Genomic DNA, 69,041 nt, shown 5'->3' with positions numbered 1-69,041 from the left:
GCAATCTGAGACAAGCCTCTAAGGGCACGTCGCAGATTACAGAAAGAAAGACGCGCTAAAATGCGGGCGCGGCGCTGCGTGGGGTGGGGGAGGGTAAGAGACAAATGCCAGACGAGCCGTGGTAGGGCAAGTCTCCGATCATTTTAAGATCTGAGATGCGCCTTTCTAAGGCCCGTCTCGCATTACTTGTCAACGATTTTTATAAAGCCACAGAAATTAATGCGCGACGAGCCTTAGTAAGGCGCGTCTCTCATTACTTTCTGTGGCTTTATAAAATGATCGGAGACAAGCCCTCCACGGCGCGTCTCGCATTTGTTCCCACCTCAATGCGAGACGCGCCGTGGGAGGGCTTGTCTCCGATCATTTTATAAAGCCACAGAAAGTAATGAGAGACGCGCCTTACTAAGGCTCGTCGCGCATTAATTTCTGTGGCTTTATAAAATCGTTGACAAGTAATGCGAGACGGGCCTTAGTAAGGCTCGTCTCGCATTGATCGGGGGGGGGGGGGGGTGGCGGTGGCGCGTCTGTAGCGTACAATACATATTACATGGAATCAATCCCTTGAAACCGAACGAACCGGCTTACATTACATTACATTAGTAAATCCAGCAATACATTACAATGTCTGAAATACAAATAATCTCACAATACATTACAATGTCTAGCTAAATCCAGCATTACAATGTCTAGCTAAATCCAGCAATTATTATTACATCGATATTAATTATTAGATAGATATTAAATCAGGCAATGGCGCTGGCTTACGAGCGCTAGCAGCTTCGCGAGCTGAATCACCGTCCTCCCCCTTGTAAACGTTGTTGTTCCCCGAGCCACAGCAGTTTAGGGTGACTGAACAGTCGCTGCAGGGGAGGCAGCCGCCGAAGCAGCTAAACAGCTTCGACCAGCTCGGAAATTTCATCCTGGGCCCGCTCGTGTTTCGTGGGTTTCGTGAGACAATAGAAATCGATAGAGTACTACCACTAAAGCAAACAAAGAGAAGCTTCCTCCGTGGGTTTGCTGATGCAGATTCAGGCAGAATGCGACGATTCCAACAAATACATTCAACAATGGGAGGTACCCGATCCTTATGTGCGGGGGATGTTGGTGGTGAAGGGCGTTGTGGTCCCGGTGTCGCAGATCTGCGGCTGGTGGTGGAGAAGCCCGGGGATGTTGGTGGTGAAGGGAGCTGCGGTCCCCGTGTCGCAGATCTGCGGCTGGTGGTGCAGAAGCCCGTTGGAGGAGGCGCCGCAGATCTGCCGGTGGCGACCGCTGTGATCTCCGAAGCGGTGCACTCCGGGAGCGCGGCGGTCTCGGAGGATGCGCCGAGGAGGGTGATGCCGAGCGCCGCGGTCTCCGGCACGCTGGGGAGGGGGATTTTGGCGGTGGCGAGGTCCTCGGTCTCCGGGACGCTGGGGAGGGGGATTTCAGCCGTGGTCATCTCGTTCAGCAGTACATCGAGTGACTATAATTTTCTTTCGATAAATAGCCGGGACGCGTCTCGCTTTACTTTACTGAGACAAATGGGAGACGCGTCACTGGAAGGCTCGTCTCAGATCATGAGATGGGAGACGAGCTTTTGGATGGATCGTCTCAGATCATGAGGATGGGAGACGCGCTACTGCAAGGCTCGTCTCAGATCATGAGATGGGAGACGAGCTTTTGGACGGATCGTCTCAGATCATGAGGATGGGAGACGCGCAACTGCAAGGCTCGTCTCAGATCATGGGCGTCTTGCATTTGTTCCCACCTCAGACAAGACCCGCCTGGGGGTCTGGAGACGCGTCACTGGAAGGCTCGTCTCAGATCATCAGATGGGAGACGCGCCTTTGGACGGAGCGTCTCAGATCATGAGGATGGGAGACGCGCCTTTGGACGGAGCGTCTCAGATCATGAGGATGGGAGACGCGCGGCTGCAAGGCTCGTCTCAGATCATGGGCGTCTTGCATTTTTTCCCACCTCAGACAAGACCCGCCTGGGGGTCTGGAGGTCCGAACAAGCTATCCGAACTTGCAGTCTGATACTTTGGTGGTGCGGCTGGGTGGATCTGGGGAAAGTGGTGCTGGCGGATGTGCGGCTGGGTGGATCTGCCGCGGCGGGCGGTGGAGATCTCGTGGGGAGCGTCTCGCGGCGGGCGGCTGGAGCACGATCGAGCCTCTTCTTGCTGTCGTGTGTCGCGGGGGCAGTGGCAAGGTAACTCCGATATGATATCGATTCTTTTGGTTCACCATGTAATAATTAAGTTCTAAGTTCAAACTTTTATGGCTAGAATAGGGCATTATAACTTATGTTCGAAATACACCAAGATTTTTCCATGATTGTCTTCAGACGTTAAGAGCATCTAATACTAAATAAATCCGAGATAAATCATATAGCATGAAAAGTAAAGATGAAGATCTTAAAATATTTTTACATTCTTGCATCATTGGCAATATTTGGCTCCACATATGACCTTACTGGCTATGGTTTGTCTTGTAAGAGTTCGAGTCTCTAATTAATATTGCCTCTTGCCTGCATGTATTATATCGTAGATGACACGTCAAGATACAGAAGCTGGGATAATAAATTTTATTCCATCATCTAAAAAATTATAAAACCACAGATTCTACATGCAGAATAATATTTGGCAGAACTACACTTCCAAGCAAGCAATAATTCCATGCTTGCTAACAATATTTGAACTTAAACACTAGTTGTGCATGGCCCCAAACTATGAGAATCCTAACGTTTTGATTTCATATTCTATATAGATAGGATGTCGTATCGGCGTTGGATGTATGGTCCACGCCTTTGCAAGGACTTTATGGATGGTGTTGAAGCCTTCATTAAGAACGCGAAGAAAGATATGGTGGACAATGGTATACAGTATCTCTATTGCCCATGCAAAAATTGCAAAAATGAGAAGCGATATCTTCAAGAGCACGTGTTGAAATCACACTTGATCAAACGTGGATTCATGGAGGATTATCGATGTTGGAATAAACACGGTGAAGAAGGACTTAATGAAGCAGAGAGTAGGGATTCCTATGTGGAGAGGGAGGTCCATAGTGTTGTCGAAGAAGAGGACGACGATGTGGATGAGGCGGATATACTAGGGTTGAGCAATGCCGACATCATGGAACAGGTAGTACTCAAACCCGGCCCCATAATAAAGCTTACAATTAGAATAATAAGGTCGTGCTAATATGACTTTTCATGTCTGGCTTGACAGGTTGATAACATAGAGGAGATGGTTTGCACTGCTAACAGACACGGCGACGATGAGTTCAAAGGAGCCGAACTCGGAAAGTACAAGAGGATGATCGAAGACTCTAAGAAACCTTTCTATCCTGGTTGTGGATTGAAATACTCAAGGCTATTTGCGATGGTGAAGCTTTTCCAGTTGAAAGCAATCCACGGATGGAGTGATGGCAGTTTCAAGGAGTTGTTAGCACTCCTTAAGGACATGCTTCCACAAGGCAACACCGTCCCTGAGACCGTTTATGAGGCCAAACAGATTATCTGCCCGTTGGGATTGGAGGTGGAAAAGATCCATGCGTGCAAGAATGATTGCATTCTCTATCGTGGCTCGAATTATCAGGACCTTGAGAAGTGCCCTGTTTGTGGACTCGATCGATTCAACCGTAGAAAAGATGGTGGTGATGATGAGGACTGCAACAGAACAAAGGGCGGACCTAAAAAGGTGTTTTGGTACTTTCCAATTGTTCCACGATTGGTGCGCTGGTTTGCAAACAAAAAGGAGTCAGAATTGTTGCGATGGCACAAGGAGAAGCATAAGGTGGACGGGTTGATAAGACATCCTGCTGATGCCACACAATGGCGGAACATAGATTTGCGATATCCTAAATTTGCGGAAGATCCGAGGAATATTAGGATTGCAATGAGCACAGATGGCATGAACCCATTCATGAACAATAGCACACATAGCACCTGGCCAATTGTTCTGACGATATACAACCTTCCACCTTGGTTGTGTAACAAACGGAAGTACATTATGCTGTCGGGCTTGATACCGGGGCCACATCAACCTGGTAATGACATCGACACTTATTTCAGTCCTTTGGTTGACGATCTGAAGTTGCTGTGGTGTGAAGGAGTGGAGGTCTGGGATGAGTACAAGCGTGAGTACTTTCAGCTTCGAGCCATTTTGTTCGCGACTATCAGTGACTCTCCAGCGGCACGGAACTTGTCCGGACAGAGCAAGAAAGTAGGTTGCGGGTGCCCACATTGTTTGAGAGAGACAGACTCTGAGTACTTGAGTGAGTCAAAAAAAATAGTGTACATGGGACATAGACGCTACCTTGGAATGAAACACCCGTTCCGGAACATGTGTGATCACTTCAACGGTAAGGCCGAGAAGAGGCGTCCTCCTCCGCATTTCTCAGGTCATGATGTCTACGAAATGGTTAAGAATGTCCATGTTGTCCTCGGTAAGCGGAAAGGAGAGAAGAAAGGCAAGAGGGGCAAGAAGGTCGTTGTTGAAGAAGATGACATGTGGAAGAAGCAGTCGATTTTCTGGGAGCTACCGTATTGGAAGGACTTAGACATCCGTCACTCTATTGATGTGATGCACGTGGAGAAGAATGTCTGTGAGAGCCTTCTCGGCACATTGCTTAACATGGACGGAAAAACGAAAGATCACGCACATGCACGAGCTGATCTGAAGAAAATGAAAATTAGAGAAGAGTTGTGGCTCAATGATGACTCCGTTAAAGGAATGGAGCTGCCCACATCATGCATCACCCTGTCAAAGAATGAGAAGAAGGAGTTTTGCGAGTTCTTGAAAAGTGTGAAAGTTCCAACTGGCTACTCAACCAACGTCTCGAAGCTTGTATCAATGCCTGATCTAAAGCTATCTCCCGGCATAAAGTCTCATGATTACCATGTATTGCTGACGCAGATGATTGCCATAGGAATTCGGAATATCCTACCGGTCAATGTTCGGGAGGCTATTATGAACCTGTGCTTTTTCTTTAATGCAATTGGTCAAAAGGTTCTAAGTGAAGAAGATCTTGAGTCATTGGAAAAGAAGCACTATGAAACTTTGTGCGTTCTTGAGATGTATTTTCCACCTGCCTTTTTCGATATCAGCCTTCATTTCACGGGCCATCTTATCAAGGAGATAAAGCTACTTGGTCCTGTGTTCCTTCACCAGATGTATGCGTACGAGAGATTCAACGGCATCTTGAAGTCACTAGTAAGAAATCGAGCTTTCCCCGAGGGCAGCATGGTACAAGGATATTGTACAGAGGAAGCCATTGAGTGGGCTCTAAACTACGCTGACCCGAGTAACCCGGTTGGTGTTCCCAAGTCTCGTCATGAGGGGAGGCTCACAGGCACGGGGACGATCGGGAAGAAGGCTATAATTCCAGATCGAGATTTATTTCATAGGGCTCATTTCCACGTGTTGCAACAAATGGACATTGTGTCTGAGTACTTCGATGAGCACAAGGAGCTGTTGCTTAGAGAGAATCCTGTACACAGTGAATCATGGTTAGCAAAGGAACACATGAACAAATTCTGTGGTTGGCTCCGGAATCGAATTTCACGATCAGATACTCCTATAAGTGAACAACTCAAAATTTTGGCTCTTGGTCCTATATTCACCGTTATGACATACCAAGGGTATGACATAAATGGATACACGTTCTACACCGAACGACAAGATAAGAAAAGCATGTATCAGAATAGTGGTGTACGTGTTGATGCTTACGATGTTAACGGAGAGGACAAAACTGCGTACTATGGTCAAATACAAGAGATATGGGAGCTTGACTTTCACGGTTTTAAAATTGCTCTTTTCCGTTGCAATTGGGTTGATGCAAATAGAGGTGTACAAAAAGACAAGTACGGGTTCGTTAGTGTCGATCTTAGCCGTCACGGATACAAGACGGACCCTTTCGTCCTCGCACAACATGTGGCTCAAGTGTTCTATGTTTCCGACACCACAAACAAAAGACTCAAGGTGGTTATACCTGGAAAACGGCGAATCGTCGGTGTTGAGAATGCGGTCGACGAGGAAGAGTTCGATCAGTTTGATGAGATACCTCCTTTCGCCACCTCAATGATCAAGCCAAGAATACCATCGGCCAACGAAACTCCCTACTTGCGCAACGACCATAAAGAAAAAGTCAAGAATTTCAAAAAACCAAGGGATCAACGGAAAGTAGCAAAATGATTGGGCACACAAGGTATATTAATTGTTCCTTTGTCAAGTATGGGAATTGTGTGACTTTAATTGTTCCTTTGTGAAATATGGTAAAAGTGTGACTTTAATTGTGCCTTTGTGAGATATGATAATGTGTGAATATTTGTGAAGTACGAATTCATATTTGTGAGATATCAATATGTGTGAATTTTCAGTTCCAGAACTGAATGGTTGTGACTTTAATTGTTCTGGACATTCAGTTCTGGAACTGAACAAGAAAGGCGAGACGCGCGTTACCTACGGCGCGTCGCTCATATACCTACTCCGGGAGGAACCCAGGGACCCTGGGGCACTTGTGCCTAAAGAGAGAAAACAAAAAAGAGTTACACCTCGGGGGCCTCAAATGCGCGACGCGCGCTACCTACGGCTCGTCGCTCATATCATCATGCGCGACGCGCCGTAGGTAACGCGTGTCGCGCATAAGACCACGAACAGATTGAACGGGTGAGCCCTCGGGGCCCAGTCCCACACCAATGCGCGACGTGCCGTGGGTACCGCGCGTCGCGCATTCTCCGGTATCTGCAATTATTTTTCCGGTTCTATAAGGGTGTCCGGGCGGAAAAGTGCCTCAGAGAGGCAACAAAAAAAAGTTACACCCCGGTTGGGGGTCCGGGGCCACCGGGCTCAACCCGCAGGGTACCACGAACAGATTGAACTGGTTCGACCGGCAAGGGAGCCCTCGGGCCCAGACCCACACCGCCAGCATGGGCAAAGAGAGGAAACTGCGGCTCAAAGGTACATGTATTGTAAATTCGAAACGGCGAAGACCGCCCAAGCTTATAAGCTGGACGCACTCGCCTTGCGTTGGCGAGGTGGGACAAAATCCCCTCCCAACGCGCGCCTGATCAGGCAACCATCTCGGGGGCCTCAAATGCGCGACGCGCGCTACCTACGGCACGTCGCGCATATTGTCATGCGCGACGCGCCGTAGGTAACGCGTGTCGCGCATAAGACCACGAACAGATTGAACGGGTGAGCCCTCGGGGCCATTCCAACACCAATGCGCGACGTGCCGTGGGTACCGCGCGTCGCGCATTCTCCGGTATCTGCAATTATTTTTCCGGTTCTATAAGGGGGTCCGGGCCGAAAACACTTGTGCCTCAGAGACGCAACAAAAAAAGTTATACCCGGGCTGTGGGTACGGGGCCACCGGGCTCAACCCGCAGGGTACCACGAACAGATTGAACGGGTTCGACCGGCAAGGGAGCCCTCGAGCCCCAGACCCACACCGACAGCATGGGCAAAGAGAGGAAACTGCGGCTAAGAGGTACATGTATTGTAAATTCGAAACGGCAAAGACCGCCCAAGCTTATAAGCTGGACGCACTCGCCTTGCGTTGGCGAGGTGGGACAAAATCCCCTCCCAACGCGCGCCTGATCAGGCAACCATCTCGGGGGCCTCAAATGCGCGACGAGCGCTACCTACGGCGCGTCGCGCATATTGTCATGCGCGACGCGCCGTAGGTAACGCGTGTCGCGCATAAGACCACGAACAGATTGAACGGGTGAGCCCTCGGGGCCCAGTCCCACACCAATGCGCGACGGGCCGTGGGTACCGCGCGTCGCGCATTCCCCGGTTAGAACGCGACGCTCGGCCTTCGGGGACTTAGGTCAAATTTTCAAATCAGATACAACCGTTCTCTGCTCCCCGCCGCCGCGCCGTCGTCTCGCGCCGCCCGTCGTCGTTGAGCCAGACCGTCACTCCCTCGCGGCCCTCGTCCCCGGCCCCGCAGCGCCGCTCCGCGCTATCGGCGCCCCCCGGGCCCGAGCTCCCGTCCCCGCGAGTGCCGCCGCCGTCGAGCCTTCCCCGAGCCGTCGCGCCGTCGTCCCCGGCCCCGCGGCGCCGCCCCAAGCCACCGTAGCGTCGTCCACTGCCGCCGTAGGTGAGCTTTCCCCCTTTCTAATTAGTCACTGTTCATACCCTACATATGGATGTACCAGGGCAAGAAACATCTTCCATGGACCAACCTAGCCAAATAAAAAAAAAGAGCGGTTAATGACCAAAGATTGAGTCATATATTTCAAAAAATGGAGATTACTTTGCGAGAATATGTATCACTAAAGCATTAAGCATGTCTAGGCCTAGGTATGGGATTCATGCGGTTACTCTATGGTTGTATCTGATTCGGAGCGTTTACTCTATGGTTGTATCTGTTTTTTTTTCTTTCTCATGTAGCACGATGTCCAGTGGTCCGGACAGTGTGCAGCAAGCTGCAGGCGGTGAGGACAGTGTGCAGCAACCTACAGATGACAGAGCATCATCAGGACGGCCGGCACGGTCACAGTCAGGAGCTAGCACATCTGGTGCTGGCAGAAAGAAAAGGTCACAGACAAAGTGGCCATCAGATGTGAAAAGTTGTGGCCGGCTCAATTCTGAGGCAGCACCCGAAGAATCGTCAGTCTTGGTGAGATTAGCACGGGTTTGTGGCCTCACTGCCCGGCAAAGGGTGCCACTCACCTTGGAACATTTCGATGACTTGTCTTGGGACGACAAAAAGAGAATCTTCGAAAACAATATTCAACCCTATGTTGAATATCCGATAGAGTTGCACGATAAGGCTACGAAGCATGCTATGAAGATCATCTCTAAAGCCTGGAGGAGCTACAAGAACAAGTAAAGTGTTGTCACTTACTATTGTCATTTACTAACATTTTTTCATTATCTACTGTCACTTATGCAGATTTATTGTTTTGTCGTGCAGGCTTTTAAAGTGTTGGAAGAAGAAAGAGAACCCTTTTGACAAGTATGCGGACTTGACCAAAGAAGCCTGGGACGAGCTTGTTGAAAAGTGGAATACTCCCGAGTTCCAACAGTCAAGTGAGTATTTTCGGGGTCTCCGAGCGCGGAACGAGCTTGACCACCACCTTGGCTCAGCGGGATATGCTGGAAAGCAACGCAAGTGGGAGCAGGAGGATGAGATGCTGGCAGCGAGGGGGATTGAGAATCCCTATGAATCGTTTGAGGGACGGCTGGCACCATTTATGCGTGCTAGGTCAAAGCTCACGGAGGATGGCAATATCAATTTCTACAGCACGAGCGCTGAGGAAGTTGCTCAAAGGGCTTTGATGGAGAGCAGCCAAGGTTCAAATGAAGGAGTGAGGGAGTTTGATGCGCTCACCAGGGCTTTGGGAACCCGTGAGCAACGGGGCCGTGTCCGTGGTGTTTCCAGTCAGTTGACCTGGAAGGAGGGGTTCCCTGAACACAAAGGCAGATACCGGAAGCGGACTCGAGACTCCTCATCAAAGGTTGACATAGATGAGATCAAAAAGCAGGTGAAGATGGAGATGTTTGGAGAGCTGAAGACCATCTTCGAGTCTCAGGGATTGTCATTCCCTGATATGCCGGGGAGTACGATGAGTGAAGAGAGAAGGGACAGCTTCGCTTGTACTGCAGCGGGTGCTTCTCAGAGCAGAGGGACAGAGAGGGCAATTGTGCCTACATCAGTGGAGCCGGATACGATAGATGGCTTGGCTCGTCCGACCCGATGCAGTCTTCTCGTGCAGCTGGTCGGAGATTCATCTTTCATGGAGGTCGGGAACGGGCTTGTGTATCCCGGTATGTCCCAGCTTGAAGGTGTCCAGGTCAGTGCATTGGTCTTTGCCTCTCTTTTCTTTTCTCCTATTTCTTTTTGTTTTTTTTCTTTTGGTATGTACAACTTGCTTGAGATTTAAAGGCTTTGTTGTTGTTGTTGATGTTGTTGCAGGTCAGGGCTGATTGTGCTGTGCTCAAGATTGACTACGTGCATGAGTTTGCTAAGAATATCAAGCTGGAGGTGCCACCAGATGACATGACCACCACTTTGCGGGATGCAGTTGCGAGAAGGGTTCAGTGGCGGAGAGCTGGTATTCATATTGATCCAGCAGATGCAGATTCAGTACCGACCAGTCAACCTCAGCCACAGAGTGCTGCAGTGCCACCGACGTTTTCTGAGCCATGCCCACAGCTGCCGGATACACGGGAATCGTTATCGGAACCGCATCCTCCTGTCCCTACTCAGCCTCAGGTTACCCCCCTCCACCTGTTCCGACAGAGCCAGCTACCGCTCCCAAGAAGCCAAGCAAGGCTAATCCTGTGAGGAAGAAGCAGAGTAGGCCGATGGCGACGAAGCGGGAGATCTCAGAGGGGAAGAAAAAGGTGGAGCGGATAAAACAACCGGTCACAAGGGCTTACACTTCTGAGAATCCAAAGTACAGGGTTGGAAAGGCCTTGCTTAGTGTCTCTGAGCTTCGGGCAGCAGGTCCATATTGTATGGACCTGCACAAGTACTACATGCAAAATGTCAATCAAGCCGAGGAAATCATGGTGTCATTCGAAGAGCGGCACTTTCTGCAGCTTGAGGGCAACGGCAACATCTTTATTGTTGCCTGGAGCGATTTGTTCGACCTTTTCAACCTCGACGCTTTGGATCTTTCTCTCATTCGGTGCTTTGCATTGTAAGTCGATTAAGACTTGTTTCCATTTCAATGCATTTGATATACGTTCAACAATTTAAGTCGTTTCTATTTCAATTCATATGGATCGTGTAGGCACATGCAACAAGAGACAAGGCGTCGAACCGGAAAGAAGTGTGGGTACATTGACCCACAGCTGATGACGGTGACATTTATGCTGACAGATAGAGATAGCTTGGTCAGGTGCGCACATGCAACAATTAAACTTGTTTTCATTTCAACTTGTAGCCACATGTAGTCACTTGTTTCCATTTAACACATGTAACCGCTTGTTTCCATTTCAACTTGGTTAGGTACATGGTGAAGTGCATGCGAGTACATGCTGACAAGGAGCACATTGTGGTGCCGTACAACCCAGGCAACCATTGGGTTACACTCATCATCAATGTCAGGAGCAAGCAAGTCTTCTACCTTGACTCGAGCATTCCATCAGATGAGTCGGGCGCGCCTCAGATACGTGATTATTCTCTAGTCATCTCAATCCTTGACGAGTAAGTTTGTTGTTTGCTTTAGTTTTTTATCATTTGCCCAATTCAGAAGCATTTGTAATATAACATCCGGATGTCTGTGTTTAGGTCTCTTGACAGGCATCTTAGGGCCAAAGAAGGATACAAAGAGCAACGTCAAGCTGCGTTTACACATCACACCGCGTGGACGGTAACTACTATAACTAAATCGCTTTACTATTACGATGTTTTCTTGGTTCTAAGTGTCGCAAAATGCTAATTTCTATCTATCTTTGACATGTAGTGCACACGGCAACCCTCGGGTAACTCATGTGGGTTCTATGTTTGCCACAACATGCTTCTAGTTGCAGAGAAACCGGATTTCACGGTAAGAATTATCACGTGTTATAAATAAAAAAAATCTGTCTTCATCTTGTATTCTAACTGCTTGTAATTATATTTCGAAGGACGAAGATGATTATTTCAATCAAACGACGCTTGGTAACGTGAAGGATATCCGAGAGAGGCTAGCGGGATTCCTCATGATGGAGGTGGTCAACACAAAGGGGGAGTTCCATCCACGATAGCACGGCCCGCAACATTGAGCTAGATTGAGAGACTTGCTTTGCATGTACTCTATTGTTCTTATCGATCATTGTTGCTAATTGATTGTACATGTGTTATATAATACCATCTTTCCTTGTGTGTATCGCACTATGTGAATTGTATGGATGCGTGCGATGATTGCGGTGAATTCTGTGAATTGAAATCTTTTGCAGGTATTTGATTGCAGCTGCCAAATCCTGGCTAGTTCCAGGATGCAGCTGGGGAAAGAAAAGGCCCCTGTTGGAGGTAGACTAATGCAAGACACGCCTCGCTTGGGGCGCGACTCTCAATAGGCTCCCAGGGCCACCTGTGTGAAGCCAAAGCAAGACGAGCCGTAAATGAGGCGCGTCTCCCATCTGTGACTAATGCGAGACCCGTCTAGCCTAGAGCTCGTCTCGCATTTGGCTCCCAGTGGCGCCTGTGTGAAGCCAAGGCGAGACGCGCTGTAATTGAGGCGCGTCTCCCATCTGTGACTAATGCGAGACCCGCCTAGCTTAGAGCGCATCTCGCATTTGGCTCCCAGGAGTGCCTGTGTGAAGCCAAGGCGAGACGCGCCGTAAATGAGGCGCGTCTCCGATCTTTGACTAATGCGAGACCCGCCTAGCCTAGAGCGCGTCTCGCATTTTGCTCCCAGGGCCTGTGTGAAGCCAAGGCGAGACGCGCCGTAAGTGAGGCGCATCTCTCATCTTAGACTAATGCGAGACCCGCCTAGCCTAGAGCGTGTCTTGCATTTGGCTCCCAGGGAAGCCTGTGTGAAGCCAAGGCGAGACGAGCCGTAAGTGAGGCGTGTCTTGCGTTTTGGTAATCTGAGACGAGCGTGAGGCGCGTCTCAGATTACTTTTTTATCTGCGACGCGGTAATGCGGGACGCGACCCCTGCGCGTCTAGCATTTTGCCTAGGGCGCGTCTCAGATTAGGGCTTCTGGCGTAGTGGCGGGGGTATTTGTAGGCCGGCGAGGGGCTGGAAGGAGGGAGGCGCGGTGGAGGCCGGTGGCGGCAGTAATGGAGGTGGGGCGGCGGTGGTACGGGGGAGCAAGGCCGGGGAGGGGCTGGTCGTCGCTGCGCAGAGCAGGGGTTGGCGCGTAGCGGGGAGAGACGGCCTGGGGGCGTGCGGCGCAGGAGCAGGCGGCCCGTGGCACGACGACGCGCGGCAGCCGGCTCTGCTTGGTGCCGTGGCCGGCAGGGGCAACACGAGTGCCGAGACGGCACGGCGGGGTACGGCGCGCGCAGAGGAGGGGCCTGGTTAGGCCGGCACTGTGGCGTCGTCAATGGGGAGAGGGCGGTGGTGGTGGTGGTGACCGGCGCCGAGCTCTGCTCGGTGCTGTGCTGCGTGCAGGGGAGCGAAGGAAGCAGGAACAGAGAAAGGAGAAAGGAGAAAGAAGAGGAAAAGGGGTAGGGGAAAAGAAAAGGAGGGAGGGGGGAGGTCCTGCGTCGGCGGGATTCGCGGCGAGGTCGCGCGCGTGCGACGCGACGCGTGAGGGGAAAGAGCCGTGTCGGCGGAATTCGCGGCGACGGTCGCGAGTGCGGAGTTGAGCATGCGGCACGTCGCGGGGGTCGAGGAAAGAAAAAGGATGGTGGTCAATCAGGCGGCGAAAAGTCGGGAGATGTGTCGGGCGATTAGGGGTTCGGACGGTAAGGGTTTAGGATCGACCCGAGTTTGTCGAGAGAATATTTTCTAGCGAGCGATTCGTGCTGTAATTTAGATTAGGTAGAAACGCGGGCGTTACAGTCTGTTTGCATGATCTCCATAAAACAGCAGCACCGCCAAGAGTGAAAACGTATCCACTAGTGGCATACAGCTCATCTAGATCCGATATCCAATTAGCATCGCTGTATCCTTCCAGTACTGCAGAAAAATCGGAATAATGAATGTCGTATTCCATAGTACCCACCAAGTAGTGCATTACGCGCTCAAGCGCACGCCAATGATCATCTCCCGGATTACTAGTAAAGCGGCTCAACTTGCTAACAGCAAAAGAGATGTCAGGCCTCGTTGCACTCGCAAGATACATGAGTGAGCCAATCATCTGTGAATATCTCAATTGGTCTCTGCCAATTCTTTTGTTCTTTCGAAGGATCAAGCTCGGATCATAGGGAGTTGGACTAGATTTGCTATCCCTATAGCCAAACCGATTCAACATTTTCTCCACATAATGGGATTGTGAAAGGATAATCCCATTCTCTCCCTTGATCAGCTTGATGTTGAGAATAACATCAGCCTCACCAAGATCTTTCATATCAAAGTTTTGACACAAGAATATCTTGACCTCGTTGATTACATCAAGACTAGTGCCAAAGATCAGTATGTCATCGATATACAAACACAATATAACTTCTTGGCCCCTACCATAGCGGTAATACACACATCGATCAGCCTCATTGACACTAAAGCCTGCTGATATGAGTGTCGAGTTGAATTTCTCATGCCATTGCTTAGGTGGTTGCTTCAGGAAATACAAAGATTTATACAACTTGCACACCTTGTTCTCATGACCCTCTACTACAAACCCATTAGGCTGTGTCATGTAGATTTTCTATTCCAGCTCTCCGTTGAGGAAAGCTGTCTTAACATCCATCTGATGGATGAGAAGACCATGCGAGGCAGCCAGGGAGAGTAGAACACGAATTGTGGTCAATTCTTGCAATAGGTGAGTAAGTATCAAAGAAATCTTCGCCTTCTTTCTATGTGTAACCCTGAGACGAGCCTTGTACTTATCAATAGTACCATCAGGCTTAAGCTTTTTTTTGAACACCCACTTGCAACCCACAGGTTTGCAACCATACGGTCTTTCGACCAGCTCCCAAGTTCTATTGGAGAGAACGGAGTCCATCTCGCTATGGACAGCTTCTTTCCAATCATCCGCATCAGGAGATGAGAATGCCTCAGTGATTATTTTGGGAGAATCATCTATGAGATAAACAGTGAAATCATCACCAGTCTTTTGCCTCTTGCTCCTCCTAGGAGCATCACTGTAAATCTTCTGATGATTTGATTCAAGTGTGTATTCATCATGCTCAGTAAATTCAACAGATTTAGGAGTTGTATTCACTGTTTCATTCAGAGGTAATAAGGATATAACATGCGAGTCTTTTGTAGGAAAAATATTCTCAAAGAAAGTAGCATCATGAGACTCAAACAGTGAATTTACATGCTTATCAGGTACCTCATATTTAACTACTAGAAATCTATAAGCAATGCTATGATGTGCATAACCCAAAAAGATACAATCCACAGTTTTAAATCCCAGCTTGCGCTTCTTGTTGATTGGCACATTCACCTTGGCCAAACAACCCCACGTGCGCAAGTAAGAGAGTGAAGGTCTTCTCCCAATCCACTCCTCGTAAGGAGTCTTTTCCTTATTCAATACTGCCTCCCCCCACCATGCCTTAGATAATCCAGCGGTGTCTAACATGGAGTTAACCAAGTAAGACAACGTGCGATTCTTTCTTTCGGCAACCCCGTTTGATTCCGGTGAATAGGGAGGCGTCCTCTCATGAATAATGCTGTGTTCCGAAGTCAAAATCGTTAGAGAAATATTCACCTCCTCGATCGGACCTAAGTCGTTTGATCTTTTTCTCAAGTTGGGTTTCTACTTTAGCCTTATAGATTTTAAAGCAGTTAAGAGCCTCATCTTTCATTTTCAACAAGTACACGTAGCAAAATCTAGTTGCATCGTCAATCAAGGTCATGAAATATCTTTTTCCACCTTCTGTTAACACGCCATTCATCTCACAGATATCTGAATGGACGAGTTCTAGAGGTGCCAAATATCTCTCCTCTGCCACCTTGTGAGGTTTTCGAGGTTGCTTAGACTGCACACAACTATGGCACTTAGAACCTTTGACTATGGAAAAATTCAGAATTAAACTCATGGTGGAAAGTCGAAACATAGAGCCAAAATTCAGATGACATAAACGCGAGTGCCAAACAGATGCATCGCTCCCATTTATACCATCAGAAATTAAGTTCACGGACTTATTATAGTAATCTGAAACTGAAAAACGGAACAAGCTCCCGCACTCATAGCCTTTACCGATAAATTGTTCACACTTAGACACGACAAATTTATTGGACTCAATCACTACTTTAAAACCATCCCGACACAAAAGGGAGCCACTAACTAGATTCTTGCCGATAGTAGGGACATGCTGCACGTTCTTCAGCTGCGCGATCTTTCCCGAAGTAAGCTTCAGATCGACCGTGCCAATACCATGAACAGTAGCATGCGACCCATTGCCCATCATCACGGTAGAATTCTGAGCAGTCTGGTAAGAAGAAAATAAGGTAGCATTGTTCTGAACATTTGCACCAGTATCAAGCCACAAACTAGTAGATTGAAATACTGAAAAAAACCGAAGGTATAGAATTATACCCACTGGTTTCCACTCCAGCCATGGTGACCGTGTTCACATTCTTCTGCTCAGGTGAAGGGTTCCTTCCTTTGCGGTGTGGGCATTTATTTGTCCAATGATCAGTAGATCCACACACAAAACAGCCTTGACCTTCTTTGAACTTTTTCTTCTTGAAAGTAGTGATAGGCTGCGGCTTGATCTTTTTTCCCTTGCCCTTGCCTTTGCCATGAGACTTTTAAACCATGTTGGCGCTAGTCTGGCCCTCAGCATCCTTAGATCACCCATCCTTGGCCCGAACTTTTTCCTCAACATCAAGGGATGCTATCAGATCAGACACTGATATCTCCATCCTCTTGTGTTTGAGAGTAGTGGCGAAATCCCTCCATGAAGGAGGCAACTTGGCAATGATGCCACCAGCCACAAACTTGTCGGGTAGGTTGATCTTGAGGTGCTCAAGCTCCTTGGCCATGCAATGTATCTCATGAGCCTGCACGACTATAGATTTCCCATCGGTCATCTTGTAGTCATGGCACTGCTCTATCATGTACAGCTCATCGCCAGCGTCTGTGCCGCCATAATAGGCCTCCAGGGCGTCCCACAACTTTTTAGCGTCTGTGTGATGAAGGTACACATCCTGTAGACGATCTACAAGTATACCGATCACAGCGCCCACAAAAAGTTTGTTGGCCTCGGTAAAGGCCTTCTCCTGCTCAGGGGTAAGAGGCCCCTCAGGTTTGCCCTTGAACGCCCACAGCAGGTTTGCCCTTGAACACCCACAACACGTTCATGGCAGAGAGCCACAGAATCACTCTCGTTTGCAATCTCTTAAAGTGCTCGCCAGAGAACTTCTCGGGTCTCAGAGCATCAACAAATCCAGCCATAAAACTGAAATTCCTATGATAAGATTTTTGGATTATTGGAAAAAATAGGAGTTTCAGTTTTAAATTAATCCGAAGATAAATAATGACTATGACGAAAATTGCGTACAGAAAATGAATAGATCTAAACATGCTCATAATGTAATTTAAGATAAAATATTGCAGCAACAAGATCAACTCTAACCAGATCATATTAGGTATGAAAGATACAGTTAGGGATAGAAAACCGTACCTTTCTTGTCCGACTGGTATAACCAGGCAAAAAGGATGACGGCGACGATCAGCACCTCCGCGCGCTTGACGACGCCGAGTCGCGCCCCACTGACGAGGAGGTAGACGAGCCGTGGTGATGAGTACGTAGTGGATGGCAATGTGGAAGCGTTTGAGCAGTCGCGCAGAGCGCTTCCCAAAAACCTTATTCGCCCTCTCCCGGTGCAGGATCGCTGAGGATGAGGTTCCGAAGATTTGCTCTCCCGATTGCCGGTGCACGCCGACGAATGGGATGAAGTAGCGTACGCGGCAGCGTAGCAAACAGATTGAGGCGTATTGTGCGTTGTAGGTTTTCTCTCTATTGTGTATCTTCTGTGCCGGCACCCGCGCGTATTTATAAAGAGAACCGCTAGGGTTTTGGCGTCCGAGTCGGTTACGAGTTCTAAAAATCAACGCGTGAAAGCCGTAACAGATTCAAAGTGGCAAAAGGAAGCCGCCGGGGAACAATCGGCTTTCTACAGCCTTCGCCCGAGACCGAAGAGCTGATTCATACGAAACAATCGCCGCAAGGGTTGGATCCGGATTTTGGCGGACCATTCACGCGCACGTCGCGTGCGCGCGCTCTTCGCCCGAAGCCCGAGCCCGGCCCGGCGAGGCGAGGCGAGCGAGCGGGCGCGTGTTCTTCCTTCTTCCTCTCACCCACACTTGCAAGAGCATGAAGAGCATCTAACTATTTAAGTTAGATTCCCTCCACCTCCACTAGCAAGGTGGGACTAACTTGTTGGCATGTATCTATACACTAATGGGTCTTTGAGATTTTATAGGAATTATTTGGATTTATATGGCCTAGGCCCAAATATTCCAACAATTTATAGGACTATAGCGCTGACGTATTTCGGTGGGAAGCGCGGCGGGAGGGTCTTCGGCGTGCAGTGCAGCTTCCGATTTGAGACGTATCCTTTCTTCTCCGGCCGCCCGCTACTGCAACTCCCGGGGCCGCCACCGCCAGTGAACGTGACGCCGCGGATCACCGGCCAAGGTTAGTTTCTTAAACAGAAACCGCATAGCTTGCGGCTGCGGTTTTTGGTTGATGATGATTTCTTTTTGTGAAGATTCTTTTTTGAAAGAACGGGTACCCTTTGATGACTTTCAGGGAGAAGAAGAGAGAGAACAGGACTGGTCTTGACCATTTCATTGCCTTTATTAGCTGCTGCAATATTCGCTCTCGCAGTGACAAGCTTTTGCTTTTGGAGAAGACGAACAGCAGCACAAAAGGACTCAGGAAAATCATGTAAGCCTGGCTACTAAGTTCATTAACCATTTTAAATCATGTACAGTTTCTCAGTTATAAGAAAGTACTTTTGATTACTTCTTCTAATAGAATTTTTGTGACTATTTTGTAATAGTTGACTACATACATATTTTGATTAACAGGATGTCTATATTAAAAAAACACATTCACCAACTTATAATAAGGTGGCAATCAAATTTCACAAAAGAAAATCTTTTGTATATAAGCTCTATGTATCACTGTGTATCTATTCTGTTCAAAACAGATTGTACTAATCCAGACGACATTCAAAGCATCGATCCACTCATTCTTGACCTATCAACTCTACGGGAAGCCACGGATAACTTTGCTGAAAGCAACAAGCTTGGCCAAGGAGGGTTCGGTGTGGTTTATAAGGTAGTAGAAATCATATTAAAATCTTATATGTGTTGGTGCTATAGCTCTCAGATGATCATTGAATGTGCCTTTTGGTTTTGGCTTCATAAGCGCAGGGCATTCTCTCTGATGGCCAAGAAATAGCGGTGAAGAGGCTCTCATTTGGCTCCAGACAGGCACTAGAAGAGCTGAAAACAGTTCTAGTTGCCAAGCTCCAACACAAGAACCTCGTGAGGCTCCTAGGCGTTTGCTTCGAAGAAGATGAGAAACTGATTGTTTATGGATACATGCCACACAGGTGTTGCAAATTATAACAAACATGAACATGAGTATACTTATAGTTGGTACTCAGCAAATATTGGGAATTATATGATATGAAGATCAAAATTAAGGAAATATTGACTGGCTTACTGCAATAAGCAACTTTAATTGGTCAAATTTTATTAGCACCTAATTACTAAGGTATAAGTATATATCAAAACCTACATTGAAAAAAGCAGAACACCCACATTAAAAGAAACAGAACAGATATAGCATAAGCATATCCAAAACCATAAATATGGTTTACGATTTAATTCATCTTAAAGTTCATTAATCATGCGAGGATCCAAGCCGCTCGTAACCGCGAGCATCGCTAATATATCAGTTTTCACTCTGCAGATGTTGTACACTTTACCCATACTTCGTGTCTCCCATGTCGCCCGAGGTAGCTAGCCTCTTAAACACTTCCGATGTGAGTAGCAAGGGATTCACTATGAGAGCTTTATAAAGATTCCCTAACTTGCAATGATCCGCTAAGCTTTCAGGCCGCAGTGGTCGTAACCCTCCCTAGTGAGGTGGTACTTTAGCCAAGGACCGTAAACAAAGCCTCTAAGAGGACCGAGCTATATCCCATCAACGCACTCCCCTCTTGCCCTTCGGTAAGATCATCACAAGTTAGAGTTTCTAATTAATTAGGCAAGACCATAGCCATATAGTACTATGGTCGCACTGTTTTTCTGGGTGGTTCTTCATATTCTGATTAAAGCATATGATCTTGTGATTAACAACATAAAGAGCATGAACCTAGATAAAATAGGTGTAGTATCATTATTGTTGTCATCACGGTTATAAATTATTCCCAAACCGGAATCAATTATAGCCACTAAGAAGAAGCTAACCAACACAAAGTTAAATCTCAGGTTGACAAGGAATGATAACAAAGACTAGGCATATCCTTAATTAGGATCCATCAAAATTAGGATACATGCATGCATATAGAAAAGTTGTATTTATTGTGATTATTAGGATAAAAGAATGATCAAACTTGCCTTTCTTCTAGAGAATAGAAGCTCGTGTCTTCAACTCTTGTTCTTGAAACTTTAAATCTTCAAAACTCTTCGATTGCGCTCCTTCTAACATCACACAAGCATTGGACCAAAGCACAACAATAAATAAAGAAACAAGAACAACTAAGAACAGATACACCAAATGAAACAAAAACTTTAAAAAAGTGTACTAAAGGAGAGGCCTCGTTGCTACGGTCACGAAAGCGCAAGAAATATGGAAAATGGAGTTAGGGTTGAAAAGAAGCGGCTATCAGAATATTTATGTTATAAAAAAATAAAAGAACTATAAGCTTCATTTATTTTAATTAGAAAACAAATGTGAAGGATATTTAAAAGAAATATCCAGGTTATAATTAACTTAAATTATATTTGTATTTGTAAAGGTGAAGTAGAACTTAGTTAATTTAATTTGTGATTGTCTATGTATAAATTACGCTAATTAAATAATTAATTAGAAAAGAAACTGGTGAGAGCATCTAAATGTCGAACTTTATGGTTCGTGTTGAACTAAACAAATTAAATTACAAACACATTTGATTTGATATTAATCAAGTTACGTTAATTATGAAAACCGAAGTAAAGACTTAATTAGATTTTATTTACAAAAATTAGATAAGACAACATTAATCAAATTAAATCTATATTTAATTTTAAAAATAGAAACTATGGTACAACAATACTACTAAACGATAGCTTAGGGTTTTAGAAGACTAACACGAAAAGAACGGATCAAAACAGATCTAAAATGCAAAATCTACAAAAGAAACAAGGTTTCAGAGATCTAGTCGCAATTAACTATAGATTTCAGGAGCTAGCAGGGAAGATTTGCGAGACATAGCAAACTGTGCTCGCAAATAGATCAAAGTTTAGGGTTAGATGTGTAAAACATCATGGCTTGGTTAGGATTCAATAGATCTAAACTTATAGGTGGTTTTCTGTAGATTTTGCAAGATACAAGAAAGATATGAAAATTACATGATTCGCTAGGGGTCTCATCGCAAAAGCTCAAGGTGTTCCTGGGCATGGCCGCTGCCGCCGTCGGCATTGTTGGCTGGATTCCCAGCGATTCCAAGCATGAGAGAGCGCGAGGAGCAGGGCAAAAGAAAGAGTAGATGGAGCGGGTTCTATTTTACCGCTTACCCATGGCGGGGAGGCACTGTGGCGGCGAGAATCTCACTGGAAGAGGGGGCGGCGCACTGCTCCGGGGCGGCGGCGCTGCTGTTCGTGGCAAGCAGACAGGAGGCGTTCATGGCGAGGTAAACCTGGGTGGCGGCGCAGGAGGGTGGCGGCGTTGGGCAGATGCAGGGGGGTGTGGCGTGAGGTGAAGGGGCAGCTGTCGCTCAAGGCCGAGCAAGGCAGATGCGTGCTTCGCATGGGGAGGCACGGCAGCAGGTACGCAGGGGGGCGAGGGGCGGGTGCAGGGGGAGCGGTGGCGCCAGCCTGGGCGACGCGAGGAGGGGACGCGCGCAGCGGTTGGGGGCGCTCCTAGTTGAGGAGGCATGCGCGGCTGCAGGGGACGCGAGGCTCCTGGATTTAGAGCAAGAACAATAGTTTAGCCCGCTGCCGACTACAAGAGTTTGCTATGTCATCTAAAGTTAATATTGTAGTCAACAAATATAATAGATTGGCTATTATGTTGGCTAAAAGAGTGTTGCGTAATTAATATTAGACCCACTTGCATACTCTCATTCTCTCACCTCAGTCTGGGAATTTGTACTATAGCCAGTTATGAGCTGGCTACTATCCTACAGTCAGCTCCTTCTCTCTCTTCTCTCTTCTCTCCTCCACCTCAGCATAAATATAATAAAATAAAACTTATAGCCAGCTGACTAGTTCTTACTGTACTCTTACGACGCGTGCGTCGGAGCAGGGAGCGCGAGCAGAGAGGATGCGAACCTAGGGTTCTGCGTAGGTTTTATAGGGGCAGGGCTGTTGTGTCGTGCAAAGCACGCACGCCAACAGGCTGACGGCGGCGTTCTGCAGCATGCCCGGACTCGGCCTAGGCTGCAGCATGAGTCTAGACAGGTTGGACCCAGCTTGGCTGCTCGGCCCGTTAGGCATAAAGGCCTACCAGCAGGCAAAAACAAAAAGAGCGGATTGGGAGGATCGGTTTCGGGTGGAAAAAGAACGAGCTATCCACGCAAACAGGACGCTCGGGAGAGCAGACCGGAAAGAGAAAGAATGGAGAGAGGGTCAAGCGGGCTGCTCAACACGGATGGCTAGGCTTGTGTGGCGCACATGCTGAGGATAGCCACGCGAGCTATCCGATTTCGGATGAAACGAAAACAGCATGGAGCGAACAGTTTGCTCAACCTACCGGTGGTAAGGGAATGTGCAGCCGGATCGGACTCGATTAATGAGTCCTAGCAGGCACACGTAGCAAAGTTAAGTTTGGTATGACATAGGTGCCGTGTCAAGTAACGAAAAGAGAGGATGGGGATGGCGGTAATATCAGGTTTAGGTGTTGACGAGTCAGACCAGTACCGTGCAGCAGCAATGTAGGTTGCAGAGCTAACACTTACAACATCGGACCATCATTGGAAAACATCAAGAGAGTTACGGGGCACCGTTTGAAGTGTGATTTGGTCAAGGAGAAAGATCAGAGAATGAGAAACTCACTGGAGCAGTTTAGGGTAACGGACACCACAGATGAGAAAAAGGATGGATGGTGATGAAATGGCTCGGTCTGGCAACGACGAGAAATTGGGAACTATACATTGAGGATAAGAAAGAAATGGAAAATGATTTTGGGAGTTTTCCCATCTCACGAAAAGGCTTGTAGATAACATCAACTCAGTGGAAGAAGGCGATCGACTGTGAGAGGCTATCAGCTAGCTTCGACAAACTTCGGGAAGGAACAACAAAGGGGAAAATAAGAGGTTTGATTCAATACATCAAATGAAAGCTTTTGATTAATTTTTTATCAATAAAATGTGACAGATGACGTTATGGCGGTGGGCAAGCTCAAGCTTATACGCGGCATGATTCTAGGATTTAAGATGGATCGAATAAGAAACGAGTTGAATCCAGTTCAAGATGAAAAGAAAAAGAATTTATTTTCCAAAATATATGAAGGCTTAAAATAAATCTAGAAAAGTCTAGATCAATATTTTCAAACCAAGAAAAATATATCCAGAAGAATTCTAAAAAATTCGAGAAAAACTCTGGAGATAATTTGGAACATGAGGGTTCCAAAGAAAATACTTATAATTTGAGAAAAAAAATTTAGAACCTTCCAATAAATGGATTTGGCTCTACGAAAAAGGAGAATAATTGCCAGAAAAATCTGAAAATTCTTGAAAAACCCTAAAGATGGATGAACATATTCTAAAAGATATTCATCCTAATATTAAATATCTTAGGGTGTGACAGGCTGTTTCTCAAAATGACACATTCACACTGGCATGCAAATCGTCAGGGCCATGAAAGAAGCGCACCTTCTTCTTTTTTCTTTGGGTAGTGCATGACAGAGAACACTTTCTTGTTTGGATGACAGATTCTAAGAAAAGTAAAGACTTGGATTGGGGGAGGAGACTCAAGATTGTAAACGGAGTTGCTCCAGGCTTGCAATATCTTCATGAAGAGTCTCAACTGAAGATAGTTCATCGAGACCTCAAACCAAGCAACGTGCTACTTGACTCTGATTACAACCAAAGATCTCAGACTTTGGCTTAGCAAAACTCTTTGACATGAATCAGTCCCAAGGTGTCACTAGTCATATTGCTGGAACATAGTAAGCATCATTCTGCGTTTCCTTGACAAAGCATCAAAAGATAGCATACGCATATCAGCCAATGATGTTAACTTTTTTGTTCATATTTCAACCATAATTTGCTTGGTTCAAATTTCAGCGGATACATGGCACCGGAATACGCGATGCACGGGCAGTACTCAGTCAAGTCGGACGTTTTCAGTCTTGGTGTTTTGTTCTTGGAGATGGTCACAGGGAGGAAGAACACTACCTTCGATGACTCGAGCAATATGTTGACCTCTTAAGCCTTGTGAGCACTTGTGCAGCTAAAGAGTCCATACAGAACTACTGTAATTTCTTTCTTGTAAGAGCGAGATAACTGACCACATACTGTATGTGCAGGTGTGGGAGCACTGGAGCACGGGGACAATCGCAGAGTTGCTGGATCCATTCCTGCTGGGACGCGGAGCTCCTCAAGACCAGATGTCGAAGCTCGTCCACATCGGGCTGCTCTGTGTCCAGGACAGCCCTGCAGATAGGCCGGCGCCGTCATCTGTAAACGTCATGCTTGGCAGCGACACGGTGTCGCTCCAGGTCCCGTCATAACCAACATTTTGCATTCCAGAGATGGAAGACTCGGATGGCAGGGCGATGAAGTTGCAGTCCACCGGCAGGTCAAGGGCTCCAATGTCGCCGAACGAGGTGACGCTCACAGAGCTTGAACCAAGATGAGTCTGAGCCTTCCATGGCATCACGCGGCCGCCGAATACTACTCTTGCTTCTTGACGAATAAGTCTCCTGGTGCCCGGACAAATCCTACCCCCAAGCGTTTGTGCTTGCAGAATTTACATGGGTTCGACTCATACTAGATAATGTTCAGGGTCAGGTAGGGTATCTGGCATGCAATTTTATTCGGTTTGTTGTCTTGTGTATGGTTTGCATGTTTCACTTGTGTCACTTTCCTCTATCATATGAAAAATTCCTACCTGACAGTGGACATCACTGTATTTTATTTGCCTTATAAGTGGTTGGTTGGTACATGCCATTTCTTAAATGCTAATGTTGAAATCTGGTTAGCAGCCTCCATAAATAATTCAGAAAAATATTCTTGTTGTCCAACTCACCTTGTCTTCTGCTGGCCGGTGCCGCAGGCGTCGCCACGAACATGGGAAGCTGCAGCAGCGGTTGGCCGGAGAAGAAAGGGTACACCTCATACCGGAAGCTGCACCACACCCCAAAAACCCCTCCGCCATTCCTCCCGCCGAAATAGCTCGGCAGTAGCTGGCTGATGATGGTGTTCAGACAGGTCCGGCAGATGTCCACCGTCCTGTCCGGCGTGCACTGAGCCAGAGCGTAAATCATGGGGCCGCTCTCGTCGCCGAAGCCTACCACCCCCGTGGCGAACCTCGCCGACGAGTTCTCCGCCGCGTAGTCGGCGGTGGCGTTGACGAGCCGGCCGACGGTGGCGTCGAACGCCCCCGCCGCGCTCCGCGCCCGCGCGTCCGCGGGCGCCGCCAGCTGAGGGCCCTGCAGGATGTACGTGTTGACGATGTAGTCGTCGTCAAGGAAGAAGTTGCGGTTGGAGAAGCGGAGCTGGCAGAGGTCGTAGAAGGCCATGGCGTCCTTGAAGAGCGGGCACCCTTCCTGCGCGCCGCGGAAGGCGGTGGCGACGCAGCGCCCGCAGGCGGAGGCGTTGGCGTCGCCGCGGCAGAGGGCGAGCGCGTAGACGATGTCCGGGACGGCGCCGACGCTGCCCGTGGCGTAGAGGAACGCGGCGGAGGAGGCGTTCCTGGGGAGCGTGGCGGCGAGGCGGTTGATGTTGGCTTGGTAGGTGCTGTTCGCCGTGTACTTGCCGCTGACGGGCTCGGGGCCGCACAGCAGCCACGGCGGCGGCGGCGGCTGGTCTTGGGCGGCGGCGGCGAGAGGCGCTTGGAGGGCGAGGGCGAGGAGGAGAAAGGCTGCGGCGGCAACGCCCGCGAGATGGGGAGGGAAGCCGTGCGGCGTTGGCCGCCGCGTGGCCATGGTTGCCGCTGACTCGCCGTTGCGACACGACAGATGAGGAGAACTTTGCTGGTATCGGATATCAAGAAGACATGGCGGAGTTGCCTGGGCAGAAGGATGGTTCATTTGACTTGCCCTTGCTAGCCATTCATGTGAAGCAGCAACAGCAACCGCCGCCCCACATGCCCGAATGCAAAAACACACTATCAGGAAAGAAAGGATAAAAAAAATACGAAATGCACGTGAAAATAAATTATAAAAACATAGGAAATCTTGACATGGAGGTGTTTTACTTGGAGGATAGCAATTTTGAGGCGAATACGACTCATACTCAAGCCAACCTAGCGGATCCATGGCGGAAAATGGTCTCATCTGAGATCTGACGCAAAAAAAAAATCACGATTCAGAAATCATGGCAAATGGGACTCACAAATTAAACCGCGGGAGCACCTGACTTATGTAGAGCTCCATCTAATTCTGATTTTCTATAAAAACTAATTCTCTGAGAGAGGTGATTTTGTGGTTCAAACTCGAAAGTGATTATCTTTCCAAGAGAGAGAGAGAGCGCTCCAGATATTTTCAGCTACTGTGTTTCCCTTTCCTACGCTTGCACTGGTGGGTGCTCGGCAATCGGCTAGCTCTGCCGCCGACGGCGCCGGGACCGGACTGAAAGCAACCAGGTACGTTTAGGAAACGTTCTCACCTCTACAGAGGCCGTGTAGCTTTGTTAATATATGCAGAGAAGAGCCCTCTGCATGGTGTATAAATCACCAACCGAAATCAAGGAGATGCCGATACTATACCTTTCTATTTTTACAACAACCATATCCGGACTTTCCTATCTTTACAACCTAGGAACTTTCTACACAATTCTACACATCAGGACTCCATGATTTCGGTTGGTTTGTTTCCATACAAAGTATATGTTACAATATTATCTAACAGCCCCTCTCAATCATAACTTTACTAAGTTAAGATTGCGTCTGAAATTATGCAGTTTGTCTCTTGTAAGAGCCTTGGTGAATCCATCAGCAACTTGATCATGTGTTGATATAAACCGAACCTGCAGAAGTTTCCGAGCCACACGTTCTCTCACAAAATGAAAATCAATTTCAATACGTTTTGTACGAGCATGAAACACAAGATTCGCTGTGAGATAAGTGGCCCCTAAATTATCACACCATAACCTTGCTGCAGGTGGCGTTGGAACTTTTAGTTCCTTAAGAAGTGATTGCACCCAGATAACTTCTGCTGTTGCATTGGCTAGAGCTTTATGTTCAGCTTCTGTACTTGACCTTGATACAGTGGCTTGTTTTCTTGCACTCCATGATACAAGATTACTGCTAACGAAAATTGCAAATCCTCCTGTTGATCTTCTATCATCAATGTCTCCTGCCCAGTCTGCGTTAGAGAAGGCACTCACAAGCATAGATCGGCACTTGTTTATGCTCATGCCAATATCACACGTGAGTTTTACATATATAAGAATCCTTTTGACTGCAGACCAGTGAGCTGTAGTAGGACAATGTAGAAACTGACAGACTCTGTTAATTGCGAAAGAAATATCTGGCCGAGTTAAGGTCAAGTACTGTATTGCACCAACTACACTTCTATATCGTGTAGCATCTTCAGGTCCAAGAGGTTCACCTTCCTTAATGCTTAATTTTTCAGCAACCAATAGAGGTGTAGCCATGGGTTTGCATTGAGTCATGCCAACCCGTTTAAGAATATCTGAAGCATATTTACTTTGTGATAAATGAATACCATCACGTACCTTATTCACCTCTATGCCAAGGAAGTAATGTAATGTACCTAAATCCTTTAGGGCGAAATCTGACTTGAGATCCTTCAGCAATGCTGACACTGCTTCTGAGGAAGAGCTGACTACTATAATGTCATCTACGTAAACCAACAAGAAGATGCTAACATTGCCTTTATTAAATATGAACAATGAAGTATCGGCCTTAGAGGGGCAGAAACCAAGTTGCTGCAGTTTACCACTCAACCTTGAGTACCAAGCTCTGGGGGGCTGTTTCAGACCATATATTGCTTTATCCAACTTGCATACATGATATGGGAATTTACTATCTTCATAACCTGGTGGTTGTCTCATGTAGACATCCTCCTCAAGAACACCATGAAGAAACGCGTTCTTTACATCTAGCTGCCTAAGACACCAGCCTCTAGACACTGCTATAGAAAGCACCACTCTGATAGTAGCAGCTTTGACAGCAGGGCTAAAAGTATCCTCATAATCTATCCCATATCTCTGTTTAAATCCCTTTGCTACCAATCGAGCCTTATATCTGTCTATGCTGCCATCTGCCTTTCTTTTAATTTTGTATACCCATTTGCAATCGATAAGATTTTTTCCTTCCTGTGCTGGTACTAAATGCCATGTTTTGTTATCTTGCAAGGCACTAAATTCCTCATCCATAGCATGTTTCCAATTTTTATTACCAAGAGCTTTAGATAAATCATGTGGTTCATTACCAACCGCTAAGCATCCATTGCCATACCTTATAGTGCCATCTGTGTATGCTTTTTGGTTTTCTGATCCGTTGGTCCGGCGTGGAAGATTTGTTGCTGCAGCATTATCTGATACAGAAGACCCAGTGCCAGGGACATCCTGATGTGAATCCATCTCGGTTGACGATGGGCCAGTGGGCTCCTGACCCATGTCCACTGTCAGCCCACCATCGGACGAAGTCGACGGGCCGCCATCATTGCGAAATGATGCGCTGCCGGCACCTGGGATCGTGCTTGATCTTGGCTCCAAGATTTCCTGCGCACAAGCACCACTGTTTTCTTCCAAAAAGGTATCATTAGGTGCAGAATTTTGGGTATTTTGAATATCAGGCAACAATGAATCAGCTACATTAGTATCCCCCGGATGATTCATGGTGGGACTGGAAGGAAACAAGTGAGGAAGGAAATTGACTTCAGCCCGTAAACGAGCGCCGGCATTGGGATGGAACTCACGGAAAGGAAAAACTCCTTCATCAAATATGACGTCTCTTGATATGTAGACTCGTCCTGTACTAACATAAAGGCATTTGTAGCCTTTATGAGATGAACTATAGCCCAAGAAGACGCATCGCTTGGAACGAAAAGCAAGTTTACGAGTGTTATAAGAACGAAGGTTGGGCCAGCAGGCATGGCCAAATACTTGAAGGAACTTATAGTCGGGTTTCTTATGAAAGAGACGCTCGTAGGGTGTCATGAAGTCAATGACTTTGGATGGGGTTCGATTAATAGGATATGCTGCCGTGGCAAAAGCTTCATCCTAGAATTTTAAAGGTATAGATGCATGGGCAAGCAAGGCTAGACCAACCTCAACAATGTGCTTGTGTTTTCGTTCAGCTAGGCCGTTTTGTTGGTGTGCGTGAGGACACGATACTAGGTGTGCTACTCCAATTTTTGTGAAGAAGGAGCTGAGTTTTTGGTACTCTCCACCCCAATCTGTCTGTACAGCAATAATTTTGCTGTCAAACATTCGTTCAACCATATTTTGGAAGTCATGAAATTTCTGAAAAACTTTAGATTTAAAACGAAGCAAATAGACCCAGGTGAACTTACTATAATCATCGATGAAAGAAACATAGTATTTATTTCTGCCTACTGAATCTGTGGCAGGACCCCATACATCAGAAAAAATGAGTTCTAGTGGCTTGGATGAAGCACTAGTGGACACAGGATACGGAAGCTGATGGCTCTTTGCCTGTTGACATGCATCACAGACGGAGCCTTTATTTGACTCAACTAAAAAGGGCAAATTATTGCTACTAACGACTTTCTTAACTATCTCAGATGAGGGATGACCAAGACGATAGTGCCACAAGTCAGGAGACGATCTGGTGGCACCAAGAGCTTCTTTTAAATGCGCACTCGGTATGGGGTAGAGACCGTTTCTACACCGGCCTTCAAACAGCGTCCTCTTGGTAGCTTGATCCTTAACAAGAAAATGATTTGGATAAAATTCAAGGTATGCATGATTATCAGAAGTAAGACGGTGCACAGATATAAGATTTTATCAGCAGCAGGAACATGAAGAACACGATTAAGTTTCAAATTGGAATTAGGAGTACTAATAATAGCATGACCAATGTGACTGATATTCATACCTGCACCGTTTGCTGCACGGATTTGATCTTTTCCCTTGTACTTCTCCTTCATGGAGAGCTTCTCGAGCTCTCCAGTGATGTGGTCGGTGGAGCCGGTATCCGTATACCAGTTTGTGTCCACTCCATACGAATGTGTCGCAGCCGATGCACTCCTCTGATTGGGATAAGACTCCTCATCGAGCCTGTACCAGCATTCCAGGGCGGTGTGGCCAGTCTTGTCGCAGATTTGGCACTGTGGTTTTTTGTCGCTGTAGCTGCTGTTGTTGAAGTACCCGCGGCCAGTGCCACGTCCTCTTGGTGTAGCTAAGCCACAGCCACGACCACCGGAGCGGCCACGGCCACCACCACGGCCTTGCTGATTGCCACGACCGCGGTTATTACCGCCTCCACAGCCGCGTTTGGCCATGTTGGCAGATCCTTGCGATCCGCCATGCAGTAGATCCAATCTGTGCTCAAAGCTCAGCAGCTGAGAGACCAATTCACCCACTGAGATAGACTCGGTGCGCACCCCCACCGCCGTCACGACTGGATTGAACTCCTCATCAAGGCCGGCTAGGAGATAAGAAACCAGCTCTTCATCATCCACTTTCTTTCCAGCCGAGGCCATATCATCTGCCAGGAACTTTATTTTTGCAACATACTCCGTAACAGACATGTTACCTTTGCGGGTCGTTGCAAGTGCGATCCTCGTGTTGACGGTCCTCGCACGTGAGGCAGATGCGTACATCCGCACAAGTTCTCCATACACCTCTTGCGGTGTTTCGAGTGTGGCCACTTGGGCCATCACCTCCCGTGATAGCGACGTCATCAGGAACCCAAGCACCTGCTGCTCCATGGCTTTCCAGGCAGCATGATCGGGGTTGGGCACCTTCTTGACCTTCTCTCCATCCTTGGCTTCAAGTTCTGCAGGTGGAGGAGTGTCGGTGACGTCGAGATAGCCCTGCAACTGCGCTCCTCGCAGTATGGGCAGGACCTGCGCCCTCCATAGAGGGAAGTTGGTCTTGGTCAATTTTTCGGTGATGACCTGACCGAACAATGGAGACACGACGTTGAGCCCGCCGAGGAGCTCGCCATGACGACGGGCAAGACTCAGGCGACGCTAGATGTATTTTTGTGGGAGTTGGCTCTGATTACCATGAAAGCAACCAGGTATGTTTAGGAAGCGTTCTCACCTCTACAGAGGCCGTGTAGCTTTGTTAATATATGCAGAGAAGAGCCCTCTGCATGGCGTATAAATCACCAACCGAAATCAAGGAGATGCCGGTATTATACCTTTCTATTTTTACAACAACCATATCTGGACTTTCCTATCTTTACAACCCAGGAACTTTCTACACAATTCTACACATCAGGACCCCATGATTTCGGTTGGTTTGTTTCCATACAAAGCATATGTTACTATATTATCTAACACAGACTACCGGAGTGGATGTTGAGCCTTCTTCACTCCAGTCATAGTCTGGGATTCCGGGGATAAGAATCATCATCAGGATTCGTTCGAAGACTCATTGTCGATGTGGATAAGAAGCAGCGGCAAGATATTTCTGCACCGTGCGCTTTTTTGGTACTTGCAAAAAGGACAGAACATCAACCGGGTCTCGTTATGGGGAGCCATCCATCCACCTTTGGATTGAGTTGATGTAACGATTGCAAGAAATATCTCAGGCAATCACCTAGAAATAAAGATATCTTCACATTAGAAATCCGTATACGCTCTTTGATTTGATCACAATCGGATCCAGTTTAGGCTAGGCTAGCCATACATACTAGATAGCTATCCGATTGCAGTATATGTGATCTTCCTCCTCCACATAAGTATTTCTAGTGGTGGACGTTGGAAGGACAATAAGGTGGCTCATTTCCTCCTCCCTCCTCCACTACATCTTGAGTCATTTTGAACTTCTTAAAGTATTACAAATCTATATGATAACGTATATATATGTGATCTTCTTGAGATGTGATAAGTCTTGGAATAAATATTTGGGGTTCTTAGCGTAGATTGATTTACTTTTATTAGGGTAGAAGCAAACCACGAACATATTCCAAGATGTTTATCTGGAGCAAATTAATCATCACCATCCTAATCAAATGGCAAACCCTCCATATTATTAGGCCAAAGCATTAGGTTCATCTAGTATAGTTCCAACTGCGATGACCAAAATAAAAAGAGAGAGGAAAAGAGCATGTATAGACGCGTGCACAAATAAAACAAGAAGTACCTAGTTAAACTTCACCGTACTACATGGCATTTCCTAAGGATTTTTTTAGCAAGTTATCGACCTTGCTTAGAATTCATAGGTAACAACATATACATATGTATACATGTATAGAAGGACAAATTCACAATGAGTACGACGGGGAGAAAAAGCAGAGAATTTCGATGGAAATGACAGCCTGACATCAGTCCATCACGCTTTATGTCTTGTCTTGCACCTGAGAAGATCTATCAGCTCGGGCAGGGTCACTGGCCTACCCCCGGCTTCTGAGTGCTCAGAGTTCAGTGTCTTCACTTAATTTGACCCCCAGGACTTATTTTCAAATAATGGCCTGTTCGTTTCCTGCTATCTAAACTTTAGACCCATCACATCAAAGAGAATCTTGTTATTTAGAAGTATTAAATAAAATCTGTTTATAAAACTTTTTGCACAGCTAGGTGCTAATTCGCGAGACAAATTTAATGAGCCTAATTAATCCATAATTTGCCACAGTGATGCTACAGTAATTATTTGCTAATCATAGACTAATATACCTCATTAGATTCGTCTCGCGAATTAGCACTAAGGTTCTGCAATTAGTTTTATAATTAGATTTTATTTAATACTTTTAAATGATAAGATTCTCTTTGATGTGACCCATCTAAAGTTTAGGTACCCGGAAACGAACACACCCTAAGTGAGCTTGTTAATATATGTATAATGATGACATCTGCCAATCAGAACTGTACATAATTCGTGCAGTAGTTCAAACGTGCGCAAAACATTACTTCGAGTTAAAGCTGATGGGCACAGACACACAGTACGCTACAGTGTGCTAGCCTATATGTGCAAAAATATCTGCAAACGACACGCGCTCCACCACAGGTTCTTACGATTCAGACCGTAGTCCTGACTGACACGTCATGGCAAGAGCTTTGCCGAATTTTTATTAGACGGAAAGAAAAAAAAACAACGAAAGAAAAGTAACAAAATTACAACTGACATAACACATTATGATTAATGCAAGATTAAAAGGTAGGTCGAAATGCAGGATGAGTCTGCAGTACTGCAGGGGGCTCAACCGCTGACGTGTGGATCCGTGTAAAGTGCATGGGGTACTATTTCACCAACCACCAGGAGATCTATTTATCCATCCATGACTGCGTGGGGTTCCTTCAAACTAAGGCTCGTCTTCATCTCGGTTCAACCACCTCTGTGAGCTACGCCTCATTCGGCGACATCGTTGCCCTAGACTCCTTGCTGGCAGACTGCGAGTAAAAACTCGAGCCATCTTCCATCTCCTGAATGCAAAATGTTGGCCTCGACGGGACCTGTAGGGAGACCGTGTCGCTGCTGAGCATGACATTTACAGACGACATCATCGGCCGATCTGCAGGGCTGTCCTGAACACACAGTAGCGCAATGTTGACAAGCTTCAGCATCTGGTCACGAGGAGCTCGGCGTCCCAGGAATGGATCCAGCAGCTCTTCGATTGCTCCCGTGGTCCAGTGCTCCCAGACCTGCACACAGATACGTGGCAGATCATTAGCTAGACTGTTACTAGAAACTAGTTTGGGACAGGCTAGGTGAGCTGCAGATGAGGTGCTTACTAGGCTCAAGAGATCAACAGGTTGCTCCGAGTCAGCGAAGCTACTGTTTTTCCTCCCTGTGACCATCTCTAAGATCAGAACGCCGAGACTGAACACGTCGGACTTGACCGAATACTGCCCGCGCATCGCGTATTCTGCGGCCATGTATCCACTGAAAAGATGAACCAAACAATTATCAATTTATTGTAGGCTGATTTGTAAATCTATGTTACCATGATGATTTGTAAAGAAATTACTGCAGAAAACACTTACTACGTTCCAGCAATGCGACTAGTGACACCTTGGGATTGATCTCTGTCGAAGAGTTTTGCTAAGCCGAAGTCTGAAATCTTCGGATTGTAATCTAAGTCAAGTAGCACATTGCTTGGCTTGAGGTCTCGATGAACTATCTTCAGTTGAGACTCTTCATGGAGATACTGCAAGCCTCGAGCGACTCCATTTACAATCTTGACTCTCTTCCCCCAATCCAGGTCTTTGCTTTTCTGTGAATCTGTCATCCAAGCAGAGGGTAGTTTTTTCACTAACATAAGAAGCAGGATGTATTCCTCTTTGTGGCATGCTCTCACCAAGCAGGCAGTGTGAACGAGTCGTTGTGGAAAAGAGAAATTTACCGAAAATAATGGTGTCCAGGCTCCTGTTTGGCATGTATTCATAGACAAGTAGTTTCTCATCTTCTTGCAAGCAAACGCCAATAAGCCTCGCTAGATTCTTGTGTTGAAGCTTGGCAACTAATTCTAGCTCAGTTTTCAGCTCTTCTACCCCTTGTCCGGAGCTAAGTGAGAGCCTCTTCACTGCTATTTCCTGACCATCAGGAAGGGTTCCCTGCGCGTGTGAAGAGGCACTTATCAACTATACTGTACATATCAGCTGAGCTGCAACCAACACGCCTAGATTTAGATATGATTTGCTACTTACCTTATAAACCGCACCGAACCCTCCCTCACCAAGCTTATTGCTTTCAGAAAAGTTATCTGTTGCTGCCCGTAGCATCGATAGATCAAGGAGTGAATCAATGCTTTCAGTGTCTTCTGAATAAGTAGAATCTGTTGGAAGAGAACAGATACATGGTGATACAGCTTATAAACACAAGGTCTTTTTTCATGGAACTTGATACCTTATAAGCCAGTGAATGTGCAATTTTTAGATAGATGCCACCTTAATTAGCTAGAATATGTGCAGACAATCAATATAAAATTTTGACCAATAATATACAAGAAAATAGGGGTCCTCATGATAAATTTGATTAGAACAAATCATCAAAAGTGTTCTCTTATAACTAAAAATCATAATTCATAATTCTTAAATATGTGTAGAGAAATTGTGTATATGTCTAAAACGACAAGTACATTAGTACGGATGGAGGACATGGAAGTCCTTTAGATAAAGGATAAGCTGGCCTCGGAGGACAAGTTAATCACCGTTCTCCTGCTGGTAAGTGAATTGATTCATATGTGTTGCCATTTTTAAAATGATTACTGAACTCTTTTTTCGAGGGAAATAATTACTGAACTTAGACGTGCTTACATGTTTTCCCTGAGACCTTCTGTACTGGTGTTCTCCTACTCCAAAAGCAAAAGCATGCCACTGTGAGAGCTAATACTGCAGCAGCTAAGGGCACTGCAATGGCCAAGACCCGTTCTGTTTTTTGTCTTGTTCCTGAAAAGTGCAAACAACATCAGAAGGGACACAAATTAGTTAGAACTTCAATAAAACGGTTAAGATTGCCCATGATCTGCGTATTATCAGCATGTCTCTCCTACAGAAAAAGTTCACATGATTCTCAAGAAAAAAAATAGTTACGGTTTACTATTTTAGTAAACCTAGTTCATGAAACCCACATATATTCAGTTCTCCTATTCGTGTTTAATGTTTTCGTGTTGGTATTTCTATTTCCGTCGTCTTAATTTTTTTTAAGATTAATCGTCCTTAAAACAAAGTTTAAAGGGGTAAAGGCTATGGAACAAAACTGTCCAATTAATTGTACAATGAAATCATCAACTGAAAGACATAGCTGAAATCATAAGCAATTTTCTGTTCAAGCTACTCACTTCGGCCGTTCGCCGGTGGCGTCGTCATGTTCACTTGCGGCGGTCCGGGCGGTCCCGGCAGTTGCAGCTGCGCGCGACCAAAGAAGAAAGGATACGTTTCAAACCGGAAGCTGCAGCGCACTCCGAAAACTCTCCCGCCATGCTTCCCGGTGAAATACGTGGGCGTGAACCTCCTGATGATGCTGCCGAGGCATGCCCGGCAGTCGGCCGCCGCCATGTCCGGCGAGCACTGCGCCAGCGAGTAAATTTTGGGGTACGTCTCGTCGAACGCGACCTCCCCCGTGCCGAAACGCCTGGCCGGGTCCGCCGCCGCGTGGTCGGCGGTGGCGTTGACGAGCCTGCCGGAGGCGGCGTCGAACGCCGGCGCCGCCTGCGCGGTGACGTTGTCGAAGCTCCAGGCGACCATCACCCCCCTGTTGTCGGTGGCGTTGGAGAGGAAGTCCCAGTCGGCGTAGCGGAGGATGCAGGGGTCGTCGAACATGGTGGCGCCCCTGCTGGGCGCGCAGAGCTGCTGCGCGTCCTGGAACGCCGCGGCGAGGCAGCGCGCGCAGGAGGAGGCGTTGGTGTCGCCGCGGCAGAGCGCGAGGGCGTAGGCGGCGTCCGGCGCCGCGCCCGCGGAGCCGGTGGCGAAGAGCGCTGGGGACGAAGACGCGCGGCCCGGGAGCGCGGCCGCGAGGCGGCGGATGTTGGCCTGGTAGGCGCTGCTCTCCGTGTAGTTGCCGGCGGTGTCGTTGCAGAGCTGCCACGGCAGCGGCTGCGCAGTGGCGAGCCCCGGCGCGTGGAGGAGGAAGGCGAGGAGGAGCGTGGCAGAAGAGAGGCAGTAGGTGGCCATGATCACCATTGCGCTCGCCGTGGTGGTGACGAGCAACAGGTGCCTGCGACGGCCGATGTTCTTTCCAGCATAAATAGGGTACTGAGGAGGCTAGAACACTAGAGAGTTGACCGGCAACTAACTAACTTTCTGCCATGGGTGTAGCGATGGTTCTGGGAAGTCCGATGGATTTGGCAACGAAGATGCGAATGAAATATAGCCAGGTTTTTAGGGTCTTTGCAAAGGTATTAAGATACATATGAGCATTTAAAAGGCAACATATCAGGTGCAAACCAGGCTATCCGTGTAAACCCGTGCAAGCCAACTAACAAAAGTTGTAAAAAATTCTCAAAAAAATTATGTATATACTTCATAGCCTTCCTTACCACTGTATAAAATTTCAAGTTCAGATTCATCATATGTTAAGAGATAAAAAAAGAGAAAGTTTTAAGAGTTTTCTCTTTTATTTATCTCTCAGAATTTTCTCTTTTTAGTATCTCTTAACATATGATGAATTTGAACTTGAAATTTTATACAGTGGTAAGGAAGGCTATGAAGTATATACATAATTTTTTTGAGAATTTTTTGTGACTTTTGTTAGTTAGTTTGCACGGGTTTGCACGGACAGTCTGGTTTGCACCTGATATGTTGCCCGTTTAAAAACCGTAACTTCTAAGTTAATGGTGGGTTTTCATAGAATTTTTAGGGGAATGTTGACAGGCCCAAGAGATATACAGGACTGACTGCTAAACAAAAAGAGTCAAATTCGAAAGACAGCTACGGCGTACGGAGCCGACGGCTAAGGAAGAATCAGGATCAACAACGAGATAAAAATGCTACTATAAACGCCGGTCATTGAACTGCAGGTGGCTACGGCATCCTGATCTTAACCCGTGGCTAAAGCCTAAAGATCAGACGGCATTTCCTCACATGATTCGTCGATCCGATCCCCATCCCCTCGAACAGTAGACGACCCACCCACCGCCAGGCACTGCACATTCGTTCAATCATCGAGTCATCGTCACAGCTTTCTTTATTGCCTCGTGGAAGGACGATCTGGAACAAGAACTGGACAAGCTAACTCTGCTGACATTTGTGTTGGAGAAAAGAAAAAAACTCTGCTGACATTTGACAATGCAGTGGTTTCGACATCTGAATATCTATCTGATCGATACACATGACGTCGGAACTGACACCAGTAACACTCGTGCCACTATCACACAATACCATAGGTTAACATCACAAGTGACTTTTACAAACTGCTAGCTCCAAAGTGTCGAGACTCATCTTGGCGAGTATTCTGTCATTGATGCGTCGCTGCTGAATCATCGTCGGCGCAACCGGAAGCTGCACCTGGCCATGTCGCTGAATCCCCATCCGAGGTGTCGCTGACGCTAACGGTAACCTCCTGGATGAAGAAGGCCGACCGGGAGAGGCCTGAAGGGAGGCACACCGTGCCGCTGCTGAGCATGACGTTCACCCACGACATGGACGGCCTGGCCGAAGGTTTCCTCTGAACGCATTGCAGCCCGATGTGGATGCACATTAGCATCTGCTCGGTGGGAGGAGGACCGTCGCTCTCGCTCAGCATCAACGATGGATCCACCAGGTCCATGGCATTTCCCCTCGTCCAGTGCTCCCATACCTGCACAGATCAAAGTTGGGGAATCATTTGACCGTTATATATATATGATAAAAATTTAGCTGAATTAGGATCGGAGTTTGCGATGGGTCTTCGAGCACCTACAGTGTTTATCAGATCAATGTCTTGCTCGGTGCTATAGGAGCCGCCGTTTCTCCTTCCGGTGACAATTTCTAAAACCAGAACACCGAAGCTGAACACGTCTGACTTGATCGAATACAGACCACGCATAGCGTATTCTGGAGCCATGTACCCACTGTGACAAGAGCATATAACTTCACAGCCTGATCTCTATCTTTTTTTGATAATATTGTTAAGGAGATCGAAAGTGCTTACTATGTCCCAGCGACACGAAGAGTGACATATTTTGATTGGTCTCCACCGAAAATCTTTGCTAAGCCGAAGTCGGAGATCTTCGGTACGTAATTGGAGTCTAGCAGAATGTTGCTTGCTTTCAGGTCCCGGTGAACTATCTTCAGTTGAGACTCCTCATGGAGGTACTGTAAGCCTCTAGCGATTCCATTGACAATATTGAATCTCTTTGCCCAATCAAGCTCTTTGTTTCTCTCAGGATCTGTTGTTCAGATAAGTAACATTATGCTAATTAAGTCAAGCTTTCGCAGTCCTTGCACTACCCACAATATAATTATTTAAAAGTAATAAAAACTACTGCGGGAAAAATTTACCAAAAAGAATGCCATCGAGGCTTCTATTGGGCATATATTCATACACGAGTATTTTCTGTTGTTCTTGCAAGCAAACACCAATAAGCCTCACAAGGTTCTTGTGGTGAAGCTTAGCAACCAGAACTAGCTCACTTTTCAACTCTTCTATTCCTTGTCTAGAACTCTGACAAAGCCTTTTTACTGCAATTTCTTGACCATCAGGTAGGATTCCCTATCCAAGTAAACATACTTAACCATAAGAACATAATAGCATTAAAGGTACATATATAGGTACAGAATGATTTATACCTTGTAAACCATACCAAACCCTCCTTTACCGAGTATTTTGCTTTGCGCAAAATCTTCGGTGGCAACTCGCAGTGTTGATAGATCATGAAGAAGCATATCAGCTCCATGAATATCATCTGAACTAGTTGAGTCTATCAGGGAAAAGAAACAAAAAGATGGAAAGTAAGGCTATATGAGCTTGTCATCGCGAGATTAGTTTACGAGAATGAAATTTGACTTAAGCCACCCATGCTGGTTCGTCTACTGAATCATTTGTAGACTTGCTTTTACTTCATATTTTCAAAAGGTTAGGTAGACAAGTACACTCTGAACATTCATGAAATTTGGCCAAGTAAAGAAGTCCACAGTACAGTCTCACCATTTTGCTGCGGATCAATCTGTCTACTGATTCATTTGTTGACTTGCTATATTTAATATTTTAAAAAGTTGTTATGTGGACTTACAAGTTGGAAAAGATTGTTCATCTGATGATCTTCTCCTCCTCCAAAACCAAAACACGGTTATGGCCAGCAGAGCACCGGTTGTAGGCATCACAACTGCTAGGACTGTACCCGTCTTATTTCTCGATTTGTCTACAAAATAAATTAATCGCCATTACTTTCATATTGGATAAGTCTACTCTACAGCTTCAACTTATTCCAACAAAAACATAGTACTATATTTTTCATCTTACTAATTAATACTTTTCTGTCCCATCTGGTCACTTTCCTCTATCATATGAAAAATTCCTACCTGACAGTGGACATCACTGTATTTTATTTGCCTTATAAGTGGTTGGTTGGTACATGCCATTTCTTAAATGCTAATGTTGAAATCTGGTTAGCAGCCTCCATAAATAATTCAGCAAAATATTCTTGTTGTCCAACTCACCTTGTCTTCTGCTGGCCGGTGCCGCAGGCGTCGCCACGAACATGGGAAGCTGCAGCAGCGGTTGGCCGGAGAAGAAAGGGTACACCTCATACCGGAAGCTGCACCACACCCCAAAAACCCCTCCGCCATTCCTCCCGCCGAAATAGCTCGGCAGTAGCTGGCTGATGATGGTGTTCAGACAGGTCCGGCAGATGTCCACCGTCCTGTCCGGCGTGCACTGCGCCAGAGCGTAAATCCTGGGGCCGCTCTCGTCGCCGAAGCCTACCACCCCCGTGGCGAACCTCGCCGACGAGTTCTCCGCCGCGTAGTCGGCGGTGGCGTTGACGAGCCGGCCAACGGTGGCGTCGAACGCCCCCGCCGCGCTCCGCGCGCCCGCGGGCGCCGCCAGCTGAGGGCCCTGCAGGATGTACGTGTTGACGATGTAGTCGTCGTCAAGGAAGAAGTTGCGGTTGGAGACGCGGAGCTGGCAGAGGTCGTAGAAGGCCATGGCGTCCTTGAAGAGCGGGCACCCTTCCTGCGCGCCGCGGAAGGCGGTGGCGACGCAGCGCCCGCAGGCGGAGGCGTTGGCGTCGCCGCGGCAGAGGGCGAGCGCGTAGACGATGTCCGGGACGGCGCCGACGCTGCCCGTGGCGTAGAGGAACGCGGCGGAGGAGGCGTTCCTGGGGAGCGTGGCGGCGAGGCGGTTGATGTTGGCTTGGTAGGTGCTGTTCGCCGTGTACTTGCCGCTGACGGGCTCGGGGCCGCACAGCAGCCACGGCGGCGGCGGCGGCTGGTCTTGGGCGGCGGCGGCGAGAGGCGCTTGGAGGGCGAGGGCGAGGAGGAGAAAGGCTGCGGCGGCAACGCCCGCGAGATGGGGAGGGAAGCCGTGCGGCGTTGGCCGCCGCGTGGCCATGGTTGCCGCTGACTCGCCGTTGCGACACGACAGATGAGGAGAACTTTGCTGGTATCGGATATCAAGAAGACATGGCGGAGTTGCCTGGGCAGAAGGATGGTTCATTTGACTTGCCCTTGCTAGCCATTCATGTGAAGCAGCAACAGCAACCGCCGCCCCACATGCCCGAATGCAAAAACACACTATCAGGAAAGAAAGGATAAAAAAAATACGAAATGCACGTGAAAATAAATTATAAAAACATAGGAAATCTTGACATGGAGGTGTTTTACTTGGAGGATAGCAATTTTGAGGCGAATACGACTCATACTCAAGCCAACCTAGCGGATCCATGGCGGAAAATGGTCTCATCTGAGATCTGACGCAAAAAAAAAATCACGATTCAGAAATCATGGCAAATGGGACTCACAAATTAAACCGCGGGAGCACCTGACTTATGTAGAGCTCCATCTAATTCTGATTTTCTATAAAAACTAATTCTCTGAGAGAGGTGATTTTGTGGTTCAAACTCGAAAGTGATTATCTTTGATTCTCTGGCAGGATGGAGAATCGCTTCACAGAATTAGAAGAAGTTATTTTTTTCAACTCTCAATCTCTTAATTTATTTTACAGAATCACTTCACAGAATCCGTAGAGAATCCCTTCTCTCCGAGAAAATATTTGATATAACTCTTGCATTCAGCAGAGAAGTGTGCAAACGCACCCTAAAATGCACTCGTTATTGATTTGTTCTGATCTTCGTTATGGGCTGTTTATGTATTGTATACGTGGCCCATTACGTGATTCGGTTTATTTGAGGCCCATAGCCCCATAGTGTGGTCCGGCATTTCTTAACGGTCGCAATCCCATCTGTTGTTACAGGGCACAAAGGAGCCCGGCGTCTGTCTATTGGGCCGTGCAACTGTTTAGCCCGGAGACGAGGAACTAAGAAGCTTCTTCGCGCCCATTTGCCGAGCTTCAGTGACCGCGTTTCTTCTTGTGTGCTTTAATTCGTAGCTGGTTGATTCCCTTTTTCCTCACTCCCTACTATCGGTTGTTGTCACGATCCATTGTGTTAACAGGACAGACTAATCAGTGATCACTTTGCTTATGAAATAAAATTATATGATTCGCCGAAAGCATTTTAAAATGTCCATTCGTAAGGAATTGTCCCGAAGCACGCACAAAAGCATCTGGTTCAATCTGTAGCGTCTCTAAGGTTAAGTTTATGGTTATTCGTCATAAACGATTCAGTACTATTCAGACTAAGCTTGTCCACTCTTACCAAAATCTGAAAATATCTTCCTGATGTGTGCTAGTACACCACTCAACCACCATGCATTCAGCTCTCGTGTATCTTTGGAAACAGAGCAAGCAAGCCAAGCAGAGCAATTAACCAGGTACGCAGATTACTGCTACCTGTTTCCAATATCATCCTCTGAATATTTCAGAAGTTTAGCTGTTACCCTTGCTGACCTTTTATAGTGGAAGTCGCTCTTGATTACGAAATGCATGAAAATATCTATTCATGTCATCTCCAACTTGGCATGCAACTTCTTGCATGCAGTCAAAGACTCGGAACAGAAGGGAGATATTTCCAACAGTGAGGTAGATATTAATTAGATACAGATATTTCCAACAGAGAGAGAGAGAGAGCGCGCGCGCTCCAGATATTTTCAGCTACTGTGTTTTCCTTTCCTACGCTTGCACTGGTGGGTGCTCGGCGATCGGCTAGCTCTGCCGCCGACGGTGCTGGGACCAGACTACCGGAGTGGATGTCGAGCCTTCTTCACTCCGGTCATAGTCTGGGATTCCAGGGATAAGAATCATCATCAGGATTCGTTCGAAGACTCATTGTCCATGTGGATAAGAAGCGGCGGCAAGATATTTCTGCACCGTGCGCTTTTTTGGTACTTGCAAAAAGGACAGAACATCAACCGGTGCTGACTGGGCACCATGCATGAAGCCACATTGTGGTCTTTCTGTACCTTGATACAGCTGGGTGCACGAAAGGAAGTACAGCTGGGTTGGTGATCAGGACGGTTTGAGTACAATGATGATGTATTTCACTCTCACTACAAGAGAAATGTTTCATCATATTACTTCAATAGTTTGCTAGGTTAATTATTCCTGTTGAACATTTGAAATTTCTATCATTTAGAATTCCCTTGAAGTAATAGATCTCATCAACTAGGCAACAAACTGTGCGGTTTGTACATGGCCTGTTCGTTTTTATCATGTCTGGGAGGGTTATGACCAAGTCATCGCGGGCCAGACGTACTGGGATAACACGAGCAGTACACGAGCAGATCACTTTCACTCTCTTTCTCCAAAAGATCACTCGTTGTCTCCCCCAACTCTGTGTTGAGTACTGTATTCAACTTTGGATTGAGTTTATGATAAACAGGGAAGAAATATCCCAAGAAATTATGTGGTAATAGAGACACATGGTCTAATAATCAGGTCAAGTTATAAGTTGGACAGTGTAGAAGCTAAACTTGTTTTTCTTCCCCACCAAGGAAATAGGACAAACATTTATTCGATCATCCCTCATTGCATTCTACATTATTTGAGTTAGTTCAATGCATGATATAATCAATAAATACAAATATGTGGAAGAGTATAAAATCAAATTATACGCAAGATACTACAACTCCATTCCGAGTCTTGATCTCTGAAAAAACAGAAACAAAAATCTATGCAATGCAAATAACAATAACGATTTGTAGAAACACTAGCGCATATAACAATATAATCAATATGATCAATGTGTAGGGGTGGAAGGGTGGGATGGCTACCATCCAGCAGCCCCTTTGCAGGTTGTCAGCGTGAAATATGGCTTGGTTGGTGTATTTGCAAGGCATTAGGCATGTTCCTGGGACCTAATCCATCTATGCAACAATACAAGAAGATTTGGTCACAATCGGGTCCAGTTTAGGCTAGGCTAGCCATATATACTAGATAGCTACCCGATTGCAGTTTACGTGATCTTCCTCCTCCACACAAGTATGTCTAGTGGTGGACGTTGGAAGGACAATAAGGTGGCTCATTTCCTCCTCCCTCCTCCACTACATCTTGAGTCATTTTGAAAACTTCTTAAAGTATTACAAATCTATATGATAACGTATATATATATATATATGTGATCTTCTTGAGATGTGATAAGTCTTGGAATAAATATTTGGGGTTCTTAGCGTAGATTGATTTACTTTTATTAGGGTAGAAGCAAACCACCAACATATTCCAAGATGTTTATCTGGAGCAAATTAATCATCATCATCCTAATCAAATGGCAAACCCTCCATATTGTTAGGCCAAAGCATTAGGTTCATCTAGTATAGTTCCAACTGCGATGACCAAAATAAAAAAGAGAGGAAAAGAACATGTATAGACGCGTCCGTACTACATGGCATTTCCTAAGGATTTTTTTAGCAAGTTATCGACCTTGCTTAGAATTCATAGGCAATAACATATACATATGTATACATGTATAGAAGGACAAATTCACAATGAGTATGACGGGGAGAAAAAGCAGAGAATTTCGATGGAAATGACAGCCTGACATCAGTCCATCACGCTTTTATGTCTTGTCTGCATTAGCAAGTTGCACCTGAGAAGATCTATCAACTCGGGCAGGGTCACTGGCCTACCCCCGGCTTCCGAATGCTCAGAGTCCAGAGTTTTCACTTAATTTGACCCCCAAGACTTATTTTCAAATAGGTGAGCTTGTTAATATATGTATAATGATGACATCTACCAATCAGAACTGTACGTAATTCACGCAGTAGTTCAAACGTGCGCAAAACATTACTTCGAGTTAAAGCTGATGGGCACAGACACACAGTACGCTACAGTGTGCTAGCCTATACGTGCAAAAAATATCCGCAAACGACACGCGCTCCACTTCAGACCGTAGTCCTGACTGACACGTCTAGTTTGTGCGCGCGAGTGCAAGTATTTTTTCCTCCGGTGGCAACTTGTGATGTAAGAGCAACTCCAACGAAACTCTGGATACTATTTTGAAATATAGGGCTTAAGCATAAAAATAGTTTCCAACAAAAATTTTATTTTATAAAAATTGATCAAATTTGTTTAGGACTCCAACCATGAGGTCCCAAATATAGTACCTGAGCGAAGGATCCTATCCGGTAGAATCGCGTATCACAACCACCGGACACCTCCACCGGAAAATCAGAATTAACCAATAATCTGATTAATAAGGCCTTATTGTTGGAGTAATAAAAATCTGTTGGGTCCTAAATAACTCAAATGAGGTATAATTTAACTTTTAGGATCTAATTTTAGGACTTCTCGTTGGAGTTGCTCTAACGTTTGCAATAGTCAGCATCCGGCGGCACTTCAGCCGGATCGCAGGACAGAGCCTTGGCACAAAGGCACAAAGCGATCGATCGATCTCAGCCTGGCCGGCAACACCTATAACAGCAAGTCTGAGTCTGCATCAGACTCCACACAGCCACGAGAAAGCGACTGAAAATTAAGCATGCAATTCTTTTGGTCTCGACGAGATAAAGCACAGAGGTCAGGTCACCGGTCATCGCTCCTCTTGTTTTGTCGTCGTCGTCTTCCTCCTCCTCTCTCTCTCTCTCTCTCTCTCTCTCTCTCAAGTCTCAAGTCTCTAGCTAGAGAGAGAGGTCCCGGGTGGACAGTGACGTGGACCATGAGGTGTGCCCGGGGAACCGACGTGGACGAGTCGCGGGTGGACACGTCGGCCGTCTGGAATGATGCGCAGCCGAGAAAGAAAAGGAGGAATGCTTCGCGCCAGCGCGAGGAAGCAACGAAGGGCGTTTGCGGAATTGGGGGAGAAAGGTGCTCAGGACAAGTGGAGTCAGGTAAAAGAGACGTATGGCGCGTCATGTGGGGTCCCCATGTTCACCGAGACATCGATAATCTTTGTTTACCGCCAGCGCCGGTGTCTAATCTGCTCGGTGTATGCCATCTGTATGGACGTTTTTTCCGAGTTGGCAGACTAATTTGAAACGTGCCAGTTTGAAATACTCCACTGCTAGATGACATGTGGCGCTGTGGAATTAGAATTTTAATTTGCTGCCTTTTTTTTGGAGTAACCTTTTCTGCTGCGGTCATGTTGCGCCCTTTTTTTTGGCTAAAATTCATTTTCTGATGATATCTAGCTATCTATTTCTTACCTATTGCATTGTATAGCATGCTCTGGATTCATTCAAGAAATCACAGGATACAGCAAAAACATAGTAATGGATATAATTGCACTACGCAGGATACAGCAAAGAAAGTAACAAATAACCTGCAACAAATATTTTCAATCACATTCACGCGTCAAATGTGAAATTTCCGAACCGAATTCTGCAAAATTGGGCCAATCAAATCAAAAAAGGTAAACCAATTTGCCGTCCAAACCAATTTAGTCACCTCACTCCTGAAGATAAGAAGAAACCGAGCCGCCCACACCACACTAAGTCTGAACACCAATCAACCATGCTAGCACCAACAACCTCACTGTCAGTCCAGCCAGCCATATTTTCCTTGGTTGAGATGGCGACCCCCACAGCCACAAGAATGCCGGACAAGTTTGCCCACGCCTCCTGCTCCCAGGTCTTCTTCGTCCTCCTCTATAAAGAACAGAACGTTCGAGGCGAGGCGCCACACAGCTGGAGCGCCCGTGCCCCACCGCACTGGAAATCGAAATATCCACCTGCACTTTTCCGTGCGCTTTTCCCTCGGGCCAACAGGAAAACCTGCGCCTTTTACCTCCCCCGCTTTCCCCTTCTCCTCCTCCTCCTCCTCCACCCCTGCCAAGAACGGGGGCAACAACAACAAGGCTCGGAATTCTTCCATCCATCGGCCGTGCGTCCATGGCGAAGCTGGTGCGGAAGTTTGTGGACTCCTACGACGACGACGCCGGCGACGCCCAGGACGCCGGCTGCGTGCGCGCCGTGCTGGCCGAGCTCGTCCTCACCTTCCTCTTCGTCTTCACCGGCGTCTCCGCCTCCATGGCCGCCGGTACGTCCATGTATCCCCTGCTGCTTGGCCGATTCCTCTTTACTCTCTCTCTCTCTCTCTTAGTCTTTTTTCCCTCTCTTCCGAAGAAAAGGAAGGATTTTCCCCCCCTAACTTTTCGTATGGTTGTTGTTGCCCGGGCGGCGGTTTGGAGCAGGATCCGGCGGGAAGCCAGGCGAGGCCATGCCGATGGCGACGCTGGCCGCGGTGGCGATCGCGCACGCGCTGGCGGCGGGGGTGCTGGTCACGGCGGGGTTCCACGTCTCCGGCGGCCACCTGAACCCGGCGGTGACCGTGGCCATGATGGTTCGCGGCCACCTCAGCAAGCTCCGGACGGTGCTGTACGTCGCCGCGCAGCTGCTGGCCTCCTCCCTCGCCTGCATCCTCCTCCGCTACCTCACCGGCGGCATGGTACGTGCGCCCATCCATGGATCTACCTATTTATTTTCACTCTGCTATACTATCCTTGCATACGCTTGTCCCGAGGATCCGGGTAAAGGGGAGGAAAATTTTGCGTTCTTCTTCGATGAGTCTTGTGGCCTGGTGTCGTGCTGTCGGACCGTGATTGTTCGGGAGGTTTTGGCGGGCCATGCCTGTCTGTCTCAAATGAATTTGGGCTGGGCCTGAGCATGCTTGGAACACGTGTAAGAGCCTGTATGGTGGATCTGGCCCTTTTACTGGCTGGAGTGAGCCCATGGACTCTAAATGTTTCCCTTAATTTAACTCTGTTTGTTTTTTACTTTTACTTTTAAAAGGCGAAGAAAATATATTTTTTACATAAGAAGAACTGGAAAAAAAATTATTGTTGCTGTCCACTATTTAGTAAGAGTAGTAAGAATGACCTCGAAAAATAACAGTGGCTATCTGAATTCATTCTATTTGGTCAAAAGCTGAAGACCCCAAACTGTGGTTAGATGATAGTAAAATTGTCTGTTACCTTCAGAACGCAAGTTAAAGGTGATGGATTCAAAAATTCAGTTTTCATGAAAGCTTGTAGGTTTGAGGTTCAGATCTCGTAAAAACTTGTAGGGAATTTTTTGTGCTTACACATTCTTTTTCTCACAAAAAGTAGTGTTTTATAGGCTGTTTGATTCATAAGTTATCTGATGGCCTCCTAAACTTGTATCATTCTTGGGTACCTACCTATCTGGTGCCCGAGCTTCAGTCCTCTGGCTTTCAACTCTTAGAAGCATGGAATTCTCCTCTGTACAGCTAACTAAAACATGTTTACAGTCATAGAGGATGCCCAACTTAGCAGACCAGATTTGGTGATGTAAGCCTTGATTTGCCCAAAAGTTGCTACTGAAGTTACCAAGCTGCCATCAAATGTGACCTTTCAGAAGTAGAAGAGATAGTACATACAATAGCCTGAAGCCAAGTGACTAGTCATACTTGTCCATTAACTTAGACAGTGGTAACAATAATATTATATAGCCGGCTTCCATCTTATCTGCTAAGACTTGATGAACTCACCTATCTTTTTTTAACATCCCTTTTTTTCAAAAAGGAACATTGAATCAACATCACTTTCTCAAAAAGAAACATTGAAGATGCCAATCTGACCTGCCACAGAAATAGTGTATTCTGTATTTCTGTTGATCAGGAAGCAAGAAAGCTACAGAATGAAATTTTAAAAAAGACTCGCATGTAGGACCTGAACAGATGACTTGATCGATACTACATCCAACACTGACGAAATCATTCTCCAAATGCGCAATGCAGGTGACCCCGGTGCACGCCCTGGGCGTGGGCATCCGGCCGATGCAGGGCCTGGTGATGGAGGTGATCCTCACCTTCTCCCTCCTCTTCGTGACCTACGCCATGATCCTGGACCCCCGGAGTCAGGTCCGCAGCATCGGCCCGCTGCTCACGGGCCTCATCGTCGGCGCCAACAGCCTCGCCGGCGGCAACTTCACCGGCGCGTCCATGAACCCGGCCCGGTCCTTCGGGCCGGCCCTGGCCACCGGGGACTGGACCCACCACTGGGTCTACTGGGTCGGCCCGCTGCTGGGTGGGTCCCTCGCCGCGGTCGTCTACGAGTCCCTGTTCGTGGTCAACAAGACGCACGAGCCGCTGCTCAATGGGGACTGCTAACGATCAGGCTCGCCTGTGAGCGATGAGCATGGTTGTTTCTTTACATAGATGGTATATTGGCCATGGTAATTAGAGAAGGTTGCTGTAAAATTAGTTCCCATGTGGAATTGTTGGATGTAGAAACTGTTCATAGGCTTTAAGGGTCCGATTCTTTTTCTTTCCTATTTCTTTTTTCCTGTGAAGGGCTTCTTTTTTTGAGAGGGTTCTGTCAAATGTAAAGGAAAGATGTACTATATGGGGATGTGAAGGGATTTTTCGAGTTAAATTATATACGGTTGTACTTTATTTTTGAGAAGAAATTGGAACCAAATTGTTTTTGGTTTGTACAGAGCACCCGAAGTTTAGTTATACTCCTACTGCGTTTTAATTAGAAACCAAAACAAAGCAGAGCACTATTAAACTAACGTTTTAACCTAAGCATTTAGCTCATTTTCAGACCTGCGGATCCAGCCAATGATTCCTGAACTTTACAAGCAGAAAGGTGTGCATGAACTATTGAACTTCATCCATCGGGGCATGCGCATTTTGTGCCTGTGCTGAGTTCCCCTCAACTGAAACTCCAGGTCAGCACTAATACGCTGTTCTTATTAGCCACACACACCACGCACACCTACCAGAACGTATGCACGTGTGGGAGTGCGGCCGAAGAGACAGAGACAGAGACTGAAGAGCAACCGCCGGTGCGGCCGACTGTGTCTGCCCATAGTTGTGGGGCTGCGTGCGCTCGAGAACGATTCGCGAGCTCCTGTGCACCCAACGGACTGCAGCCGTTGGATACAATGTGGACGCACCAGATATACCAGCTGTGCATCCAGGCAAGTTGCATTTTAGCTAATTCTTGTTCATCACCAAGAATGATACGAGGCCACAAGTCACGTAGCACTATCTGCTTCCGTTTTACTTGCGTCATCGACGTAAGGCAGGAGCTGCTGCCTTTGGCTGAGAGCTCTTTTGGTGCGGCTTACGGGCTTCGGCTCCCCCTGGCATACACACTGTAGCAAGAAGTTTTTTTTTCCCCTAACCTAAAATAAACTAGAAAAGAGGGGAAGCCTGTGGAGTCGGAGAATATAGCTCCTCCGGCTTCGACGCTACAGCAGCACTACGGTAGCGAAGCTGGAGCCGGATAGAGCTGCACCAAACGGAGATCCAGCATGGCTTCCGAGGGAAGATTGCCGTTCACACCCTTCGGAGCACCGAAGATCCACACTAACCGGGTCGGCCCCCACACGCCACGCGGCGCCCCGCCCGACGAGCCGCACCGTGACCCCAGCGCCCACCCGGCGCCGAAGATCCGGCGGGCCTCGCTGAAACGCGCACGCGGAGAGGGCAGGTAGGTACCCCCACCCTCCCCACTGACACTCCCGGTCCCACCTTGACTTCCGTCCCCGCGATTGGACGCGGCGCGGCCTCCGAGGGGAGAGCCTCGGTCGGAACTCGGAACGGGAACCCGGGTCGTCGTCGTCGCCGAAAAGAAAAAAAACACAACGGCATCCGCGTGGGCCCACCCTCCCTCTCAGTCTCACGCTGACCGGTGGGCCGCCCGGGGAGCTGGCGTCACGCGCAAGGCGCTGCGATCCGCGGAGGGGCCCGCGTGGAAGCGACGGGCAGCGAGCGGTTGGGGAGTGCCGCCGCGATAAATCGCCAGGCGCACACGCGATCTCTCGCTTTTCTGATCTTTTCTCCTCCCCTTCGCAAACCCGCCCCCCTACCCCGCCCGTGGTCTTCCGCCAGGCGCCGGCCGCCGCTCCTCGCCATTGGCTGCCGCCATGGACGCCGCAGGGTTCGTGCTCCCCGCTTCCCCCCATCGAGCGAAGAATCGGGGTTTTTTGCGTTCTCTTTTTTCCTTCTCTTGGATAATTTCCGGATTTTTATTCCGACGGGGGTTTGTTGATCTCTCTCCGCAGGTACCCGCCCATGCAGGGGAGCGGGTCCGCCTCCGCGTCATGCCGCGCCGCCGACTACTCCGCCGCGTGGGACGCCGCACAGCAGCAGAAGCGCCAGCGCTGCCAGGTACCCCCCCCCCCCCCCACATCTCCCTTGCCCGCCTCTTACGCGCCGAGAGTTCGCGCGTTCTGTTGGGCGTTTCCGGTCGTTATCTTCGCGATTCTCGTGCAATCGGTTGGTGCGATCGTCGCGTTCGTTCCGGGGGGGCTTTCGAGGACATTGCGGCAGAGTATGGTGGGAGGGTTTTGGGCGAAGCTGTGTTATCTGGGTCGGAGAAATTCGCACATGGTGAGAGATCGTTTAATTTTACCCTCGCTTTTCCGTGTGTTTGTGGGATAGGCTTGGGTGGAATTCATTCCTGGTGTTTGGGTGCCGTGTTATGGAATTTGCCTGGATGGATCGTATCGGCAGCAGGGTTTTTGTTTGGGTTTTGGGGGCAATTTCGTTGTATACTGGGGTAGAATTGTATTCTTTTCCGCGGTCTGTTTCTGGTGGGGATAGATGTTAGTGTGACCTTGATCAAGCACTGCTCGGGGTTTGTGGTCCAATTTCTTGACCGTCTGGTTTCTGCATGCCTGATGTTGTATTGTCTTTAGCTTTTGTCGTTCTGTCTTTGACTGATTCAGACGCCATTACTCAATTTACATGTGTGTAAGGTACCATCATAGGTCTAAAGTCTAATATTGGATTGTGACGTTGTTTAAATGTAGCTTTCTGCAATTAGACCTGTATATGATTGATCTGGTGGATATTGTGACACTATATTGTTTGTTTTCATTGAGAAAGTTTTGATCTTCTTCCATTCGTAATTTGCCACAGATACTTGATCTGAAACAGATCAATGCTTTAACAATACCATACAAAATCCACCATGCACAAATAGTTATCCTTATGTCCTGAAATTACATGCAAAGTTCACATTATTTGAGCATGCTGTAGAATCCCACTGCTGCATTCATACATGTTTTGCTTAGATACCATCATCCACAGAAGACCCTAGTTCAGACGCTTTCACCAGAACCAAGTTACTGTTTTATAATGAAAAAGAATAAATATATAGTAGAATATGATATGCTATATGACAACTGCAGGAATGTTAAGTTTACTAGATCTGAGATGCCCGTTTTCCTATGCGTTATCTACATTGTGAATACGATAGACTTTTGAGCAGCTAATGGGTTGATGTTTTTAAATTATTGTCCATTGTCAAGATTTTTTTTAGCTTGGAAAAGTGCCTGTAATTCATTGTTTTGAAAAGTATCATCCAGATTTATTCAGTCTCACCATACCCTTGTGAAATTTAATATGCACTGCCATATGACCTGTCCCCTGATTGTTCAAGGCTTATAGTTCTTTGTCAAGGTAGAAACCAAGGTGCGGATTTCTGTAGTGTGATTATTATTTGGTATGTTCTCGCCCACCTTCTCAGTCAATAGGGAAAGAAGCAGAACACAATATTGCTGTAGGCATTGAATGACAAAATCACTGCTTTGCATGTGTCGCTACCTTGCTTTCTTGTAGTCACCTGCTTAACTGTACATTGTTGCCAGGAGGGAGCGCCCAATGTTGTTTTTAGCAGTGGGGTATGATGTTATGCCCATTTGAGGGGTTAATCTGGGCAGGAGGAACTTTTTAATACATTGCACTACTCATGGATGCACGAGAAGTCTATATTCTTGGAGACCATTTTTGGCCCTTCAGCTTACAGCTCTCAACATAGACTGTTTTACAATATAGGGTGAAATCATTCCATGTAAAGTGTTAACTGACAAAAAATGAAAAAGGTATTATTACTGCTGTTGTTATTGAGAGCAGCTTTTTTTTTTTGAGAGCACTCTGCTGTGTTCTTTTCTTATCTCAATGCTGGGCTGGGATATACCTCAAAAGTGCAGGCGATGCAACTGTGAATTTCTTTTTCCTGCCTTGAATAGTGGAGTTGACAAGGCAAGTAGCCAAGTAGGTTTTGCAATTCTACTTGTTTCTTGTTTGCTGGAAACATATTATTGTGCATTACAAATCAAATTTAGCCAAGTTATTGCCTGTGCTGTTGTGAAAAGTACAAGTACTTGACACTTTATTAGTAATATTGGCATGCTTTACAGGATTCTTCTTCTAGCGATCAAGTTGGATCGAGCACAGAGAATAAATCTCTTGAAGCATCCGGAGCTGAGCTAAAATTCGAGTATGGAAAAAATGAGGAAGAAGATTACTATTTTGAAGATGACGATTATGGCTGCTATGATGAGGACGATGAGGATGGGTCTGAATATGAGCTTGACCCAACTGACTATAATCAACTGCTCGCTGATAAATTTGATCATTTAGATCTGCCTCCAGGTGTGGAGGCTACAGTACCATGGTTGCAGAAAGTTGAAAGGGATGTGCCTGGCAAATTTAAGTCAATGTCAGAAATAGAGGAGGAAATTGCCAAGAAGTATAACTTTTTCAAACAGTTTGATACTGTTGAGGATTTCTCAGATCATCATTATGCTAAAACTTCTGTCGGAAAGGTGGGACCTTACACATATTACCTGTCATTTGAAAATCTTTTTCATCAATGAATATTCACACTGTTTCAGGCTAGGAAAGAATGGGCGAAAAGAATCCAGCATGAATGGAGTCTCCTGGAGAAAGATTTACCAGGTCAGCAATTTGCTAGAGCAATTATGCCACCCTTGTTGTATTGACTATACTAATTCATGGGCACATCCTTATGTCATTTTCGAATTTTAAGCTCCTGGTTTAACCCATGGAACTCAGAATTGCACCTTAAGGGGAAAAAACAGATTTAGTTCAAGACATACTATTCCAGCCCCCCCCCCCCCCCCCCCCCCCTCTCTCCTCTGAATGCATAACCTGAATATTGTTATGTTGTGCAGCATTAATATATGTTCGTGTATCGGAAAATCGAATGGACCTTCTGAGGGCTGTAATGATTGGGCCTCAAGGAACACCCTACCATGATGGCCTTTTCTTCTTTGATGCTCAATTCCCCGCTTCTTATCCTGCTACTCCCCCGGTTAGTATTCAAATTTTGGCCATTCGTCATTAATACACTTCCATATTTCGATAAAAATATTTGTGTGATGCTTTTGCAGGTGGTATACTACCATTCAGGAGGGCTAAGGCTCAATCCAAATTTATATGCTTGTGGAAAGGTCTGTCTTAGCCTGCTAGGCACCTGGCAGGGGTTTTCTTGTGAGAAATGGAATCCAGCTCAGTCAACCATGCTTCAGGTCCTAATCTCCATTCAAGCTCTCGTGTTGAATGAGAAGCCATACTTTAATGAGCCAGGATACGAACGCTATGCCAATAGCCCTGAGGGACTGTGGTCTGCCTTGGATTATAATGATACAACATTTCAGCACTCATGCAGGACGATGTTATACTCACTTCGTAGACCTCCACAGGTAATGTTTTGCTAATTCTCAGGCTTTTAACTTGAAAAAGAGTTGAGTTGTTTCTAGTCGAATGAATATTCATCTATTGATAGTTTTGCCATGTCGACACCAAGATCTGACACATGTGTCCAAGTAACGTTGGGTAGTAGGCTAGACAACAGGTAACAGTTGAGCTCTTTCTCAGCACCTGTGCTCATAAGTCATATCCAAGTTAACACTTCACATGTCCAGCCCTCCCCCCACACCCCCCCCCCCCCCCCCCCCCCCCCGCGCCCAAAATCAGGCACCCAAGTTATCAGGTAGAGGCACCTGATGGGGAAGAACCTTAGGTTCCAGAAATCTGATGGTATTTGTGGTTGTTGATTCCTTGTTTCAGCACTTTGAAGACCTTGTCGCGGGCCACTTCCGTGAACGCGGGCGCGCCATTCTAGCTGCATGCAAATTCTACATGGAGGGCCATGAGGTTGGGTCCAAAGTCCCTGAGGAGGACGAGGACAAGAAAGAGAACCAAGATGGGGAAGGATCCAGCAGTAGCAGCGTGGCTTTGACGCAGCAGAATAAGCCTGCATTGCGCGCCAACCGTAATGCATCCTTCAAGCCCAACCTGGAGGTTCTGTTTGAGGAGCTCCTGATGGAGTTCAATGTGAAGGGTGCCGACACTGCAAAGTTCCGTGCACAGAAGTTGAAGAACCAGCAGGCGGCTGCTTGAACGGAATGGTTCGAGCAGCGGATTTCCTCTAACTTTTGAGGTTCCATAATGGAGTGGAAAGCCAATGAAGCTGTTGGTTTCGCTTTTGCCTGACCATAGGAATGCTATGTAGATAGCTCTCCTTTCGTTCTCTTTATGGTACATGTCTAGCGTCGAGTTGAACTGAGAACAGTGGACGGTGTTAGATGCTAGGTACTGAAGCATCCACCCCTAATTGTGGTGTGATCTGAAAATAGACCTCTTATATAAGTGGTATCTACCCCGTTAAGCATAACCAATTCCTGTATCTGCCTGTGAAATGGGATCCATGGCATCAAGATTTGCCATGTAATCTGTCGGATGAACCTCACGGTTTCAGCATGCTGTGCTGTTTGTTCAGTAGTCGTACTGTATTAACCGAAATGTTTAAGCATAATCACGAAATGACTTGATAAACTCTGCGCTCCATAGTGACCTGAAGCGAGATAGCAAGGTGTCATCTGGAAGAACTAGGCCAGGTTATGTAAACGATACGGTATGAACTACTAGGCCAGGTGTCATCTCATCTGCAGTATAGTATATTCTATTGGGCTTTCAAACATAAGTTATCAAGGCCCTTTCCATTTCCAAGCTGCCGTGCATACACAGTACGACTCGTGGGGCCCGCGCCGTGCCAACCCAACTCTAGCGACCCCACACCCAAGCCCTCGTCACGGTCGCGGCGTCTACATGCTCCGGCGCGCCGCCTCCACGATCAATGTGCACGCGGCGGCGTGGCTCCGCCGCCTCCCCCGCAGGCCGGCGACGCCTCCGCCTCCGCCCGCGCAGCTGGGGAACCACCACCCGCGGGCCCAGCTCCAGCCCCGCCGCGGGCTCCCGCACCTGCGTCTGGGTGGCGCGCGGGGCTACCGGCGCATGGCGCGGCGGATCCCGGCGGCGAGGCCCGACGGGTACTCCACCTCCGAAGGCGAGCTGGAGGAGGAGCCGGACGAGTGGGCGCGCGAGGAGATCCTGGAGCCGGACGCCGCGGGCGAGGAGGGCGACGACTCGGATGGCAGCGAGGTGGAGGGGTTCATGCTGGACTTCGGCGCCCTCCGCGACGAACTCGGCAAGAAGGAAGAGAAGGGCGCGGATGATGAGGGAGGGAAGTAGCGGCGAGGCCGGAGCGGGCGGACCCTGCTTCTTCTGGCGGCGCTCGACAGGTGCTCGAGGAAACGCCTGCGAGGCGCCGCCGCGTCTAGCGCTACCTTAGCCCATCGTCGCTGCTGGATTCTTGTTTGCTTCAAATCCTTGTACCAAAGTGGCATTTCGATTCCCAAACTCGTGGCAGAATTTATCACAGCGATGTTTCTCTCAGTTTGGCTGCTCGATCGTCGTGGCTCTAATTTTGATGAACAAGTGTGCGTAATCAGTTGATGGCCGCAGTGAGTCCCGTGAACGCAAGTCGCCTATTCCCACCCAGGCCGCCGCCTTGCCATCTATCTCTTTCCTGCTGTCCGTCGCTCCCTCCTCTCCCCTGCCCCGCTCTCCCTACCGCGATGTCATCATCCCTCTACGATCCACCCTGCCGATCCATAAAGCTCCGCGGCCGCAAGATGTGGCCTCACCATTTCCACTACTATTGCATAGCCCTCCCCACCTCCTCACGCTAAGAACTAGCCACTGCTCCTTTCCCAACTGTTGTTCCCTGATGAGGCCTTTCGTCGAACATCTAGCATGCTCCTCCCTGCTCCTCCTCCTTCCTGTTTTCTCCACAAGAACTGGACAAACCCATCGAGATGACCGCCACCTCCTTGGGAACGGCCGCGAGTGGCTGCAGTGGCGACGTGGAGGGCTCTCGGTTTACGCTGCTGGCATCAAGAAATAGAAGATCAAGATAAAGAATCGCCGCTTGACAAGAAGTTGCGCCGTCGGCGCCGTGGATGCAAGAAACCAAGAAAAGCTCGGGAATTCCCAGCGCCCGGCTAGTCCGCGCCAAGAACCAGACCCTATCATCGTGGCCACCCTAGCACCTCCTCTTCCTTTGAACGAAAAGCGTGGGCACGACTTCCACGGCGAGATGACCTGTGCGTCCAAGAAGTTGTGCTCGTCCAACATCGTAGCTCGTGAGAGTGGCAGCGCGATCGCCAATGCAGCTACTACTGCCACGTCATCCCCAATTGTGCAAGAACGGGCAGGCAATAGGGACGGCGGCAATGCCATCTGCAAGAAGAGTCACCACTTGCCATGGGGGAGCATTGGTATGGCCATGGATGAGAAGACAGAAGAAAGGCTTCGGCCTTCCATGTTCGCCGCTTCTGTCCATGGCTTGGGTCGTCTGCACCAAGACTTGAAGGTTACTGCACTGGACATTGCATTGTCGTCTCTGCGTGTTCGAAAGCCTGTGGAGCGTGATCACCACCACAATGGCGAGGATGCATGTTTGCTGATCAAGAGTAGTTGTTTGGGCACCGTGGTAGTTTGTGAGGGCAGCAATGGTGCTGTTGATCAGAACAGAGCAATACCCTTAGCTCCATCCACAGGAACCTAGGAACTGACGAGGAGCTCCCCTACGCGAGAAGCCAAGGGTGCTCATCGGCGTGGTCGCAAGAAGACAATTCATTCTAGTCGTTATACCCCAATATGATCTTTCACGAGCTTGAGCTCTGGGCTTGGGAGTGACCGATGTGACACCAATTCTTGCCAAGATTCTAACCGCCACTGATTCCTCCTTAGACCAGACCCGCCTGCAATTCTCACCTCGGGAGGTCATGGGTCACCATTGATGAGCATTCTCACACCAAAGGAGCGTAGATTTGTGCATAAATTGGACAATGAGGATGGACTAGAGTTGGAGGCCATTGATCGACATAGGTATTCCTACAATATGAGGCCAAGTATATCGATAGCGCCAGGCAATACCGTCTTATGCAAGAGTGGGCACCTTTCTTGACGCGGAATGGCATGCACAAGGGTGATATGGTTGAGGTTGGGGCTTGCCGTGTTGAAGGGAAGCCAATTCTAACGTTGTTGAACTATGCAGCGGAGGGGTGGATTCCTGAGGAGATATAGGCCGCGCATGGCTTGTTGATGCTGTTAAATTTCATCGACGAAATAAGTTTGTAAAAGTCATGTGCAGAACATCGCTTAGCAAATGATGAAGTAGGTCAATTCATAGGTAGCAGATTTAGGTGCTAAACATTTTTAGTTATCTGCTTGATTTCAACTAGCTGGTGCCCATGGTTAATGGTTTGTGTGCTAGGCTGATGTAGGAGTTGCTATTTCTTAGTTGTTATTCTTTGTAGGACTAACTATATAGAATAACCTGGCCAATTCTGTAGCCTTGTAAGTATATTTTTCCTTCCTCTTAGGAAAGAAAAGAAAAAAGAATTTGCCTTATGACTATGAACCCTGAATAGTTCTCTCTACTTTCCCCCCTGTGATGCACATGTCACAAAACAGTGTAATAGCTTGCTTCTACTAGGTAATTGTGCCCTAATCTAATTGTTTCTATGAACCTTCGTAGTTTGTTGCTGGTTTGTCCTCATTTAAGTTGAGTAGTCTCAGATTGCTTGTAATACCTGTCAGGAAACAATAAAAAATATTTGTTTTTTCTGTTGCCTGTTGAAACCTCATGCGGCAACTAGTAGCCAGTAAATGTTTGTTTGAACCATTGCTTCTCCTTCTTATATGATTTGGCAGTGCTCCTGCCGGTTTTTTCAACAAAAAAAAGGTCAAGATGGGCCTTGTCAGATAAACCAGAGTTGATGCAGTATTGCGGCAATTTTAGATAGATCTGTACTGTATTTACCATTTTGTCCAGGAGATCCTGCAAAGTTATAATGCACTGCTCGTACACAAAATCCAGGCCTGGCTGATGCCGATCTGTTGCTGCTGTAGCACCCTGCTCTAGCAGAGCAGTTGTTCAGCACGTAATACTTCATGCTTTCAGCACCAACACAACTTGCACCTGATGGCTGATGCATCTGAACGCTGCTCCCCCAGCGTCATGGTGGCTAAAGCTAGCCCGCGTCCCCTTAGTTGCGTCACTGGGATCAGAGGTCCCTCATGAAGGTCTCAGCTTGTTGTTATCTCTGAATTTCTAGTCAAACCTAAACCGCTTCACATTGTTGAAAGGCAACACGTTTGTCCGTGGGGAAATTAGAGAGTGCTAGAGACAGAACTTCAGTATCAAGTAGTCATTACACGTTAAATCTACTACCATTTGTTACATTGTGCCGACATTAGTATCTGCAGAGATTTTGACTATATTTTCCGCGTTGAATATATAGAGAAAACTGAGCTATGGGTTGATTGGCAAGATATGCAAAGTTATACTTTGCGGGATACAAAAATGGTTTCTAAGCACAATTTGAACATTATCATGACCGGAATCCATTTTCTTCCACCACACTTAATGAGCTAAGGTTACCTTGCCCATCGATTAATTTTACTCGCTATTTTTCTTTCCATTTCTCCCTTCTTCCTGCATGAGAGTTCTCTCTCGATTCTTTTGTGCTGGTGATGATCCATTCTTTAGAAATTGTTGAGATAATTGAATCATCTGCGGTTCCCTGGACTTTGGGTGCAGTTTGTTGGTGCATGCAGGTCAACATGATATACGGGCTAGATACCTTAAGTTTGAATTCTAATTGATGGAATTTAATAAAAGAATGTTATCCGCTCAGGAATTATGATTTTCGCATAAATGTATCTGTTCATGCCCATACGATTTCCCTCAGCTCAAATACGAACTATTTTTTTTTATGGTTTGAAGACTTTTCAAGGAGGAATGGATCAAACCAGAACTCTTTGAAGGTTGTATAGACGATTGAACATAACGGTACTGATGTATATAAGCTCATCGTGTGAACTAAAAAACACTACGGATGTATACCACCCGTAAATAAAATATGTGGCTCGATTAATCATCAGTGGCCAAGGTTGTATAGACGATGGAAAATAACGGCAAAGACCTGTTTGAAGTTCTGGCACATGCCGACATGAATTCTAGCTTAGACATACCAGCTGTACTTTATCTGGTTGTATCGGGCAAGTGTGAACTTTCGCTATAGATAATCCACCACCCAGTTTTTTGTCCACTTCTATCAGCAACCTCTCGTATGAACATAAAGCAGTGCAATGAGGGTATCCACCTCTATTGTGTTTCTAAACCAATATAATTCTCGGTGAAATCAATATATATGTGCATCTTAGTCACTGCACTAATGACATCAACTGGTTTGAAGCCTCATGGCACAGTGATTTCTCGACATTGAACTACCAATTCACACACCCATCGCGCACACCTAGCTCGTGTAAGTAACAGATGGAGAAGTCTGAACTCTGAACCCTCACCTTGAACTTACTTCCTAACTGATGTAGGATTGCTAATTTCATGCAAGTTGGTAGGGTCCATGCATTCTCGCAGCCCCTATATATACACACACACACGCAAACTAAGTCGATCCTACTCAGTTACTCATCCCCTAACAATTAATAATAATCCATCTGCCTAGATAACAATTCTCACAGAATTGAGCCATCAAGCAGGTGCAGCAATAGGCTGCCAGCGGTAGAGGCATGAAGCTTCATACCAGGTATCTTCCCCAATCTTCATCAACTTGTGCTGATGAGTTCAAACGTTTTGCCTGTGACCACCAGCCGGCCATCAATGAGATTGTCAAGGTGCAATCACTTGTTGCCCAGCTACGGGCCATCGTTCTGCCAGCATGTGAAATGATGGCCGACCTACGGTCGGAGCTTGTCTCCCAGCTGTTTGGAAGCCTTCAAGATTGCACTAGTCATGCGATATCAGAGCTGCAGACTCACCACAGTGCGCAATTGATCGATATAGACAGAAGGGGATCAGCAGTGAATATTTCTGATTGCAAGAAGGTTTGTGCAAAGAAGAAATCTAGGATAAACAGGTATGCGAATTACCATTCGTTTGCAAGTATACACTGATACTTGATTCACCATGTTGGCCTTCAATCATATGCTTGAATATTAGTTAATATGCCATAGGATACCTTACCTAGAAAGGACAAGCTTTTCCTAAAGTGTCAGGCAACTAGCTATATTGTTCATCAGAAGAATTTATTTCCCCTCTTGTCCTTGTGGAATATTTAATTTCTTGTATGGATGGCAAAAGAAGCTAGCCAAGGCCTCAACTTTGTCACATTGTATCGACAGCAAACAGATGTTCATTATTGTAAAGTAGCATCCTAACATGAATCTTCTTTGTTCCAACAGTATAAAATGAAAGAGAGATAATATATTTCAGACACACATATATAAAGGGTCTTGTTGAATGCCCTGTCTGTTTTCTTCTCAAGTTTTTTTTGATCAATTTAATGAACACTTCGTTGAATCTAGTATTTATGTATGCTTAATAATGTTTATGGGAAAAATGTTCAAGCGGTAGGTATGGTGACTCAACATCATATAGGACGCCTGTTCCGCACTATGATGGCCACCAATGGAGGAAATATGGGCAGAAGAACATTAAAAACTCAATGCACCAAAGGTACATATTTGCCTATATATGTTAAGTAACTGCAAACTTACGAAGTTTACCAGCTTTCATATCGGTATCTAATAGTTAGCACTACAAAACAGGAGTTACTATAGGTGCACATACAAGCATGAGCAGAATTGCATGGCAACCAAGACCGTGCAGCAACAGGAACACAATACCACTGAACCTGGGATGTACACAGTTGTCTACTACGGCCACCACACTTGCAAGGCCAACACTGGTCCTGCTCCACCCCATGTCATTGAGACGAGTACTCCCCAAAGTGCAATGAGTTCGGATAGTATTATTGGATCACAGGAAATAGTGTCTCCGCATACTGGATCTCACAAAATACTAGAGAATGAGCATGCTACACTACAATGGACAGAAGATATGCAGGGGTTGCTCGAGAAAATCGCAGATGTGCCACTGGATTCAGACATCTGGGAAATGGATCGATTCTAAGGTCATATTAGGTGCTTGCTGGATCAACTGAATTGCAACTAAAATTAGTACTTTAATTTTATTATTAATTAATGTGGCTCTTCTAGTTTATATATTATTCCAATAATTGAAGTCCTAATGTGATGGTTGCTAGATTAAAATATTTGGAATTATCGGGTTTAAATACCATCTTTTATACTTTAGAAACTACAATGCATGTGTATATGTATGAAGGAATTGACATCTATTCATGAAAGGTTGTCTTTTTGTGTAAGGTTGTCTGTTCGTGAAAGGACACCTATTAGGGAAAGGAAACATAGAGAAGACATGACAATTCATGGAAGTATGTGTTACTTCATGAGAGAACATGATGGTTCAATGCATCCCTTTATCTAGTGTAAATAGAGGTGCATTAGCATCACTGAAACACAATACAAAAAGATTCTCTCATATCATAGATAGAGAAATCAAAGGCAGGATATGAACATACACAATCAAGGCGAGTACAATAACACATATATTGTAACAATAACAGTGCTTAGTCTGATCATAGAGGCTATCCGCTATGACACTTAAATTTGTACGATGGATATGTATGTGGATAATGTTGTTCTCTAATCATGAAGAGGAGAGAAAATACTCCATATTCTGTACCCTTTTTAACGTGTTTCTGCAAGACCAGAAGATATATCCCATAAATGTATACAGTTCTATACTATTTAACCATAGCTTTATGTTGCAAGGAGGATGGTCTGATCGACAACTACAATAATTAATACCACATGCTTGTGCTCTCCACGTGCATAATACCATAAAATTTATGCGGTTCCATACTTAACAACAAGTGTACTAGCTACAACCAAATGTAAGACATACTACTTAGCAATTTATATGCAACCAATAATGCAAGAGAATCCACTGGTAAAATATAAATGTGAATAGGCTTTGTTTGTATATCTACCAGTATCGTTGGAACCCGCTTAGTTACTTTGGATGTTTTGCACAAGAGCCACTCTTGATGTGTATTAATGAACTTGGATGCTGTTTTAACCTTTGAATAGAATTCTTACATCTTCTAATTGCATATTGTATGCACCACCAAACACCACTTAGTGTTGATAGCCACCAAATGCGCACAGTTTTGGTTGGACTGGAACAACTTGTTAATCCAATTGCCAAATTGATATGTGTCTGCTTGTGCTGGGAACACACCATTGCTTATTACTTTATGTAAGTATGTATGCACTAAAAATGTGATGTGATTATGTGTACGTGAAGGGAGAAGATGAAAGATCAACACATCTGTTAATACGTGTACACACACATGTAGAAACACACATATATTGCTGATGAGTCATAAAAAGCAAGATATATGCAATGGAATATAAATCATGGTTTTCAATTAGCACAGTTTCATCAATTTTTACATCATGTGTTAGGGCCAATTTGGTTTGTGGCTGCTGCTTCCACACCCTAATAAGCAGTGAAATTTGATCAATCATGGCAAGTGTTGGTTCGTTATCAAATTTTAGTGTTGGCGCCAAACATTCTTTATAGAAGGACCCATCTAGCTCAAGTTTTTGCCTACTTTTGCATTAGTATTCAGCAAAAAAAAATGTGATGAGCGTCACACTTGTTGTGACATGGAACTTAACACTTACACGGAACCTACGACAATATATTGGCATGCACCCTTAAAACATGAGTTATGACAAAACCTGTTGTCCCGTAGAACAAAAATTCCATATCTTTCGACGTTGATGTGATCACCATGATCACTCTTGCTAAACCTCTTGGGGCCACACCATCGTCATGGACCAGTGCTGTCATAATCTACAAATAGAGCAAGGACACCCATCAGCTTATCCTACTCCTAGTTGGAGTACTTTAATGCACCATGTGGTGCTAAATAGTTTAACAATTGTACTGTCGACGTAGATGCCTATGCATGTACCTGAGGATGTGTACACACTAACTATAATAAGCGTTTTGTTTACCCATCTACCAATTCAGAGGGTATTTTAGGGGATATAATAACCTGGACAAGGACTGGCCCCAGGCCAATTCTTTGACCAATAGACCATTAACTGAATTTTGAGCACTCTATGCACACAGTGCACTGTAAGGATTGTATGAATCAAGCAAACTTCTTAGGACCTTTTTTTTCACTTTTGAGACCAAAATCCTAGAGTGATTCCAAAATTTTATCCTGCTAGCTCTTCTAGCAGCTCCCTGCTTCCTAATAAAAGGACCTTTGTTGAAAATGCTGGAAACTTTTTGAACAGCTGTTTTGCGGTCAAGATCCCCGCAGGCCGCAGCTGCTTTTGAATGGAGAGAAGCGTAACAGCACTGTTGTTCAGTGTTCAGCAATCACTCTCAATTGAGGGAATTGCAATTGTTGTCAAGATCATTGGATTTATATTTAAGGAAGAGTGAAACATCTACTCCAAAAAAGAGTACAATTGTCTGATTAGCTCCTGTCAGGTCTCTCCAGCTGTAGAAGTAGACATGATTTTTTTCCTGGCTACTCCTGAGAGACAGACTAACACTTTGAATTTACTAATGAAGACAATGCACGCATTTTACAATTGTGTCCACTGGAGTACACAATTTGAAGGAAAAAATTCACATCTTTTTTTTTTCATTGCACCTTTAGCCAGCAGTGTTAGGAGATTCCTGAATATTCAGTGGGATCTCTTGTTGAGTGTACGGGACAAGATTGATGAATATTGGCACATAGATCAGGACTTCCTGTTAGTCATAGTTGCTGCTTGGACAACCTGATTTCACCAAAACAGCAGCATCTTTGTTCCCCGAGGAGCGGCGGCCGGAAATGGGAAGGAAAAGGGAGCAAAACATGAACCTGGTTGGGTGGGTTTCTTGCGGGGTTTTGAACTTGTGGAGGCTACTAGGGGTGCGGCCAACCTCTCGAAGGCTAGTCTGTTGGGTCAGGGACAGGGTAAGGCCGACGGCTCGGCGATCGGGAACGGGAAGCCGGGGCGGTGGATGGAGGAGCTCCATTGCGAGCTTGGTGAAGCTCGTGAAAGGAAAGAAGAGGGAGTGGGGAGGAAAGATGGGGTCGTCTTATGCTTACCGGCTGCGCATGGGTGGTGGGCGGAGCTTGAGTTGATCTCATGTCGGGAAGCGGCGCCATTAGGCGCGCGGTGCATGCGCGTGTGTGGCTCGGGTCTTGGCGGGGCACGTGGAGCGAATAGGATGCGGGCTCGGAGCGGGCGCTCGGACTGAGGTCACCCGGGGGGGGGGGGGGGGGGGGGAGGACCTGCTCCGCACCGGCGGTGCGGTAGAACGGCGGCGGCGCGGTTTACTGCGAGGAGACGAGGGAGTTTGCGGCGTAGGCGGACCGAGCGTGGGCCGAATGCTGGAGACGGGCCGGGAGAGGGAAGGAGGAGATGGGCCAGCTGCGATCCAAAAGGGGGAAGCAGACCGGTGGAGAAAATGGGGGTGGCTCGCCCCTTGCTGGAAACGGAATAGAGGAGGGAAAGAGGATGGGCCAGAAGTTGGGCTCGGGCCATTGAGCAGTATTCGAACCCGACCAAGAGTTGATTGTGAAGTTTTAATTTGAGGTTTTTTTGCAAGGATTGGAAAATATTCAAACTCGAATTAGATTCAAAATGTATATGATTCGGATGGGTCTTGGGTTCAGAGCAAAGGAATGCATCAATCAGGTGGAACTTTTGTGCACGTTTAAATTAAAAAATATTAAAACTATCCCAAAACTTACTACTCCAGCACGTTTATATGAAGCAAATTTAAGGTTGCTTGCTACAGTACTAAGGTATATAGTGTGTCCCTTCACCTCCCGAGCTGATAGTGGCAAACTATTGGGGTAGACTGGATGCTTTATATTATTTAAAATATTTGTCTTTTTTCTTATAAAGCATGTATTTCACTGAGAGGAAGAAGCAGTACTACGATTCGATTTGGACATACACTGGAGGTCCGGAGCTGCCCGTAGTCGGGCCCTAGCACGCATAACACCGTGGTGTCGTGATCCAGGTCGACATACATGCCGACCGTGCCTCAGCAACCAGGTGACCGGACCGGCCGGGACGAGGCACGAACTACCAGCAAGCTAAGCTGCCAGCCCTAGGTTCCCGAGCCACTGGACACGGCGCCGCCGGCACGAAGCTCAAACACGGCAGCAGTGGCGTCGTCCTGGCGATCACGGCGCCGACGGCCGCTCCGCCGTCCTACCACACGAGTCCTGTGGTCGGCACAAGCGTAGAGCCGGCGCACGCTCGCTCCCGTGGATCTCCTGGCCGCCACAACGGCGTTAGAGATTCTGCTCTGCTCGATGGCCGCCCAATCCTCAAGCTCAGCTCCCATTCCCCGTGCATCCCGTTCCCAGGCCAGGCAAAATGTCTCAGCCATGCATGCTAGCTACTGCTGCCATTGCATCCTTTCTCATGTGTGCCCCCCTCCTGGTCATCCAAGTGTTCCAGCTGACAAGTTTCTGTACACTAGTCATAGATACATATATGTATGTGTGTGTGTGTATGTGTGTGTGTATGTATGTATGTATGTATGTATGTATGTATGTATGTATGTATGTATGTATGTATGTATGTATGTATGTATGTATCACACTATTCTGGTTAGATGAAGAAATAACTACTCTATGTGTCTATGGATACTAGCTAATTATGAGCGAGGCACAGGGGACTTCAAGTCTAGCGGTTAACATTAGCCGGTCACCAACCACCGAGAGATATCCTACTCTCTCCGTTTAAAAATATAGTTTTGGATTGTCTAGGTTCATAGATTTTGATATGCATATAGACATATATTATACATAAATGCATAGCAAATACTATAAATCTAAAAAGGCAAAACGAACTGCATTTTGAAATGGAGGGAGTAACTATTTTCCAACAAATCGATGCAAGAAATGCTGATTTGGACTCTTCACCAATAGCAAGCGCTGGAACCATTTACTTCATATTTGAATCCTGGGAACCGGCACACTAACTCAAACACAAGGCACATGCTCATGAGATAATATATATGCGTACTTGTGTTTTCAACAAAAAGGAAAAAGAAGTAGAAGAATTATGAAGAGAAAAGACTACTCTCACAATATTGGAAGTTGAATAAGGGGAGCACCGGGCTTGGTATTTGGTGGTACAACTGGAGTACTTAGCCAAGTAGTGGTGCAACACCAAATAATCAAATTTGGGAATACCACAGGTAGGGGCAGCAAGCACACTGCGATCGAGTTCGCCGACAAGTTCCTTTTACAAGAGCATGGTGAAACCCTGCACTACCTCTGAATTTGCTGAGCTGCCCATCCCGGCTAGCACCGAACCATTTCTTGATGACTTGCCAGCAGCTATTGATCAAGAGGTGTGCCGTAGCCATGCTTACGGTACTTGTTCTGATTCCCCATGCTTCCCAATCGCTTGCAGCCATACGAAGCCGGCTGCTGCCGGGTCGCCACTCGCCACTGCGCTCCGGTGGTTGGGTGGTTCCAATCGATGTCTATATTCGCCCTCCTCCTCCCCTGTTCTTATTGGCAGAGTTGAGCAAGTATTTATGGTGCCATAGTTTCAGGCGTGGAGTTGCTTCTACTAGAGAAGTGTATACATAGAGCTACATGGAGGCGTCCAGAAGCAGGACAAATTATTCAGAATTGTTCCAAGTTTTCTTCTTTTCTTTTTTTGCGAGCTATCCTACCCCTGTAGGTGTGGAAATACTCGGCTTTAGTTCATGGCTAACTGCGGTAGTTCCTTAGTGATGTGAGCAATAATATGCAGCAAAATGTTTTTTTTTCTCGAGGAGCCTATACGGTGGGGGTTATTACCCACCTGAAACTTTACTCGGTTGTCAAAAAAAAGAGAGGATAGACGAACAATGTATTACAGGCCTGTCGGGACGACGGCAAAGAGAAAAAAAGAGAGAGGGAAACTAGGATTCTGCGTAATTACATCCGCGTGATTAGTGCACCAGAGAAGCAGAGCATCAACGATTGTGCTCTTCGGAAACGTGAGAAGTCGACGCCGTCGGAAATCTTCCCTGCTGCGTCGTTTCCATGCGGCTAGCTCAGAGTGGATCGGATCATCAGCGGCTCAGCGCCCAGAAACTCTATGCGCGAGCATGCAACGAACAAGTGATCGATGGTCTCCACCACGGTGTACGTTGCTGCAGAAGGGGCAATTTCGATCTGGGCCGGGCCACATTGAGACCGTGCAAAAGTGATCTGATGCACGTGTTTCCATGCCTCGGAATCCAGAAGAAAACCCGAACAACCTTGTTAGGTGCGAAGCTGTTCCAATTCTGAGATAAGATTGCAGCAAAGTGTTAGTTGGAACAATCCTCTATGCTATAGTGTACGATTTTTTCAATGAGGTGCTGCCACGAGATGTCAGTGAAATATCACTACAATGTTACTGGGTGAGTCGAGGAGGGTTAGAGGCCATGGCACAACAGTACAACACCAACGATGTCTCCAGCAACATACTCGTGATTGGTAGAAAATCAGCACTTCAACAATCCTAGGAATGTTGTCTTGGACTCTTCAGCAACCAGCACTGATCACCAGAAAAAAGAAGGCACGTACGTACGGTGATAATGTGGCAACGTTTTCTTTTTGACTGAAATCAAAGAAGGCACAAGATAACCAGGCCATCGTTCTTACATGCCGACTGCCTATGCCTGTTGACATACGAAACTACCTTATGCGTCGTGTGCCGCTGTTGACTGGAAACGTCGTTCGGCAGTACGGCGAGACCTGCCATGGCGCACGCGGCCTGTTTGCAAGCCCACGGAGGTTGGCACCGCAGCTCCTGCTGGCAACTGGTCCTGGGACATCAACCGGCACCCGCGGCCGCTCCGTTCTGTCGCAGGAGTCGTATGCTTAGCGAAAGCGTAGAACCGGCACCTGAATGGCCTGTGGATTCAGCGTTGTTAGATCTAAAGGCGCAGCTACCATTCCCCGTGCATCCCATTCCCAGGCAACAGGTCTTGCTATGCAACTGCCG

At 46.8% G+C, this 69,041-nt stretch overlaps 8 protein-coding genes, 1 non-coding gene and 1 pseudogene across 9 annotated transcripts; 6 read left to right on the top strand and 4 right to left on the bottom strand.

Annotated features, from left to right (window-relative positions):
* Nucleotides 1–8,776: 8,776 nt before the first annotated feature.
* LOC112884905 lies at nt 8,777–10,599 on the top strand. Its single transcript, XM_025950534.1, has 2 exons — nt 8,777–8,818; nt 8,886–10,599. Exons 1-2 carry the CDS (start codon nt 8,778–8,780, stop codon nt 9,874–9,876), a joined length of 1,032 nt encoding a protein of 343 aa, XP_025806319.1. The 5' UTR covers nt 8,777; the 3' UTR covers nt 9,877–10,599.
* A 9,532-nt stretch (nt 10,600–20,131) lies between these two features.
* Nucleotides 20,132–26,306, bottom strand: LOC112884904 (cysteine-rich receptor-like protein kinase 6). Its single transcript, XM_025950533.1, has 3 exons — nt 26,290–26,306; nt 24,958–26,213; nt 20,132–20,208 (listed from the first exon to the last, which is right to left on the bottom strand). Exons 2-3 carry the CDS (start codon nt 26,204–26,206, stop codon nt 20,132–20,134), a joined length of 1,326 nt encoding a protein of 441 aa, XP_025806318.1. The 5' UTR covers nt 26,207–26,213; nt 26,290–26,306.
* On the top strand, nt 23,521–24,774 carry LOC112884907 (annotated as a pseudogene).
* Nucleotides 26,307–30,408: 4,102 nt separating the features above from the next.
* Nucleotides 30,409–30,547, bottom strand: LOC112888257. Its single transcript, XR_003227794.1, has one exon. It is a non-coding gene; the product is annotated as a small nucleolar RNA Z247 (small nucleolar RNA).
* A 2,520-nt stretch (nt 30,548–33,067) lies between these two features.
* Nucleotides 33,068–36,726, bottom strand: LOC112884903 (cysteine-rich receptor-like protein kinase 10). Its single transcript, XM_025950532.1, is given in 7 exon segments — nt 33,068–33,673; nt 33,764–33,914; nt 34,016–34,253; nt 34,375–34,585; nt 34,679–34,806; nt 35,288–35,419; nt 35,812–36,726. Coding segments are annotated over 7 exon segments (2,028 nt in total). The 5' UTR covers nt 36,653–36,726; the 3' UTR covers nt 33,068–33,346.
* Nucleotides 36,727–37,642: 916 nt separating this feature from the next.
* Nucleotides 37,643–41,449, bottom strand: LOC112884901 (cysteine-rich receptor-like protein kinase 6). The gene is made up of 7 exons (XM_025950530.1): nt 40,109–41,449; nt 39,682–39,810; nt 39,239–39,369; nt 38,951–39,161; nt 38,601–38,838; nt 38,370–38,520; nt 37,643–38,267 (listed from the first exon to the last, which is right to left on the bottom strand). Exons 1-7 carry the CDS (start codon nt 41,349–41,351, stop codon nt 37,926–37,928), a joined length of 2,445 nt encoding a protein of 814 aa, XP_025806315.1. The 5' UTR covers nt 41,352–41,449; the 3' UTR covers nt 37,643–37,925.
* A 5,242-nt stretch (nt 41,450–46,691) lies between these two features.
* LOC112884906 (aquaporin TIP4-2) lies at nt 46,692–49,393 on the top strand. Its single transcript, XM_025950536.1, has 3 exons — nt 46,692–46,976; nt 47,131–47,384; nt 48,696–49,393. The coding sequence occupies exons 1-3, from the start codon at nt 46,829–46,831 to the stop codon at nt 49,065–49,067; spliced, it is 774 nt and encodes a 257-aa protein (XP_025806321.1). The 5' UTR covers nt 46,692–46,828; the 3' UTR covers nt 49,068–49,393.
* A 1,328-nt stretch (nt 49,394–50,721) lies between these two features.
* LOC112885895 (putative ubiquitin-conjugating enzyme E2 38) lies at nt 50,722–55,407 on the top strand. Its single transcript, XM_025951588.1, has 7 exons — nt 50,722–50,847; nt 50,972–51,077; nt 53,114–53,521; nt 53,591–53,654; nt 53,891–54,030; nt 54,110–54,421; nt 54,789–55,407. Exons 1-7 carry the CDS (start codon nt 50,834–50,836, stop codon nt 55,119–55,121), a joined length of 1,377 nt encoding a protein of 458 aa, XP_025807373.1. The 5' UTR covers nt 50,722–50,833; the 3' UTR covers nt 55,122–55,407.
* Nucleotides 55,408–55,648: 241 nt separating this feature from the next.
* Nucleotides 55,649–56,456, top strand: LOC112885896. The gene has a single exon (XM_025951589.1). The coding sequence runs from the start codon at nt 55,830–55,832 to the stop codon at nt 56,250–56,252; it is 423 nt and encodes a 140-aa protein (XP_025807374.1). The 5' UTR covers nt 55,649–55,829; the 3' UTR covers nt 56,253–56,456.
* A 3,909-nt stretch (nt 56,457–60,365) lies between these two features.
* Nucleotides 60,366–62,699, top strand: LOC112884502 (probable WRKY transcription factor 63). Its single transcript, XM_025949908.1, has 3 exons — nt 60,366–61,009; nt 61,501–61,608; nt 61,701–62,699. The coding sequence occupies exons 1-3, from the start codon at nt 60,663–60,665 to the stop codon at nt 62,062–62,064; spliced, it is 819 nt and encodes a 272-aa protein (XP_025805693.1). The 5' UTR covers nt 60,366–60,662; the 3' UTR covers nt 62,065–62,699.
* Nucleotides 62,700–69,041: the final 6,342 nt, after the last annotated feature.

Source organism: Panicum hallii, chromosome 3 (assembly GCF_002211085.1).
Source record: "Panicum hallii strain FIL2 chromosome 3, PHallii_v3.1, whole genome shotgun sequence".
NCBI classification, from domain to species: domain Eukaryota; kingdom Viridiplantae; phylum Streptophyta; class Magnoliopsida; order Poales; family Poaceae; genus Panicum; species Panicum hallii.
This window is presented reverse-complemented; position numbering and strand designations above follow the sequence as displayed.

Excerpts from the sequence above, each read along its gene's own strand:
- LOC112884905 (XM_025950534.1), top strand. The coding sequence starts at position 8,778 with ATGAAGATCATCTCTAAAGCCTGGAGGAGCTACAAGAACAA. Across the intron at positions 8,819-8,885 it reads TGGAGGAGCTACAAGAACAA|ATTTATTGTTTTGTCGTGCA; the intron begins GTAAAGTGTTGT and ends TCACTTATGCAG.
- LOC112884904 (XM_025950533.1), bottom strand. The coding sequence starts at position 26,206 with ATGAGACCATTTTCCGCCATGGATCCGCTAGGTTGGCTTGAGTATGAG. Across the intron at positions 20,209-24,957 it reads ACCGGCCAGCAGAAGACAAG|AAGGAGCGCAATCGAAGAGT; the intron begins GTGAGTTGGACA and ends GTGTGATGTTAG.
- LOC112884901 (XM_025950530.1), bottom strand. The coding sequence starts at position 41,351 with ATGAGACCATTTTCCGCCATGGATCCGCTAGGTTGGCTTGAGTATGAG. Across the intron at positions 39,811-40,108 it reads ACCGGCCAGCAGAAGACAAG|ACAAATCGAGAAATAAGACG; the intron begins GTGAGTTGGACA and ends TTTATTTTGTAG. Across the intron at positions 38,839-38,950 it reads CCTCGATGGCATTCTTTTTG|ATCCTGAGAGAAACAAAGAG; the intron begins GTAAATTTTTCC and ends TCTGAACAACAG.
- LOC112884906 (XM_025950536.1), top strand. The coding sequence starts at position 46,829 with ATGGCGAAGCTGGTGCGGAAGTTTGTGGACTCCTACGACGACGACGCC. Across the intron at positions 46,977-47,130 it reads CTCCGCCTCCATGGCCGCCG|GATCCGGCGGGAAGCCAGGC; the intron begins GTACGTCCATGT and ends GGTTTGGAGCAG. Across the intron at positions 47,385-48,695 it reads GCTACCTCACCGGCGGCATG|GTGACCCCGGTGCACGCCCT; the intron begins GTACGTGCGCCC and ends TGCGCAATGCAG.
- LOC112885895 (XM_025951588.1), top strand. Across the intron at positions 53,522-53,590 it reads CTAAAACTTCTGTCGGAAAG|GCTAGGAAAGAATGGGCGAA; the intron begins GTGGGACCTTAC and ends ACACTGTTTCAG. Across the intron at positions 54,422-54,788 it reads CACTTCGTAGACCTCCACAG|CACTTTGAAGACCTTGTCGC; the intron begins GTAATGTTTTGC and ends TCCTTGTTTCAG.
- LOC112885896 (XM_025951589.1), top strand. The coding sequence starts at position 55,830 with ATGCTCCGGCGCGCCGCCTCCACGATCAATGTGCACGCGGCGGCGTGG.
- LOC112884502 (XM_025949908.1), top strand. The coding sequence starts at position 60,663 with ATGAAGCTTCATACCAGGTATCTTCCCCAATCTTCATCAACTTGTGCT. Across the intron at positions 61,010-61,500 it reads AAGAAATCTAGGATAAACAG|CGGTAGGTATGGTGACTCAA; the intron begins GTATGCGAATTA and ends AAAATGTTCAAG. Across the intron at positions 61,609-61,700 it reads AAAAACTCAATGCACCAAAG|GAGTTACTATAGGTGCACAT; the intron begins GTACATATTTGC and ends ACTACAAAACAG.